Raw genomic sequence first — 66,642 nt, forward strand, 5'->3', positions numbered from 1 at the left:
TTAAAAAATAAAAAATATAAATAAATTAATAAAATATAATAATTTATGAGCTGTGTTTTTAAAAATTTTCACCCTGTAACATTATTTAATATTTACATAAATTATTTTTGTTTATTTAACTTTATTATTAATAAAATAAAAAAATTATAATTTAATAAAAATATGATGCAGATTGAGTCAGTATTTCTTTTTTTTTAAATTAATAAAAAATAAATTAAGTTAAATAAATTATAATAATAATAATTTTGACCTTGTAACATTATTAATAAAAAATACTTATTAATATAAATCAATTAAAGATATTTTTAGTAACATTTAAACATATCTTTTAAACACATTTAACATGACCATCAAATTTCAAGACGTGACACTGATCCGGCACAAAAAACGACATGTCCCCAAAAACAACAACAACAACAACAATTGTTGTTATATCAATTACCCGTTGAGACCGTCTAAAATCAACAAGTCCCGCGGGAAGCGTGCCGCCGCGCCCCACCTCCCGCAGTTATTGGCCCTCGGCAAACCAACGGGCGCCCTCGCCGGCCGCCGCCACCCGCCCGGAACCAATGGCAGGGGTCCGGCCGTCGGCCAATCGCCGCTCGCCGTCCGACCGCCTTCCGCAACCCGTCCAAGCATGGCCTACTACGCGCCGTGATCAGTCCAGCTGTGAACACCGGGTGAACAACAAGTCACCCCAGAGAGAGAGACACACTTCCGAGTACGGGCAATCACACGGTTCTTGTGTTATGTGTTGACGTTTCGTCCTGTGTTTGTTTTCGTGCTTTTTTTATTTGCGACATCTAGTGAAGGAAGATGATCAACGCGTTCATGGACACCGGCCACCATCACCTGGCCACGTACGGCCTGAAGATGAGCCCGGGCCACAACGGCGGCGGCGCCACGATCCCGTCGCCGCACCAAAACCCGGCGGCGGCGATGACCGCCCCGGAAGTGGGCGCCGGACCGCAAAACCACCACTTCCAGACCAACTACGGGCACATGGGCCACCTGAACCACCACGCCGGCTACGCCGCGAGGGACTTCCTCCTCCGTCGGGACCACCACGAGTTCCCGACGGCCCAGACGGCGCCCAGCGATCCCGTCTTGTTCCACCATCACACCGAAATGCCGCCCCATCACAACCCGCACCTGCCGCCCCATCACCAAATGCTGTACTCCAGAACGGACCACCACGCGGCCTACCACACGCAACCCAACCACCACCAGTACTTGAACCCGCACATGGGGATGCCCCATCATCCCTCCAACGTGCACGGCGCCTTCTTCCGCTACATGAGGCAACCCGTCAAGCAGGAGATGCAATGTCTGTGGATAGACCCCGACCAGCCTCCCCCGAGGAAGACGTGCGGCAAACACTTCACCTCCATGCACGAAATCGTAACGCATCTGACGGTGGAACATGTCGGTGGACCTGAGTGCACGACACACGCGTGTTTTTGGCAGAACTGTTCGAGGAACGGACGTCCGTTCAAGGCCAAGTACAAACTAGTTAATCACATCCGGGTGCACACCGGCGAGAAACCCTTCCCGTGCCCCTTTCCCGGCTGTGGCAAAGTTTTCGCGAGGAGCGAAAACCTGAAAATACACAAAAGGACCCATACCGGTAAGTTTTTACTCTTGGTGTTAGTTTTTAGATCTTTAAGTCTTAAAAATAAGATATGCAAGCCAATTACAATTCTGTAGGTGCCCAGTTTTGGGGTTTTGAAGCCTTCGGAAGCTAGTCCAATTTCTAATTTTTGCTCTTGGTGCCTAGTTTTTAATCTTTGTGACACCCAAACCAGTTCTTGAGTTTTGAAGCCTTTGGAAGCTAGTCCAGTTTTTCTATGTTTAACTCTTAGTCTTTTGTTTTTAATCTTTGAGAGTTAAAAAAGGTACCCAAACTAGTTATAACTTCATTGGTGTTCAATTTTTGAGTTTTCAAGCCTTTGAAAGCAATATTGGAGCTAGTCCAATTTATAAGTTTGTCTTTGTGTTTTGTTTTAAACCTTTGAGAGTTAAAAAAGATACTCAAACCAGCTATGTGCTTAGTTTTTGAGTTTTGAAGGCTTTGTAGCTATTCCAATTTGATGAAATCTCTAAAATAATCAAGTTTTTTATGTCTTACATGCTGAGCAAATTGAGGTAATCTTAAAATACAGGATTACCGCTTAAATCCCTTTAAACCTCCTGATCAGATACCTGATAATCTAATGTGCTTAAACTGCCATTGATCTTGATGCAAAGATGTGATGAATTTAACCCTTGATGGATTATTGTCCTAGTTTAAGGACAAAGCAATGTCTTTGATATAAAAGTCTTCAATCCACATTTTATTGCCTTTAAATGTTGTGTTCTTTGAATTATACCTAGAAAATCGGATAATCGAAGTTTTGGCTTTTAACCCAGCGTACCAAGGGGGCGTGTAAGAAATGCCAAGGGCAAACAAAATTGACAAAAGCACCCGTTTGACTAAACAACCGTTCCCAGAACGGGGGTATAAGATTTCGTTCCACGAAACTCGAGAAGCTATTAACAATCAATGTGCTGGACCCAAAAATTAACAGTTATTTATGAGGATCCATGAAGAATTCGCATTGGCATTGCGTCCGATTGCGGTGAACAAGAATTAAAAGTTTAAGTGAGTCGTTTGCAATAACCATAAATTAGATTGATGATGGTAATATCTGGATGTTAGAAACTCAACCCGTTGATGAAATACTGGCTTCACTCAACCGATCGTCATTAATAACAATTTGAAGATATTTCTATTCATCACATCAATTTGCCTCCATTGTGCCCAAATTATCATATATCATTGGTCCAGTTGCACAATAAAATGATATAAATAATTCATTTGATTCGCGATTCGAATCGTTCCCATATAAGTGTCACTCGAGTATCTGGTTACCATGCCGGCAACAAAAGCGTAACGACTATTTTGACATGGTGGAGCGATTGAGCATTGTGGGCACGCTCCCTCCCGGTGGAGTGCCGTTGTTAAGTGCCCGACGGCAACACAAAACGGCAGAAACGGCGATTGGCCCTCGAGCACATCGAGTGGCGATTAAACGACCCTCGTGTGTTGACGATTTGACACTCATCGATAATCGACGACGAACTGTTGGGCTTGATGATTGTCTAATTGTCTTTGGGTGGCTCAAAGTGGTAAAGGTAGTTGAGGAAACAAAACAAGCCCTTCAATTTATCAACTTTTATTGGTGTTCAAATTAAATAAATACACGTTGGTTAACATCTAATTTGCTCTTAACATCAAATTCAATCTTCAACGCTTCATCTGTTCCTCAATTTATTTCCTCCTTAATTGAAGAGACGTACAAGAAAGATATTCAAAACAAAAAGTCTCAAATTTATCAACTTTTATAAGTGTTTTAAGAAAATATAATCTTGAAGAAATAGAAGTGATGTACCAAACAACTAGATTGTCTTAACATCTTCTTTTTAAAAATGATTGACTTTGATAAAATGTAATTTTTTGTCCTGTGGAGTGGGTTTTAAACTAAATAAACATAGGTTAATATCCAATTTGCTCTTAACACCAGATTCAAGCTTCATCTCTTCATCTGTTCCTCAATTTATTTCCTCCTTAATTGAAGAGACATACAAGAAAGATATTTAAAACAAAAAGTCTCAAATTTATCAACTTTTATAAGTGTTTTAAGAAAATATTATCTTGAAGAAATAGAAGTGATGGACCAAACAACTAGATTGTCTTAAGATCTTCTTTTTAAAAATGATTGACTTTGATAAAATGTAATTTTTTGTCCTGTGGAGTAGGTTTTAAACTAAATAAACATAGGTTAATATCCAATTTGCTCTTAACACCAGATTCAAGCTTCATCTCTTCATCTGTTCCTCAATTTATTTCCTCCTTAATTGAAGAGAAATACAAGAAAGGTATTCAAAACAAAAAGTCTCCAATTTATCAACTTTTATAAGGGTTTTAAGAAAATATAATCTTGAAGCAATAGAAGTAATGGACCAAATAACTAGATTGTCTTAAGATCTTCTATTTAATAAAATGTAATTTTTTGTTATGTGGAGTAGATTTTAAACTAAATAAACGTAGGTTGATATCTAATTTGCTCTTAATACTATATTCAAGCTTCATCTCTTCATCTGTTCCTCAATTTATTTCCTCCTTAATTGAAGAGACATACAAGAAACGTAGTCAAAACAAAAAGTCACCAATTTATCAACTTTTATAAGTGTTTTAAGAAAATATAATCTTAAAGAAATAGAAGTAATGGACCAAACAACTAGATTGTCTTAATATCTTCTATTTAAAAATGATTGACCTTAATAAAATGTAATTTTTTGTCATGTGGAGAAGGTTTTAAACAAAAAGTCACCAATTTATCAACTTTTATAAGGGTTTCAAGAAAATATAATGTTGAAGAAATAGAAGTGATGGACCAAACAACTAGATTGTCTTAAGATCTTCTTTTTAAAAATGATTGGCTTTAATAAAATGTAATTTTTTGTCATGTGGTTTTAAACTAAATAAACGTAGGTTAAATAACTCATTTACTTTCAACACTAGATTCAAGCTTCAACACTTCTTCTGATCCTCATTTTATTTCCTTCTTGATTGAAGAAACATATATCAAAGGTATTTAAAATAAAAAGTCTTTAATTTATCAACTTTTAGAGGTGTTTTAAGAAAATTTAAATTGAAGAAGTAGAAGTGAGTAATATTTTTAATTTCAAGTAACATTGGATGTTTCTTCAAGAGTAACTAATTGATGTTACTGAGAAATTAAGATTAAAATAAGGTAAAGCAATCAAATAAAATGAGTATTTGAATAATAGGTTAGATGAAATAATGTCAAGCTTCTTACTTATTGTCTACCTGAAGATACTAGTTTTGATTATATGGTAAATTTAAATAACTAAAGGTGAATATTAATTAGTAGGCTGAGCTTTCTAATATTTCACAATTATTTATGTGGATAAAGATTTGTACTTTCTTTTATATAAATATTTAATATTAATCCATTCAGGTCTTCAACAATAATATTTGTTTCCAATATTTTAATGCCAAGAAAATTTCCAAATCAATTATTTAGTTTAAAACCACATCGAACATAGGAACAAAAAGACCGTCGACAACATAACGTACTACCAACCATTTTGATACGTTATTAAGCCCCCGAAATTGAATTTAAAGAGCGACAGCATTTGTTTCCCTTTGTAACATCCCCCTAAGCTCATCGATCGCCTTCACATGTCTCCAGCAACAGACAAAATGGCGTACGGCCGATAGAATTGTTCGGGGATTAAACTACGTTGGCTTACAACAGACCCCACCGACTTTATATCAAGGGTTGGCAGAGCGACAGGGAAAAAAGAGAAACGACGCGCACATCGTCTTTTCCAAGATGTCCAATCTGGTCGATAAAGAACTACAATCTCAGCTGAACTTTTTGGTTTGATTAAAAAGCAGTCGGACCCGCTGTCAAGCTTCAGAAGTATTCCTAGGAATCCCCCCGAATAAATAATAAGAGCTAATTTAAAATGTAAATACAGTGAAGGTGAAATTTTTCAGTCCATCAATAATCCCAGCTCGTCCAAGAGCTCGAAATTAATTTAAATCTATCCCTCGTCAAAGCAAGCACCACCAAGAAAAATGGCCACGTCAATTTTTCCGTTAACGTGTAATTACGCGTCCGGACAAGATAGATGGCCTAATTATGGGTCCCCGGGACTGAAAAAGGACCACTGACAGCTAACAATACTCCTCGCGTGCATTAAACGCTGGCCAGCTCCTAATGGAGCGGCTACCGAGGACTCGGGGCTACGTTTCGGGTCCGCCTCCATCTCACCCAGCGTCCAGCCTCCAGTTACACCAATGAAATATTACGAGGCGATCCGTGATTAATCTCGGGTTTTATGGCTGATTCGTACAACGGATGATGGGCTAATTGAAACCTGTAAAAAGTCCGGGCTTTAATCGGTTGAACACGGGTTGTTTTGGAGAGGGTTGATGGCTGGCATGATGACTTCACGCATTAGCCGAAGGTAAACAAGGGTGAAACTGATAAATCTAACCTAATTTTATGTTGGTCGATGGAATTTCAATTAAATTGGAAGAGAAAGAAGTGTTTTAAACTCAGAAGTAAAGAATATTCAGTTTTAGTTAGCTAACAATAAGTTAAATTTGAGCAGAAGAAACTAATTTAGAGAAAATGATAAGAAAATATTATGTTTATTAATGTTTAAGGAAGCTTTCTTTCTTTAACAGTCATGAAGATAAATTTTGGAATATGTTAAGATGAGGACAATGGATTGTTTCTTCTACATCTTCTTGTTTCAATTTAAGGCATGTCCAAATGATCTATTGAACCATCAAAACATTTTGTTCCTTTGTTCTTCATATCATTACAAAACAACCAAATGATTGATGCTTCTTTGAACACCAATCTTTGGGTTTTTTGGAGAGGGTTGAGTGGTGGCACGGTACTTCACACATTAGTCAAAGGTAAACAAGGGTGAAACTGATAAATCTAACCTAATTTTATCTTGGTGGATGGAATTTCAATTAAATTGGAAGAGAAAGAAGTGTTTTAAACTCAGAAGTAAAGAATATTCAGTCTTAGTTAGCTAATAATAAGCTAAATTTGAGTAGAAGAAACTAATTTAGAGAAAATGACAAGAAATTATTATTTCTATTAATAATTAATGTAGCTATCTTTCTTCAACAAACATGAAGATAAATTTTGGAATATGTTAGGATGAGGACACAATGGATTATTTTCTTCTACATCTTCTTGTTTCAATTTAAGGCATGTCCAAATGATCTATTGAACCCAAAAAACATTTTGTTCCTTTGTTCTTCATATCATTACAAAACAACCAAATAATTGATGCTTCTTTGAACATCAATCTTCGGGTTTTTGGAGAGGGTTGAGTGGTGGCACGGTACTTCACACATTAGTCAAAGGTAAACAAGGGTGAAACTGATAAATCTAACCTAATTTTATCCGGGTCGATGGAATTTCAATCAAGTTGGAAGAGGAAGAAGTGTTTTAGACCCATGAGTAAAAAATATTCAGTCTTAGTTTGCTAACAATAAGCTAAATTTGAGCAGAAGAAACTAATTTAGAGAAAATGACAAGAAATTATTATTTCTATTAATAATTAATGTAGCTATCTTTCTTCAACAAACATGAAGATAAATTTTGGAATATGTTAGGATGAGGACACAATGGATTATTTTCTTCTACATCTTCTTGTTTCAATTTAAGGCATGTCCAAATGATCTATTGAACCCAAAAAACATTTTGTTCCTTTGTTCTTCATATCATTACAAAACAACCAAATAATTGATGCTTCTTTGAACATCAATCTTCGGGTTTTTGGAGAGGGTTGAGTGGTGGCACGGTACTTCACACATTAGTCAGAGGTAAACAAGGGTGAAACTGATAAATCTAACCTAATTTTATCCGGGTCGATGGAATTTCAATCAAGTTGGAAGAGGAAGAAGTGTTTTAGACCCATGAGTAAAAAATATTCAGTCTTAGTTTGCTAACAATAAGCTAAATTTGAGCAGAAGAAACTAATTTAGAGAAAATGACAAGAAATTATTATTTCCATTAATGTTTAAGGAAGCTTACTTTCTATAACAAACATGAAGATAAATTTTGGAAAATGTTATGATGAAGACACAATGGATTATTTTCTTCTACATCTTGTTGTTCCAATTTAAAGCCACTGTTAATAATCTATTGAACCAGCTAAATATTTCGGTCCTTTAAAAAATGAGCAAAGATTGATGAGGTACAAAGTTCCTCCATTATTAAACCTTTTCCTATAAAGAGTAACCTTTGTACCAAAACAGAATTACAAAAGTAATCACACTGTATTTACTGGCAATGAATGGTGTCGAGTGTTCATTGAACGCCACATCGTTATCCAAAACATTGTTCACCCCATCCGGACCTAATGTTGCTTAAACACAAGTACGATTGTTGTAAATCAAAAGGGGGGTGGCCAGCAGATGGGCACTCGCATTATCCCTTCGCCAGACAAACCCCACTCCCTTAAACCCGTTTTAACCGACAAAAAATTTGAATGTTTAGTAACAAAACTAAAGAGAAAGGAGAGTGATTTTGGCAGATTTATCCAAAATCCCGGTTGTACACTTGAAAATCGGTTGATCAGAGGGGTGACGTTTAGGGGGGGAACGGTGAATTACTTCATTTAAGGGTCGTAATTACAGTTTGTTGGGCAAACACGGTTATTTACGCTGATGATTTTATTATGTGCCGGTTATTTCGATGCCGTGGCTCCCTGGAGGATAATTGTGTTGAGCCATTTCGTTCATTTGTGCCCCCGTAAAAGTGTAACGTAACAGTTATCCGGTAATATCAATTGGAAACCTCTTCGGATCATTTCACAGTCTTAACCGCCGCATCCAAGGCGACCACATCAGACGATTCCGCAACGATGGACGGTTCATTGTTGGATCTAGTTCCCCATTAAAAGTTTTCTGCTTGGCCACACCAAACGGATGTTGGTCCAAATTGTCTTGTGGATTTTTCACGCGGATCTACGCCGGATCCTCTGAATGGACGTGAAAGTCGACCGTGGTGAATCGTCTTGAGAAAAAACTGGATGTACAAATGTAATAATAAACAAATCTTTGTCCCGAGTCGGAACAAAAACAGATGTCGAAGCCAATCTAGCACATTAGTGGGTCTTTATTGTTTTTGTATCGGGTTACCGTGGATTGGCAGCTGTCAAGGGACGGATTACCAAATCAACCCGTCCCATCCCGATCGGCTTGTACAAATTAAAAGTGTATCTGGTGTATCTACGACCCCTGTCTATGGGCAAACCCACCGAGGGGAGACACAAAAAACTGTATCAAAATGGCGGTCTCTTTGTGTGTGTTGAGTTCGGCCATTAGAAATTAAAGAAAATCTCTGGCTAATTTAATTCGGTACAATGGAACGATCAATCTTGTGGCACATCCTGATTTGTCGGGGCATAAAATATGTATTACGCCTGTCAAACGTGGAAAACTGCACAAAAACAACGGGCCGAATTGTTTCCGGTCGTGTTTCCTTTTTTGTTTGGGTAATGCGAGAGCGTCGGTTAAAAGCTCCGGGGCTATTTTTAAAGGCAAGGTGGCGAATGTGATTAATGGACTTGAACTTCGAGGTTTCTTAATATCTATCTTTGGTGCGGATTGTGGCGGTGTCAGATGCAAACTTTTCTGGAAATTTGCCTTTTTTATTTGTCTTATAACATAAAAAGCTCATTTTATATTTTTGATCCTTCACACTTTTACTATTTTTCAATCAAAAATATATTTATATCTGTAGTCTTTTCAAATTTTACTATTTTCAGTTAGTTTTTTTCAATGTTTGACCTCAAAATTGTAATAAAGGTACCTAAGTAGCAGAAATTATCTGAATACAGTGGAATACATTTTTTCAGACCATTTAAAGATACTATTTATATCAGTAGTCTTTTCAACTTTTACTATTTTCAGTTAGTTTTCTTTAATGTTTGACCTCAAAATTGTAATAAAGGTACCTACGTAGCAGAAAATATCTAAATGCAATGGAATGTATTAATTCAGACTATTTAAAAATACATTTTGTGTCTGTAGTCTTTTCACCTTTTACTATTTTCAGTTAGTTTTCTTCAATGTTTGACCTCAAATTTGTATTAATGGTATTTAAGTAGCAGAAATTATCTAAATACAATGGAATACATTAATTCAGACTATTTAAAAATACATTTTATGTCTGTAGTCTTTTCAATTTTTACTATTTTCAGTTAGTTCTCTTCAATGTTTGACCTCAAATTTGTATTAATGGTATTTAAGTAGCAGAAATTATCTAAATACAATGGAATACATTAATTCAGACTATTTAAAAATACATTTTATGTCTGTAGTCTTTTCAATTTTTACTATTTTCAGTTAGTTTTCTTCAATTTTTGACCTCAAATTTATATTAATGGTACTTAAGTAGTAGAAATTATCTAAATACAAAGGAATACATTAATTCATACTATTTAAAAATACATTTTATGTCTGTAGTCTTTTCAACTTTTACTATTATCAGTTAGTTTTCTTCAATTTTTGACCACAAATTTGTATTAATGTTACTTAAGTAGCAGAAATTATCTAAATAAAATGGAATACATTAATTCAGACTATTTAAAAATACATTTTATGTCTGTAGTCTTTTCAACTTTTACTATTATCAGTTAGTTTTCTTCAATTTTTGACCACAAATTTGTATTAATGGTATTTAAGTAGCAGAAATTATCTAAATACAATGGAATGCATTAATTCAGATTATTTAAAAATACATTTTATGTCTAAAGTCTTTTCAACTTTTATTATTTTCAGTTAGTTGTCTTCAATATTTAACATAAAAATTGTTATAAACTAGTAAATTCAGACAATTTAAAAATATAATTTTATACCTTTAATCATTGACATTTAAATATTCATAATACAAAAGCTCCCAGAAAGCTTTTAGAACTTTTTGGAAAGCTTTCGTTGTAACGTTATTAAAATTTTAATAATAATTTTATTAACAGATTATTTAATTGCTTAATTGATGTTTCTTCAAATTACCTTCAGAATTTTATAATCAAAGAATAAAATAATATTATGTATATTGATAATATTTACTTTAAGCTTTATTTAATTCCCCAGTTAAGTTTGTCCATTGACAAGTAACACATTTGTAAAAACCGTGTCGAGATTTGCGGCAAGCTTGTCAAACAAGGTGTTTGAAAATCCTGGCAAAAGGATTACGGCCCGTTTAGCGTAGAACTTGTTGAGGCATCGACATGAATGGGCCGCTTTAATCCGCGTTGCGGGAAACTGTGCGCACTTTCACAAAGTAAACTCGCCAAGTGTAAACGGCAACAAACACTTTCCGCAGCTCCTCGAGGTCCCGGTAGTGCACTAAGCCGGGGGGATAATCCGGTGCTCCGGCTCCCATTCATTTTGCGTCCAGGTAAACATTCTGCCGGTGGGCCGTGCTTTTCTCGAGTGCCGTTTTGTTAACGGTGGAGTGGAAACGTCGGCGAACACCACACGGCCAAATATGTATAATGCGCTCATTATGCGAACGTTCCGTGGCGGAAATAAAGATCCATTCACCGAGATGTGTATAACATTTTTGTCCGGGGGGGTTGTTTTGCGGTCGCTGGGGCGTTTTTCGAGGGGCCACTCGCCGGGCTGGCGGTGCGGAAAAACTGATCCAAAACATTACATTAAAAACGGCGGCCTTTTCTTTCGACGCCAAGTCGAACGTCGCCTTTGAATTTGCGCATTATGTGAGCCGCATTCAACACACAAATGGACACATAACATTCAATGGGTTCGCCGAATAGAAACGGAGCAAACGTTATTTATGCGCAAAAATTAGATAAATTTAACTCTATTTTTCGTTTTTTCTTATTTATTCGGCTTTCTTTTGTCAATTTACAACTAAATTATCATATTTATTTAACTAGTACTATTTAATTAGATTCATTTAAGACTGCGACAAGTTCCTAATAATAATTTATTCATTAATAAAAGATTTTTTTTACAAATGAAGTTACTAAGTGTTATTATTCAAACTTTTTTATAACAATTTTTAATATAAACATTTATAAAAACTGTTACCAACTGTATAAAAGGAAGAATATTGATCATTCTTACTAGTTTTTTATCCATAATTAGTATATACTAAATTTATTTGTTTATTTAAGAAGTATTCTTATAATTAGTATCATTATTGATTAGTTAAATTGTCTTATAATAAATTTTTCAGTTATTTTAAAATTTGGTGCTTATTCTCTATCTCTTATTTATTATTTATGATCTTTTTAATACACTATTTTAACTTTATTTCCTATAAATGAAGTTACTAAATATTATTACTAAAATTTTTTATGACAATTTTTATTATAAACAGTTATAAAAACTGTTACCAACTGTATAAAACGGAAGAATATTGATCATTCTTACTAGTTGTTTATCCATAATCTGTATATACTAAATTAATCTGTTTATTTAAGAAGTATTCTTATAATTAGTATCATTATTGATTAGTTAAATTGTCTTATAATAATTCTTTCAGTTATTTTAAAATTTGATGGTTACTTTCTATATCTTATTTATAATTTATGTTCTTTTTAATACAAAATTTTAACACTATTTCCTATAAATGAAGTTACTAAGTGTTATTACTAAAATTTTTTATGACAATTTTTATCATAAACAGTTATAAAAACTGGTACCAACTGCATAAAAGGAAGAATATTGATCATTCTTACTAATTTTTTATCCATAATCAGTATATAACAGTTTTAAAAACTGTTACCAACTGTATAAAAGGAAGAATATTGATCATTCTTACTAGTTTTTTATCCATTTTCAGTATATACTAAATTACTCTGTTTATTTAAGAAGTATTCTTATAATTAGTATCAGTATTGATTAGTTAAATTGTCTTATAATAAATTTTTCAGTTATTTTAAAATTTGGTGCTTATTCTCTATCTCTTATTTATTATTTATGATCTTTTTAATACACTATTTTAACTTTATTTCCTATAAATGAAGTTACTAAATATTATTACTAAAATTTTTTATGACAATTTTTATTATAAACAGTTATAAAAACTGTTACCAACTATATAAAAGGGAAGAATATTGATCATTCTTACTAGTTGTTTATCCATAATCTGTATATACTAAATTAATCTGTTTATTTAAGAAGTATTCTTATAATTAGTATCATTATTGATTAGTTAAATTGTCTTATAATAATTCTTTCAGTTATTTTAAAATTTGATGGTTACTTTCTATATCTTATTTATAATTTATGTTCTTTTTAATACAAAATTTTAACACTATTTCCTATAAATGAAGTTACTAAGTGTTATTACTAAAATTTTTTATGACAATTTTTATCATAAACAGTTATAAAAACTGGTACCAACTGCATAAAAGGAAGAATATTGATCATTCTTACTAATTTTTTATCCATAATCAGTATATAACAGTTTTAAAAACTGTTACCAACTGTATAAAAGGAAGAATATTGATCATTCTTACTAGTTTTTTATCCATTTTCAGTATATACTAAATTACTCTGTTTATTTAAGAAGTATTCTTATAATTAGTATCAGTATTGATTAGTTAAATTGTCTTATAATAAATTTTTCAGTTATTTTAAAATTTGGTGCTTATTCTCTATCTCTTATTTATTATTTATGATCTTTTTAATACACTATTTTAACTTTATTTCCTATAAATGAAGTTACTAAATATTATTACTAAAATTTTTTATGACAATTTTTATTATAAACAGTTATAAAAACTGTTACCAACTATATAAAAGGGAAGAATATTGATCATTCTTACTAGTTGTTTATCCATAATCTGTATATACTAAATTAATCTGTTTATTTAAGAAGTATTCTTATAATTAGTATCATTATTGATTAGTTAAATTGTCTTATAATAATTCTTTCAGTTATTTTAAAATTTGATGGTTACTTTCTATATCTTATTTATAATTTATGTTCTTTTTAATACAAAATTTTAACACTATTTCCTATAAATGAAGTTACTAAGTGTTATTACTAAAATTTTTTATGACAATTTTTATCATAAACAGTTATAAAAACTGGTACCAACTGCATAAAAGGAAGAATATTGATCATTCTTACTAATTTTTTATCCATAATCAGTATATAACAGTTTTAAAAACTGTTACCAACTGTATAAAAGGAAGAATATTGATCATTCTTACTAGTTTTTTATCCATTTTCAGTATATACTAAATTACTCTGTTTATTTAAGAAGTATTCTTATAATTAGTATCAGTATTGATTAGTTAAATTGTCTTATAATAATTTTTTCAGTTATTTTCAGTTATTTTAAAAATTAATGGTTATTTTCTATCTCTTATTTATTATTTATGTTCTTTTTAATACAAGATTTTAACACTATTTCCTATAAATGAAGTTACTAGTGTTATTACTAAAATTTTTTATGACAATTTTTATCATAAACAGTTATAGAAACTGTTACCAACTGTATAAAAGAAAGAATATTGATCATTCTTACTAGTTTTTTATCCATTATCAGTATATACTAAATTACTCTGTTTATTTAAGAAGTATTCTTATAATTAGTATCATTATTGATTAGTTAAATTGTCTTATAATAATTTTTTCAGTTATTTTAAAATTTGATGGTTATTTTCTATCCCTTATTTATTATTTATGTTCTTTTTGATATAAAATTTTCACACTATTTCCTATAAATGAAGTTACTAAGTGTTATTACTAAAAATTTTTATGACAATTTTTATAATAAACAGACTAAATATGAATACTTTCTTTTATAATAAAATAAGAAAAATGAATGTTATTATTAAGTATTTCCCAATCTCATAAATATTTATTAAAATTATTACTAACATAATAGAGAAGAAAGAATAGATGTTTATAAAACTAGTACAAGGGCAAGACAAAAATATTTTTTCTATTTCAAAATACCATTATGATGTATTCCATTATGATGCTGATAAGCAAGTCCAAAATTAAGATTTCAGCCAGTTTCAAGACACAGTTCAGCATCACGATGCCTTCTTGTGCTCACATTTTCGTCGACTAGAAAAGGAAATAACTGACCGGAGTTTTGTTGGTCGGCTGCCCATCGCCATAAAATTGCCGTCGCGAAGAAAGACAGCAACGACGGGGCCCGTTCGGATGAATGGGCCGCAGTTAAAAATGACCACGGCAAAGGCCGAACGCGAAAACCGGGGCCCCATAAATAATCTATATATTTCACGCAGGGACTCCGGTCCATTAATTGTGCAATTTCGCAATTTATCGTTGCAATAAGTTACCGGCTTTCACGGTGCCCCGTACGTACCGTACCGTCGAATAAATACGTATAATGCACGCTCTCAAAACCAAACACCATTTTCTTGTGCGGGGCGTGAAATTGCGACGAGATTACGGCGCGGATAATGATCGTCGTTTGTGGTACCATTATGCGCGTGTCGTACCCGAAATGACGGACGCCGGGCTTAAATTCCGGACCTAATTTTTTTGGTTTGGGGGCGCCGGAGGCGAAGCCGGCTCTGCTCCCGGCTTATTGATGTCGATCTGAACAAATTAAAATGCATGGGGTACCGCCTTATCTGTTCAATCTGGACGTCGCCGTAACATGCCCTTATCAAGACGTATTACAAATGTTTTTTCATTTGTTTTTGCCCTGTTTATAAATAATTCGTACAAGTCCGCGGTTTTTATCGATGAAATTTATATTTATGTCGTACCGGAATGACTCGGGTACTTTTCTTTACGTGATCGGACTCAATACACGCGCAAACGTCGACATAAAATCCAATCCTTGGTGGCGCAATTCACGACTGTCCATGTCCGACTAGGAAACATTTTGGACAATTTAATAACAACGGTATTACAAAACAAATCAGTACTTTCACATAGCACCACAGATTTTTATCTGATTCGTTGATGGCGAACTTTAACAAAGTTTAAAGGCTCATTAAATCAGTTTTCTGTTACAATATGGCGAAGCCGACAGCTGTCCTGAATGTGTAAAACCCTTGAAGAGATTTTAAAATAAAGCGATTACGCAGACAATTATATTCGCAACAGTACCCCTATAAATATGGGTGGGGTTGCACAAAGCTGATAGGCCTAATCTAAATCCTCAATTGTCACGGAGGTCACCATGTTTTTTATCCGGGCAACAATGACAGTTGACGGTATCATCGTATCTGTTCGAGTAAGCAAAAAAAAAAAAATAACTACCAAGCGGATGTGGTACGATTTTTTTAAACACAGAATGAAATGACGATACTATTTTGATAAATAATGAATTGGGGGCCTTTGTATGTTGGTGAATAAGGATTGTAAGACGGGGGCGTGTGTAAACCGCAGTTCTCAATGTATCAGGTTACCGGTGGTTGATTTCCTAACATGACAATTGTGACGGTTTATCAAGAGGTACAATAAGTTTATGGTACCAATAATAAGCATAAATCGTTTGTGCATTAAAATATATTTTTTATTTCTTCAGTGGGTAATATAATATCTATAAGTTAGTACTTATTGATATAGTTAGTAAATGATCAATAATAGTACGGTACTAATAATAACTATGTAATCCTCTCTTTAAATTGAATGAATCCCTCAATTAATTATTTATTTTAACTTAAATGTGTATATTTAACAATATTTTAAGTACTAGTGTTTTTGGGGTACTCAGTACTAAATTTAATTCTATCCTGAAAGTAAACTAATTATAAGAATAAATAAATTCTAAGCTACAAAGCAATAATATCTATTTAAAATCCTTCTTCATAACATGACAATTGAAACAATATACAAAGAAGTACTTACGACAAAACTTACGGTACTAATAATATGGATTATAATATGTAATTTTCTCTTTAAAATAAATTGATTACTCAATTAATTATTTATTTTTAATTTTGACGTGTATATTTAATAATATTTTAAGTACTATTGTTTTTGGAGTAATCAGTACCCAATTTAATTCTATCCTGAAGGTAAACTAATTACAAAAATAAATAAATTCTAAGCTACAAAGCAATAATATCTATTTAAAATCCTTCTTCACAACATGACAATTGAAACAGTGTACCAAGAGGTACTTACAATAAGCTTACGGTACTAATAATATGGATTACAATATGTAATCTTCTCTTTAAAATAAATTAATTACTCAATTAATTATTTATTTTTAACTTCGTCGTGTATATTTAATAATATTTTAAGTACTAGTGTTTTTGGAGTAATCAGTACCCAATTTAATTCTATCCTGAAAGTAAACTAATTACAAGAATAATAAATTTTACTATACAATAGTTGTAATATCTATTTAAAATCCTTCTTCTTCTTAATGTGACATTGGAACGGTTTACCAAGAGGTACTATGGTACTATAATATGAATTGAAGTACTTTTTGGTTTGATTATGGGTTATAATTTAATTAATACATTTCTGTGTACTTTTAACATTGTTTTAAATACTAGTACTTTGAGTACCTACAATTATTCATTTTAGTACTTTAATAATTATAAATAACTGAAATTATACACTATTAATTATATTTCCAATATAATCTTTACTGTTTAAATTTTTACTATTAACCCATCTTTAAAGTAAGCCAATTTTAATTTAATAATCATTTTGATCCAATACAAAATATTTGCTGTATTCGTCAAAACAGCAAATATCTTAATTTATGATCCCGAGCTAATAAAAATTCATTTTCCATTCGATCCCTTTATGCTTGTTTACTGCCCCCTTTATTTTTTGTCGACCGTATCGGGGACTCCATCCCCGGGCCCATCCCTTGCACTCACCCAACTATTTATCAAGCGTTTGTTCGTCTGCCAAAGTTTGTATTTTATTTTAGGCTCCTTCCTTTTGTCCGGCTCAGCCACCTTTGCACAATTGTCACTTTATAACCGAGCATCGTAAATATCCGTAAATAGGCTTTCTATAGGTGGAAAAAGTCGAGTGTCTCTTTTATGGGCCCTTCGGATCCGGTTTCTGTTCAAGAGCAAATAGTTTTTGGATCGGGGAATTGCGATGATGATTTACGACCTTTTTGGTGTTTGAGTAATTCACACAAGAAGAGAACTATTTTGATCCAGATAAAACGTGAAAAGGTTAATCTCCACGAACTATATATCTTTATTAAGTCACTGGAAGGCTTAATATAAATCAGTTTGTGTTTGAAACGTGAACCAGACAAAAAACAGATTATCCCAAGTCAAACATCAGTATATCACTCGGGTGCCCGGGGCATCTTTTCAATCGTTCCGAATTTAAAAAGAATTGGGTGTTAAGTACCGGTAAATCATCTTCTAAATCGACGGCGGGATTAAACGATGAAAGCGAATCCGAAATTGGTCCTGACACGTCTGATTTCTGTACACACAAAAGGGAGGGAATGGAAATTATGCGTCAGGAAATATATTTTTGAAAGATTATCAATAATTGGGCAACATCCTCAAGGAGCACCCCCACTTATGGTGGCGTGACGACGTAGCAATAAATTCGATGATTGATTCGCATCTTTTATGTGCAAACTTACGGGTTCCTCTCATTTACTGCGTCCACCGAAAAAAAACCGGATGAGAAGGACCACAATGCTACGATGACAAATGACTGTGGGATAATGGCGGACCCACGGGAGAATAATGAGTCCATTGTGGACCGGGCACACGTTAAATTGATGAACCTTTATTATGTGTGCGAGTGAAGGTCCTTTCTCTCCTCCCGCTAACTGTCGATGCGTCGAGAAATCCGGAACAATCGCATCGGACACGGTTTCATCCCAAACGCATCGATCAGCCAAACAACACGAGTGAGTGTGTGTACAAAGTTTGATTCGAAAAACTACACAACCCAACCAAGCCCAATAAATCATGCGATGAAGTCGAACACAAGTAGTTTACATTCTCCGAAGGTTCACATTTTTACAGCCTCCCTGGCTGGGAACAAAGCCAGACGAGATATCATCTTCAATATAAAATAAACTGTTCCCCTGACGCGTCTTGTTTTACTACTTTATCAGCAATTGTAGTTAAATTATATACGTAATACGCCCACACGAACACATTCTTAACCCAATCTCCGTCATCAATCTTGGGGTACAACGCATACAAAACGGCCGGAGACGCCAGGTAAAACTCCTCTTATTCCGTAGTGAAATTTGATATCGCGGCTACCAGACTTGCACCCACATTTGATAATGAATAATTGATACTTTAAGCCGGGGGACCAGAAAACGAAGAAGAATCGAATAAAAAGTATCTGTTACCCGGATATCGAATGCTTGCCCTTCTTCACCGAATATATCGTGTATCCATTTTCATCACACCAAGATGTGAAGCTTCGGACTCAGTGGAAGGTGTCCAAGGGTATTAATAACCATAATTTGGTGGATGAAATTAGATGCATCAAAGGATAGATTATTTTACTCCCTTCATCTTTAATGCAGTTAGATTCTAGCTAAACTCTTCTAAATAAATTTGGATAATTATGAAACGATTTTATATCCAATTTTTGACAGCTTCAAACCTCATCAATACGCCTGGGTAAAATTTTACAGTTAAAAAATTTCTTAAATAATTTTATATCCAATTTTTGACAGTTAAAAAACTCCTTAAATAATTTTATGTCCAATTATTAACAGCTTCAAACTTTCTTAAGACGTCTGGGTAAAATTTTTACAGTTAGAAGTATTCATAAATAGTTTTATATCCAATTTTTGATAGTTTCAAACTCCCTAAAGTCGTTTGGTTAAAATTTTGACTGTTATAAAACTTCCTAAATAATTTTATAACCAATTTTTGACAGCTTCGACCTTCCTCAAATCCTCTAGATAAAATTTGTATAGATAGAAAACTTCCTAAACAATTTTGTAATCAATTTTAGACAATTTCAAACTTTCGCAAGTCATCTGGATAAATTTTTTACAGTTAGAAGTCTTCCTAAATAGTTCTATATGCAATTTTTGATAGTTTCACACTCCCTTAAGTCGTCTGATTAAAATTTTGACTGTTATAAAACTTCCTAATTAATTTTATAACCAATTTTTGACAACTATGAACTTCTTCAAATCCTCTGGGTAAAATTTTTACAGTTAGAAAACTTCCTAAACAATTTTATATCCTATTTTTAACAGTTTCAAACTTGCTCAAATAGTCTGGGTATAATTTTGACAGATAGAATACTTCGTAAATAATTTTATATCCAATTTTTAACAGTTTTAAACGTTCCCAAGACGTTTATCATCATTGCTAATGTATGTATGTATTGCTAAAACTTTATTGAGAAGACATACAAAAACGTCCATTTTCCAAGGCCCATTTCGTCCGTAGCTTCAAACTTTCTTAAGACGTCTGGGTAAAATTTTTACAGTTAGAAGTATTCATAAATAGTTTTATATCCAATTTTTGATAGTTTCAAACTCCCTAAAGTCGTTTGGTTAAAATTTTGACTGTTATAAAACTTCCTAAATAATTTTATAACCAATTTTTGACAGCTTCGACCTTCCTCAAATCCTCTAGATAAAATTTGTATAGATAGAAAACTTCCTAAACAATTTTGTAATCAATTTTAGACAATTTCAAACTTTCGCAAGTCATCTGGATAAATTTTTTACAGTTAGAAGTCTTCCTAAATAGTTCTATATGCAATTTTTGATAGTTTCACACTCCCTTAAGTCGTCTGATTAAAATTTTGACTGTTATAAAACTTCCTAATTAATTTTATAACCAATTTTTAACAACTATGAACTTCTTCAAATCCTCTGGGTAAAATTTTTACGGTTAGAAAACTTCCTAAACAATTTTATATCCCATTTTTGACAGTTTCAAACTTGCTCAAATAGTCTGGGTATAATTTTGACAGATGGAATACTTCGTAAATAATTTTATATCCAATTTTTAACAGTTTTAAACGTTCCCAAGACGTTTATCATCATTGCTAATGTATGTATGTATTGCTAAAACTTTATTGAGAAGACATACAAAAACGTCCATTTTCCAAGGCCCATTTCGTCCGTACCGCCATAGCAAAATGCTTGATAAGTTCATTAGACAAACCCCAGACCCAACCTTTGCATGACATCGGCTGTTTTCCCTAATTTCCAATTGACATACAGGTAATATGATTAATAGTACTTCCCTTCCACCCCAACTCAACAAAATCAATAGATTTTACATGATAAATTAAATGGAATTGCGAATTATTAATGGTTCGTGGAATGACTCAAGAATTTTTTCGAGTAACTGGACAACTTTATGTTGTCTAATGCTCTTGTGGTTAGAACATAATAAGTCAATTTTTGAAAAGGGTTCCAAATAATTAAGTGGGCCGGGCCTGAAATGGACACTTTTAATTTAATTTCACGGTACATTATTTACCTTAAAGGTCCGATCCACCGCAAAATCCTCAAGACAGGAATTTGTGGGATGACACTAGAAATAGTTGATGCAAAGATAAGGTATTTAAAAACAATCCTTTATTTCTTCCAACCTTTGTTTAGTTCCAAAGCCGATGTTTACGTGTGTGTCTTACACGTGTTTTTCGTAAATTGCGTGATGCAGAGTTGACTGATTGTGTTTATTTATTTTATGGCGTGCCTAAACGAAAATACCACGCGCTTTCATTATTAGTTCATTTACATCATACAATTTTAAATATAACACCACCTCCGGCCCCGACTACGGCCATCCATCTTCATTCCCACACCGATTAATCCGCAGTCCGAAAAGTCGAATTATGCAAAACGAAAAGCGCCCCAAAAATACATATATATATACACATCGTCCGGACCTTTCCACGAACAATACGCATTTGTAAATCAGCCAAGACACGGCGAGAAGGGAACTGGTCCGTGTAAATGATGAGATGAGCCATGAGAGTGGATAGTTTCACATGGGATTTTCGGGCTTAACCCCGGCGCATTCCGACGTACGATCCTCGCTGGAGGGACGCAACGGGGCCGAGGGGGTGTGGGTGTAGCGCGCCGACGACCTGTGACCCCCGCCATGACCCTGTGTGTTGTTCGTGTTCGGCGCATTGGTCAGATGTGCGAGGCGGAATAACTCAAATTGTTTATCAGATGGCTTAATTTTATTAAGAATCGCTGTAGAAGAACTTAAATCTGTCTAAATTGTCTATTTCTTCGGAAGTTGCATTTTAACTAAGTTTTAAGAAGTTTTTCAACTCTCTTAATTTTATCCGGAAGAGATTCAATCAGACCACTTTCAACCAGAAGGGTTAAGGAAGTTTTTCAAACTGTCAGAAAATGAAAATAAAAGTAAAAAATTGATAGTTTCAAACTTTGGATAGTTAGAAGTCTTCCTAAGTAGTTTTATATCCAATTTTTGACAGATTCAAACTTGCTTAACATGTCTGGGTAAATTTTTTACAATTATATAACTTCCTAAACAATTTTATATCTAGTTTTTGAAAGTTTCAGACTTCCTCAAGTCGTCTGGGTAAAATCTTGACAGTTAGAAGTCTTACTAAATAGTTTTATATCCAATTTTTGACAGATTCAAACTTCCTTAAGATGTCTGGATAATTTTTTTACAATTATGTAACTTCCTAAACAATTTTATATCCAGTTTTTGAAAGTTTCAGACTTCCTCAAGTCGTCTGGGTAAAATCTTGACAGTTAGAAGTCCTCATAAATAGTTTTTTATCCAATTTTTGACGGTTTCAAACTTCTTTAAGATGTCTGGGTAAATTTTTTACAATTATATAACTCTTAAACAATTTTATATCCAGTTTTTGATAGTTTCAAACTTCCTTAAGATGTCTGGGTAAAGTTTAGACAGTTAGAAGTTTTCTTAAATAGTTTTTTATCCAATTTTTGATAGTTAAAAACTTCCTCAAGATGTCTGGGTAAAATTTAGATGCTTAGAAGTCTTCCTAAATAGTTTTTAACCAATTTTTGACAGTTTCAAACCTCCTCAAGATGCCTGAATAAAATTTAGACAGTTAGAATTCTTCCTAAATAGTTTTATATAAAATTTTTGACAGTTTCAAACTTCTTCAAGATGGCTGGGTAAATTTTTTACAATTATAAGGCTTCCTAAACAATTTTATATCCAAATTTTGAAAGTTTCACACTTCTTCAAGTCGTTTGGGTACAATTTTAACAGTTAGAAGTCTTTATAAATAGTTTTTTATCCAATTTTTGAGTTTCAAACTTCCTTAAGATGTCTGGGTAAATTTTTTATAATTATATAACTTCCTAAACATTTTTATATCCAGTTTTTGAAAGTTTCAGACTTCGTCAAGTCGTGTGGGTAAAACCAATTTTTGACAGTTTCAAACCTCCTCAAGATGTCTGGATAAAATTTAGACAATTAGAAGTCTTCCTAAATAGTTTGATATCCAGTTTGTGAAAGTTTCAGACTTCCTCAAGTCGTCTGAGTGAAATTTTGGCAGTTAAAAAACTTACTAAATAATTTTACATATAATTTTTGGCAGTAAATTAGTCAAGGACGCCAGTAAAGCCCAAAACAATGCGGTTATGCATGCCATTAAATGACGGACTTGCACACACAGAAAGTCCCAGGTAAACCGACATAAATAACAGTGTTCCTCACATGTCAAGTCGATGCCTACTTCACAGAAAAAACTGTAGTAAATTTTCGTTTTATTGTTGCTTTTTTGTGTTGCCTGGTCTACCACAGTCTACTGGTCTCCATTATTCACGAATTTTCGGAGTGGACCCAGCGATGCGGACGAAATTCGATAAAGGACGTCGTTGAATGCTTCGACTAGGCGTTCTCTATGGATATTTATATGGCTTTTGCATTTTCAAACACCCCTGACGCTCTTAAATTCAAATTAGGCCTTCAGTCAAGTGGAACCGATGGTTTGGTTGGGGATTTAATGTTTGTATTAGCTTAACCGGGTTAAGATTGATATCAACACAAGATAACATACAAACATCCATAAAGGACACCGATAAAAACATCAAAACTCAGGTGTCTTTGACTCAGATCACCAAAGACTCTTCTTTACTCTTCAAAGTCATCAATCTCCTACACAAGTTTGCATATCTTCTCTCAAGACTTTAGACAATGTACAATTTAAATACCTTTGATGAAGTACAATGAATTAATGTGTTTTTTGTCGTTGTTCCAGGTGAGAAGCCTTTCAAGTGCGAATACGAAGGGTGCGACCGGAGGTTCGCCAACTCCTCGGACCGGAAGAAGCACTCCCACGTCCACACGTCGGACAAGCCCTACAACTGCCGCGTGGCGGGCTGCGACAAGTCCTACACCCACCCCTCGTCCCTGCGTAAGCACATGAAGGTGCACGGCTGCTCGGGCCGGTCGCCGCCCCACTACGACAGCGACGGCGAGGAGTCCAACTCCTCGTCGGCGGGCAGCATATCGGTGGCGGCCAGTCCGCACGTGCAGGCGCCCCAGGTGCCGGGGGCCACGAGCCTGAGCGAGTGGTATGTGGCGTGCCAGCCCACGCCGCCCACGACGGACCACCACTTAGGCGGACTGGGATTCGGGAATCTGCACCATCACACGGGGGCGGCGACGGCCTACTGATAGTGATGGTGATACCGTCTTGTAATATACTCCGATGGCTTCGGCGGTGTTAAACGGGCACATTCGCCGGAGGCGTTGTATGATAAACTGACTGTGAATAATTATTTAAATAAAACAAATGTTTCTTGTGCAATTCAATGCTACGTTGCTATAATATATTTTTTCGACCAAGGCGAAAATATTTAGATTTTAATTTGTGTATATTTTGTATAAATTATTGAGTAAGCGTAGAACCACTGTATAAAGAAAATTATTGTAAATAATGTCTTATCAGGGATCTCTGTATATCTACAATGAAATGTTTATTATAACTTAAATTTATTATGAATAAAATTGACTGATGTAATAATTATTGACTTTTAATTTTATCTTTCATTTTAATTAAAATTATTATTATATTGTAAAGGTAAGTTCTGAATAATGTTTATTTCACTACATTATAATTTATTAAATATATGCAAAAATAATTAAAATAAACTATAAAATATATGGTTAAATAAATTATTTTAAATTGCATATCATCATTATTAAAAGTACTCAAGATTTATATATTCAATAAATTATGATTTAGAAAAGTTAATAATAAAATCAATATACAATAAAATATAAAATAATAATTTCCATCTATTTTTTTAAAATTATATTTAATTAAAATTTACAATATAATACAATAAAACGTAAAATAATAAAATATAATAGTAATTAATAATTATAATTAAGTACTTCAACATATTATTTTTTTTAGTCTTAATAAAATATTCCATCTAACTTCTTTAATTTTGTTTAATTAAAAATTATAATTTGGAAAAGAGATTACAATAAAATATGAAATAATTAAATTAAATACTAATAATAATAATTAATAATTATAATCAATTATTCAAGAATATTTTTTGTCTTAATAAAATATTTCAAATTCTATCTAATTTCTGTAGTTTTATTTAATTAAAGTTATAATTTAGAAAAGTGAATATTTATATAGTAAAATGTGATACAATAAAATGAAATACTAATAATAATAATTAATAATTATAATTAATTACTCTAGAAAATATTTTGTCTTAATTAAATATTTCAAAATTCCATCTAATTTCTTTAGTTTTGTATAATTAAAATTATAATTTAGAAAAGAGAATACTTATACAATAAAATGTGAAATAATAAAATGAAATACTACTAATAATAATTTATAATTATAATTAATTACTCTGGAATATTTTTTGTATTAATAAAGTATTTCAAAATTCCATCTAATTTCTTTAGTTTTGTTTAATAAAAGTTATAATTTAGAAAAGAGAATACTTATACAATAAAATGTGAAATAATAAAGTGAAATACTAATAATAAAAATTAATAATTATAATTAATTACTCTAGAATATTTTTTGTTTAATAAAATATTTTAAAATTCTATCTAATTTCTTTAGTTTTGTTTAATTAAAGTTATAATTTAGAAAAATATACAATAGAATGTGAAATGATAAAATGAAATACTAATAATAATAATTAATAATTTTAATTAATTACTCTAGAATATTTTTTGTCTTAATAAAATCTTTCAAAATTCCATCTAATTTATTTAGTTTTGTTTAATTAAAGTTATAATTTAGGAAAGAGAATACTTATACAATAAAATATGAAATAACAAAATGAAATACTAATTATAATAATTAATAATTATAATTAATTAATCTAGAATATTTTTTTTCTTAATAAAATATTTCAAAATTCCATATAATTCTTTAATTTTATTTAATTAAAAATTGTAATTTAGAAAAGAGAATACAATATACAATAAAATGGGAGGTAATATTAATAATTATTAATAATAAAATATTCTTTTTCAAAATTCCATCTAATTTCTTTAATTCATATTATTAATAATTAGTCATTACAATTAATATTTTTATAACTATTTGACTAATTTTTATTTTAATTAACATGTTGTTAAATTTTCAGTTTTATTTTTAATAAATTGTTATATTTTTGGACTTTTATTTAATTTTTCATGTAAATTAATGTCAGTGTATTAATAATTATGTAATTGTATATCAATTAACTTATTAAATAATGATAGTTCCATTCACCAAGCAAAAGTTAAATTTTTAACAAATTATCTAATAAATATTATTAATTACAACCTTTAAACATATAATTAAGTTAAAAAACATTGACATCTAGCAGGATATTTTAATAAATAAATTTTTGTTACAATTTCCTCTTACCTGATCCGTCGTTGTGTAATGGTTAATTTTAGAATGCAATTTAATTAAGTAAACGTTCCGTCACTCCAAATCAAAAGCCATTTATTAAACTGACCGTAGCGCATAATAAAAAATTTGTTTAATCCTTTTAATCACGTACAAACATCCGTGTAACATGTAACTGTATCGCATTTATTTGATTAAATATATCTGATATGAAGTTTTTATTTGATGAATTATAAAAGACTTGTTAGAATGATTGATAATGATGTATGGATGTTTGGTATTAGAAGTTTCTAATAATATTATTACGCACTGACTACATTATTGTAGACTTGTAGCGATGAAATTATTATTCATTGTAACAGAAAAAATAACATTTGAAGCAAATATAAATAGTACTCATTTCAGACACCAAAGTTTTTTAGTGATTTAATTTATAAAATCAATTTTGTCAAGGTTAAGTAGATTTATTATTGCACAGAAATATTTATTTTATCCAATATACAAAATAAATTTGACAATTAATGCCTTTAATTAAAAATAAACGTCAGTAAAATATGAGTGGGATGTTTTAAATGTACCAAATTATTTTTAAACACTAATATGACTTTTGAAATTGACAATTAAATATTTTCCTGCTGAAATTATTATTAATAGTCCATCTATTGATGCTCACATTGATAATAACATTGTTCATTAATAAAAATTCCTCATTTAAATTTCAGTTATATCAAGATAATATTTTAACAAGTCAACAAGAAAATTATTTCAAAATTTAACAAACCATCCAAATCCAAATTAATTATCCTATGTTTTACCATCTACACAGCCAGATTAAAATACGTGCCCGTTTAAATTTACATAATTTTTTATGTTAATGTTTGCCTTTCTTAAACAAATTAATGAATTTTTGATGCGCAGCATCACTTGATAAATTCCCTAAAAAAAATATTCATTTATATCTGTGTCCCCGACGATAAATTACAATTAAAAAACGATAAAAAAATTAATGGGCATTGTTGTCCACGATTCAGTTAATTAATTAGTTTTATGGAATGGTACACTTAAATTGTAATATTGACGTATGCACAACGAGTAAGGATTTAATGAATGTCCAGGTGATTCGTATGCTAATTATTGAGTCAACGATTTAATTATAATAAAATTAGAAATGTTTAGGTCATAACTTAAAACTATTAATAGAAAAAAAAATAACAAATACTGTGGGAAATTAATGAATTTTGTAAAAATATTTTAATAACAACATGTTTATGTTTTTGTTATTTGTAATTTATTTTATATACAAAGCAAATTAATGGTATAATTGTAATTAATACTGGTAGTAAATGCGGCAATTAACTCTTCATAAATTAATATAAATTGTTATTTCTTTACTGAAATATGATTAGAGAAATAGATAATAATAAAGAAATTATATAAAACAAGTTTTTAACTACTTTTGAACTATAAATAAATGCTGTTTAGAAATGGAAACCTTGTAATAATATTATTTATTAAATTATTGATAGTATAATATTATATTATTTATACTCAAACCAAAAATAGACTACGTAGACCCAATGGTCAAATTTTGTTGATTTTTGATATAGAAAGTACTAAATGATTGAAAATAGTACTCTTTGAATAAGTCCAAGATATCGTAGAAAAAATGACAAGAATTACAAATAATAATAAATAATTATTAATTTATTTAATCCTTCAACTATATTAAGTGAGATACTGTTGAAAGAATACCAATAATTATAGTATTTAATTTATATATTAGGTTAGGTTCGTTAAGTTAGGTTAGGTTAGTAAAAGTTAGGTTAGGTTAGATTAAACATCAGGTTTTATATTTCTATTTAAACAATTCAGTTCTACTGTTTGAATTAGCCGGACATCACAGAAAAACTAATAATTTACTTAACTTAATAACTAATTTAGTTCATACTTCCATTATATTTATTGAGAAACTGTTAAAAGTATTTGAATAATGATAATATTTAATTAGGTTTGTTAAGTGAGGTTAGGTTACTATAAGTTTGGTTAGGTTAGATTTAATTAAATAAAATTAAAACTTTTGTTCTAATTAGATAAAAATTATAGTAAAAAAGTTGTACTCTTTGAATAAGCCAAAGACATCATAAAAAAATGAAGTGAAATACAAAGAATAATAAATAATTATTAATTTATTTAATTAGATATCTTCTTCACCAATTTTTACAACTAATTAACTGTAAAACATAGTATTTAAAATAAAATTCTTTAACAGGAATAAAAAGCAACTGAAATAATAAAAAATATTTATTATTTTACAATACAAGATTCATAAATATTTTATAGGAATATTTTATTCGACATTATTTTCTATTACGTATAATTAAATGAATAACAAAGTATGCTTTAATACTTAATAATCTCTGGATTTATATTTGTTTTAAAATTTATTATATCACACATTGTTTAAATTTATTGTTTTATTTCCAGGTAGCTTTCATGAATAAATAAATTATTACATTTAATTTGCATAAAAAAACTCAATATTTATTACACACACAGTTCCATAATTAACTAACGGTACAGTTTAAATTTATTTAAAAACATTTTATTATTGCTTTTACACTAATTTCTTTCACAAGCAATATTTTTTTCTCAGAGTGTTAATTAATCAAAATTAAAAATGCATAATTAATTACAAGACACTAAAATACAGTCCGAAATCACATTTATCCATAATAATTCTTATTGTGAGTTGATTGTCCGTATAAAGAAATGTTTTGAGTTATGGCCTACAAGCCATACGAAAGTCGGAAAGGATTTGATACACGACCAATGATTAAGCATTCCAGATTTGTTATAAATCTAATTAATATTCCATATAATTTAGGACGTCACGAAAACGCATATTTAACAAAATACATCGTAAATTATCCACGGCAATCGGACCGTACCAAGAGGGAAATGTTTTTCTAACGATATTTCATAAAACACGTACATTTCTACGGCTGATCTAAATTATCACCTGAGTTCTTTAACAACCGCAACGCACGCTGCACATAATTAATACGATTCCAAACTATATTCACATTCTTCGAATTCTAAACACATCGAAGCATGCCTGGATGTGTGAGCGAGACGGAGCTCGGGGGCCCCAAAAGAAGAAGGAAAAAAAAAAACGAGTCCCTTAATAAATATTCAAATTTAACCCACGATAAATTTTGAGGTAAAGTTATGTGCCCATTAAAAAAGACAACATATTAATTCGACAAATATATTTTTAATATCTTATGAAAACGTGCAACGGGTTGACTTGAATTTATTTGTTTTGTATTGTAATTTTGTTTTATTTTGGCCCGTTTTTGTTAGGTGTTGGGGCGAGCTGTGATCTTTATCTAAGGGGATGTTGTAAATAATAATTCTAATTCGTGTGTAATGGGGATTAGAAATATAAAATTGTGTGTTTAGAAGGAAATGACAGGTGTTCCAATTGAATTAAACAACAAATAAAAATTAGAAGAACAAATCTAATGTAAATAGTTTGTATATTAATTACTTTACAGTTCATAAACTATACTATGTGAGTAGAAAATAGATGACATAGATCTTAGTGGTCCAATTTCAACAAAATCTGATGTGTATTTATTTAATTTTACTATTAAATATATAAATATAAATTAAATAAATCTAACTTAACTTAACGAACCTAATCTAATATCTAAATTAAATCAATTAATATAGGATGAAACAAATATAAAAAGATAATGTTAAAGTTATCTTAATTTTGGGTGTTTTACTTCTTTTTTGTCTTCTAAACAATATAATATTTTCAGGTATGTCTATATGTCAGAGTTAAAATCTTCAATTTTACTTGATGTGTTACAAACTGAACCAAATTCTTATAGATTTCAAGAGGTTGAGTCTTAAAGCTCAGTTTGGAAGCTATACTTCTCTTTTATCTGCCAAGAAAGCTAAAGTTTACTGATGTTTCCATATTTCAGAGTCAAAATCTTCAATTTCACTTGATGTGTTACAAACTGAACCAAATTCTTATAAATTACAAGAGGTTGAATGTTAAAGCTCAGGTTGGAAGCTATACTTCTCTTTTATCTTTCAAGGAAGCTAAAGTTTACTAATGTTTTCATATTTCAGAGTCAAAATCTTCAATTTTAGTTGATGTGTTACAAACTGAACCTAATTCTAATAGATTATAAGAGGTTGAGTCTTAAAGCTCAGTTTGGAAGCTATACTTCTCTTTTTTCTTCCAAGAAAGCTAAAGTTTACTGATGTTTCCATATTTCAGAGCCAAAATCTTCAATTTTACTTAATGTGTTATAAACTGAACCAAATTCTTATAGATTACAAGAGGTTGAGTCTTAAAACTCAGTTTGGAATCTATATTTCTCTTTTATCTTCCAAGGAAGCTAAAGTTTACTGATGTTTCCATATTTCAGAGTCAAAATCTTAAATTTCACTTGATGTGTTACAAACTGAACCAAATTCTTATAGATTACAAAAGGTTGAGTCTTAAAGCTTAGTTTGGAAGTTATACTTCTCTTTTATCTTCCAAGGAAGCTAAAGTTTACTGATGTTTCCATATTTCTCTTTTATATTCTGACTAAGCTAAAGAAAAAAAGGTTTAAAAAGTAAATTAAATAATAGTTTAATTAAGTAGAACTAAGACATCATTGCTAAAAAGCAGCATAGTAATAGAATAAATTATGAAGATGGTGACTTGACATTATTGAGTTCAGCATCTAAAACATGGCAGTAGTTCTCTCATTGCACCCAATAAAAACATGTACGAAACACCATCAAACTCCTACATGGACAGAAAAACAGTTGGCGAGCAAAACTGGCGCTGGCAATGCGAGTCGAGTAATTCACGGGGTACGAACAGGCGTTAGCAGGATCGGGAGCGGAAAACAAGCGACGATCGTCAGGCCCCGGCAGCCCACTAGATCGTCCGTACAGGGCCCGGTAATCGCGCCGGCATCAGCTGACGGCATTTCCTATGGGAGCGCATAAATCCCGCGGGCAACTCGATAAGTCAATCGTTATCTGGGATCGACACCGGCCGATTCCGAGTTCTGTCCGGTTTAGCAGTTTCTGTGCGCACCGCGCCTCGCGAACCCTTTTTGACGGCAGAATTATGGCTAATATAAATAAATACAAGCGTTTATCTATTGTTCCGAGGCGGAACAGCCGCGAAATGAAATAGTGCCCTGCTAGGAGCATATTTAGTGGATGTCCCGCTCGAGTCATGAGCTGCAACATGCAATAAATATGCTTAGACAAGGACACTGGAACTTGCCATAACTTGCCGACATTGTACATTCGTCCGACTTCCAACTCTGTCTTTCAAGACTACAGAAATCTTATTGAAAGGTCATATCACTCTAATTTTTATCAAAAAACATCACGTCGAAGATGTTTCTTCTTTTAAGCTCCAAAAATTTGAAACAAAAGATGAATTTTGTAAAGAAATATGATGTTTCTTACTTCCTCAAATAAATTATGCCCAATTAAAACTCTTAGAGAAATCTATTTGGGAGATAAAAGAGAATTATGGCTTCCAAACTGAGCTTCTAATTCATAAGAATTTGGTTCTGTTTGTAATATAAGTGAAATTGAAGATTTTGACTGAAATGTGGAAACATCAGTAAACATTAGTTTCCTTGGAAGATAAAAGAGAAGTATAGTTTCCAAACTGAGCTTTAAGACTCTATCTCTTGTAATCTATAAGAATTTGGATCAGTTTGTAACACATCAAGTAAAATTGAAGATTTTGACTCTGAAATATGGAAACATCAGTAAACTTTAGCTTCCTTGGAAAATAAAAGAGAAGTATAGCTTCCAAAATGAGCTTTAAGACTCAACCTCTTGTAATCTATAAGATTTTGGTTCAGTTTATGATATATCAAATAAAATTGAAGATTTTGACTCTGAAATATGGAAACATCAGTAAACTTTAGCTTCCTTGGAAGATAAAAGAGAAGTATAGCTTCCAAACTGAGCTTTAAGACTAAACCTCTTGTAATCTATAAGAATTTGGTTCAGTTTGTAACACATCAAGTAAAATTGAAGATTTTGACTCTGAAATATGGAAACATCAGTAAAACTTTAGCTTCCTTGGTAGATAAAAGAGAAGTATAACTTCCAAACTGAGCTTTAAGACTCAACCTCTTGTAATTTATAAGTTTTTGGTTCAGTTTGTAACACATCAAGTAAAATTGAAGATTTTGACTCTGAAATATGGAAACATCAGTAAACTTTAGCTTCCTTGGAAGATAAAAGAGAAGTGTAGCTTCCAAACTGAGCTTTAAGACTCAACCTCTTGTAATTTATAAGAATTTGGTTCAGTTTGTAACACATCAAGTGAAATTGAAGATTTTGATTCTGAAATATGGAAACATCAGTAAACTTTAGCTTCCTTGGAAGATAAAAGAGAAGTATAGCTTCCAAACTGAGCTTTAAGACTCAAGCTTTTGTAATCTATAAGAATTTGGATCAGTTTGTAACACATCAAGTAAAATTGAAGATTTTGACTCTGAAATATGGAAACATCAGTAAAACTTTAGCTTCCTTGGTAGATAAAAGAGAAGTATAACTTCCAAACTGAGCTTTAAGACTCAACCTCTTGTAATTTATAAGTTTTTGGTTCAGTTTGTAACACATCAAGTAAAATTGAAGATTTTGACTCTGAAATATGGAAACATCAGTAAACTTTAGCTTCCTTGGAAGATAAAAGAGAAGTGTAGCTTCCAAACTGAGCTTTAAGACTCAACCTCTTGTAATTTATAAGAATTTGGTTCAGTTTGTAACACATCAAGTGAAATTGAAGATTTTGACTCTGAAATATGGAAACATCAGTAAACTTTAGCTTCCTTGGAAGATAAAAGAGAAGTATAGCTTCCAAACTGAGCTTTAAGACTCAACCTCTTATAATCTATAAGAATTTGGTTCAGTTTGTAACACATCAAGTAAGATTGAAGATTTTGACTCTGAAATATGGAAACATCAGTAAACTTTAGCTTCCTTGGAGGATAAAAGAGAAGTATAGCTTCCAAACTGAGCTTTAAGACTCAACTTTTTATAATCTATAAGAATGTGGTTCAGTTTGCAACACATCCAGTGATTTTGAAACTTTAGTTTCTTTGGAAAATAAAAAGGAAGTATAGCTTCCAAACTGAGCTTTAAAGACTCAACCCCTTCAAATGGTATTGAACTTTTAGACTTCTACAGACAATTTTATTGTAAAATTGAGGTAAATCTGTACAGTGTAGCTTGTTTGAAGGAAGAAAGGAGAAGTATTATAAGTGCCCAACTGTTTTAAAGGATTGGACTTAGTTTGAAAGTGAAATGAGACATTTTTTCGCAATTGATCCATGCCAAACAATCGAACAAAGCGATCAAGCGTGTAGCTTAGGTGCACACACACAGACCGTCCGTCTGTCGGTGTGTACAGGTGCGTCCGTCTCACACGTTCTCTACACGCCAGTAATTAATTACCTTTTCTTCATTATCTGCGGGTGCGTGGGAGGCCTCCTGCACATTTGCTTGCACCGCGCAACAATACCATGCCCTAATTAGAATATCTCGATCAGTTAACGGCTACTATATTTTTTTTAGTTTCGGTTGCGTTCCGGTGCTTCGGGAACGCTCCCGGCTTTCCGCATTATATCATCCCCTCGTTTCTAACGCAGTGCGTACTCGGATTAATTGTTATTGCCCGGCGCAACAAAAATACCGACGGCCTTCGCTTCCTGACTCTTTGTTTCAGCGGCCGAAGTCGGGTTGATTATTTCCAGCTTTTTTTTCGTACCGGACGAGACACGCGAAGTGACTGGAAATTTATCGTCGGGGTTTTTTTTTAATTAAAATCGTGCACGTATTTATCGGCCAATGAAATTAATAATAGGGCCACGACTCACGGACGGGGCCAAAGCAAAAATAATAATAATAAAAACGAAAAAAGGGGAACAACAAAAGGACAATAAAAACAATAGTATGTGGAGGAGGTTGGAAATGTAAACAGAGAGAGGGAGCTGAAAATCATAAGCATTCCTGAACTCACACACAGTGATCTATCATAATGTTCCATCTCGGTTGCCCGTTCATGTTGTGGCGTTCCAATAACCGCTGCTGCATTCCTGCTGAAGTAATGGCTTCAAACTTTGACTTAAATCTTGACCCTTGTAAAATTTAAATACCTTAAGTCTCTGAGGCCCAAACTTAATTGTTACTTAGTGAAATAATCAGGGTTGTGTGAGGGATAAAACGGTGATATTTCAAGAACAACACCGTTATCTAAGGTTCAGTAAATACTGCAAGAGTTGGTAAATTAAAGGAGTTTCTGTCGTGTAATGTAGAGAGCTCAACACTACTTTAGAAAATACTACATAAGCGTTTGGAAAATTGCACATCCTACTCTATAAGGAAGTGGTGCAGATTTATTATACTCAGGACTTTAACAGTTCACACGTGAAATATTACTGGTACAGATGTTATACCACATATTTGTCAGGATGAATTTATCAGTTTCATTAATTGACTCAAATGTGTCTTTTTTCATTTTTTATTGTGTGTTTTGGTTCTTAAAAAGTACAGGATAGAAAAATTATTTAATTGAGTAAATAAATAATTAATAAACACACCATTTTTTATGAAGAAAGATCTTCTATATAGAAAAAAAGAAGAAAATACAACCATAAAAATTGTTGAAAAGTAGATTTCTTGTTTGTTTGAAATATTTTTAAATTATTTATTAATTTAAATACTGATAAAATCATAAAATTTTAGAAGAAATTAATCAAGATACAAATTATTTTTAAGAAGAAAGTAGAAAAATCTTAAATAAGGAAGATACATAAAAATATTTAATTCTGAAGTTATTTATCAATCTTAAGATTAATAAAATTCTGTCACTAAACAAAATACACTCTATTTTTAAGAAGATAGGCAGATCTTCAATACTAAGAGAAAATGAAGAAAATTCAACTATAAAAATGCTTAATAATAGTTTTCTTGTTTATTTTAAATATTTTTAAATTACTTATTTCTTTAAATACTGACAAAATCATAAAATTCTAGAAGAAATTAACCAGAATACAAATTGTCTTTAAGAAGAAAGTTGAAAAATCTTAAATAAGGAAGACACATCAAAAATATTTAATTTTAAAGTTATTTATCAGACTAAAAATAAAAAAATTCTGTCATTTTAATTGTTTACAGAATAGAAATTAACCAAGAAACACTTTATTCTTAAGAAGATGCACAGATCTTCAATACTGAGAAAAAATGAAGAAAATTTAACTATAAAATTACTGAATAATAGTTTTCTTATTTGTTTGAAATATTTTTAAATTACTTATTGGTTTAAACCCTGACAAAATCATAAAATTTTAGAAGAAACTAATCAAAATACAAATTATTTTTAAGAAGAAAGTTGAAAAATCTTAAATAAGGAAGACACATCAGAAATATTTAATTTTAAAGTTATTTATCAGAATAAAGAATAATAATATTTTGTCATAAACAAAATAGAAATTAACCAAAAAACATAATATTTTTAAGAAACATGTTAAGTACTGAGAGAAAATGAAGAAAATTCAATCATAAAATTAATTTCTTGTTTATTTGAAATATTTTTAACTTATTTATTGTTTTGAATATTAACAAAATCATAAAATTCTAGAAAAAATTAATCAATACATGAAATATTTTTAAGAAGAAAGTAAGCACATCAAAAATATTCAATTCTGAACCTATTTGTTAGACTAAAGAATAAAAAAGTCTGTCACTAAATAAAATAGAAATGAACCAAGAAAGCAATGTATGAAAATAATGAATAAAGAAACCGAAAATAATATGTACAATCATGTACAAATAAAGAAGGTTAGATTAGGATAAGTCAAGATTGGAAGAGGATAATTTTTTTAAAAAGTAAGGTGTGAAAATTATGAATTTACAAACACAAAAAGAAATGTACAATCATGTACAAAATACACAACATTGCAATTGATCAGTGTTAAACGTGAGAACCTCGAAGAGCACAATCATTATTTCCTGAGGCCCCAAACATAAATTACAAGTTTTAACTAAGTAACACATTAACAGAAAATCTCCAGTTCATTAAATACCAGTGACAACCTTCCAAAAAAAAAAACTTTAATCATGATTTATGACCTCAGGTCGTTTATTCATATTCGAGTGGCGACCAAAAACCGTATATTGAAAAACTGATTACGCATTTAAATCTTAATCAGATAAGAATCGAACAGGTCTTAAAATAAGAATATGAATGACAAAAATGTTTAGAGGTGCGTTTATAGTAATCCCATTGAATGAAAACGGGCCAGCAACAGAGAGACAGAAGTCGTCCCGACTGGTGAGTGTGTGTGTGCTTCATTGAGGCGAGTTTTCGGACAATATTTTTTAAAATATGACAATGTTGTTGGTCATTCGAGACAGTGGAATGTTGTGTGGCGTCTGGGCCGATCATAACGACATGCGCCACTGCTATCTAGCGACGATCAAAAGTATTACGACCATTATTAATAAAATGTCCACTCGCTTTACTCGTTTTTTCTTCGCTGGCTGGATGAATAAATTGGGGAGGCGAGTGGGGCTTCGCGGATTCTTCTAATTGATGCGTGGTGCATCAAGGTACTCTCTTCTCATCTAACCTGGCTTCCTGAAGATTGTTCTGGTTGACTCCAGTGGAATCCAACTTCATCAATTTGGATTAATCCTTTATATTGGCAATGAATTTCTTGTGGTACTTTATGTTTCGTGTCGATGTTCCATTATGGAACTTCCATATTTTGCCATGATCAGGTACGTAACTTCAGGCAGACCACTTAGCCAGTAAACCACCACCTCTTTACCGCTGAATAATTGAACGTGCACCACGAAAAATAGAGAAAACCGTCGAAATGATAAACAACAATCCAATTTAAAGTTAATGGGATCCACCGTGGTACGTGTGGCGCGATATAAACAAAAGACGCGAACGAAATGAGAAAAACCCGAACGACACCGTGATTTACAGTGCAGTTGCATAATGTGCAGTTCGCTGCAATCGATCAGGTTAATTAGAAACCGAACCGTGCGGGGCACCCCCGCGGCGCCACCGGCCAACCCCCGGGGAGCGGCGGGCACTGACTGACCCCCTCCCCTCGGGTACGCCGTACGCCCGCGCCACTGCCCGCTCAGCACGCGTCCCCGCGCTCACCGTAATTAGCCCGAATATGTTAATACATCTGCTGCATTCCGGCCATTGTTTCTGTTGATCCTCTTCGGCACCCAGCTCTAACCACATTAGCTGGCCAGTGTTTGCTTTTGGTCGTGGAGGTTAATTATGGATGTCTGTGACTAGAATATCATCATATCTCCAATGACTTGATCTTTCTAAACTTGATGAGGGACCTTAGAAGAAGCTTGCATCGATCTAATTGAACACTGGAAGCAAAGAAGTGCGACTTCCCCGTACTTTACATCGCCATTCTTTCCACCCTTCGCCATCCACGAATCGGTGCCTCCATTCCATAAACCCATACTTCATCTCCGCAATATTATTTTGTTAATGCCCGTGAATCATCCCACCCCCACTTCGGGACGCAGCAGGACACGCATCTCCGACAATACGCTCTCGAATCTTATCAGTTCTTTTTTATGCTGCACGTTGGCAGGCCAATAAAGATGGAGCACCTAATTTTCGGCCGAAACGTCCGCTATTTATTGCCCGCCGTGGAGCGATATTATGCCACTAATCATACACGGAAAATGAAATGGGTTACTTCTTCTATATTTTAGTTGGGCACGAACAAAGAAAATATTGCTCCGAAATGATTTATTCCGTCGTTGAGAATTTCTGGCTGAATATATAGAGTGTTTCGTGGTAGAGACGACCAGTCATCGTCTGTTTGGAAGACGAGACGCGGGAGACAGTTTGAAAAATAAACATGTGTCCGCGGTGACGACGCAGGAATGTAGTTAGACACGGGGCTGTCGCGTGCGGACGCATTTCAGACCACCACGATCACGTTCCTTTCGTCCCGACGGACAGACGCATTTTTTTCAGGCCCTGCATTACATCCACGAACAAGCTACACTTCAAAGATGAAGGTAAAGTAATGATGACACCTTTAACAATTTTGACTTGTTAAAAATACTATTTTTTTTATTAATTGCTAATTTATTCAATTACAGATTTATTTAATTTTATCTCAATACTTTCAGAATCATCAAGAAATTCAAAATTTTTATAGTAAAATTATCTACATTTGATTTTATCCTTAAAAATATGTTTTAAATTTCAAAATTGAATATTCTTTATGTGTTTTCTTCATTGAAGACTGTTCTATTGTCTTCTTCTTCTTCATCTTTTTGTGCCTTGATTCATTTCTTCGGACAACAGCAACAACCATTAAAAAATTTTAACAATATTTCAAACAAATGAAGAAACTAATATTCAGCTTTTTTATGATTGAACAATCTCTCTTTCTTTACTGAAGATATTTCAATCTACTTCTAAATTTTAATCCAATAAACAATTAAAAAATACTTCCAACAAGTCAGGAAAACTACTATTAAACAGTTTTAAGGTTGAATTTTCTTCTTTTTCTCTCAGAATTGAAGATCTTTCTATTTTCTTCTAAAAAATAATTTCTTTAACTTTCTACTTTCTTCTAACATTGACCAATTACAATATTTTGTAATATTCAAATTGTATATTTCATTTAACATTCATCCTCTTTTTAAAAATAATTTCTTTCTTCATTAATTTCTTCCAAAATTTTATGATTTTATCAACAATTAAATCAATAAATAATATAAAAAATACTTCAACAAGTCAAAAAACTACTATTTAACAGTTTTATGGTTGAATTTTCTTCATTTCTTCTCAGAATTTGAATATCTTTCTATATTCTTCTTAAAAATAATCTTTTTAACTTTCTATTTTCTTCTGACATTGATCAATTATAATGTATCGTAATCAATCAATCAATATTTTATGATTTTACCAACATTTTAAGCAATAAACAATTTAAAAATACTTCAGACAAGTCATGAAAACTACCTCTCAGAATTGAAGATCTTCCTATTTTCTTCTTAAAAATATTCTCTTTAACTTTCTATTTTCTTTTGACATTAATCAATTACGATGTTTTATATATTTTATTTAATGTTCTTTTTCTTCTTCTTCTTCTAAAAATAGTTCTTTCTTAATTAATTTCTTCCAAAATTCTATAATTTTATCAATATTTTAACCAATAAACAATTTAAAAATTCTTCAGAAAAGTCAAGAATTTTCTTCATTTCCTCTCAGAATTGAAGATCTTTCTATTTTCTTCTTATAAATAATCTCTTTAACTTTCTATTTTCTTCTAATATTGATCAATTACAATATTTTGTAATATTCAGTGAGTATATTTTATTTAATGTTCTTCTTCTTTTTAAAAATAGTTTCTTAATTAATTTCTTCAAAAATTCTATGATTTAACTAATAAATAATTTAATAATACTTCAAGCAATTCAAAAAACTTTTATTCAACAGTCTTCTTCATTTCCTTTCATAATTGAAGATCTTTCTATTTTCTCCTTAAAAAAAGCTGTTTAACTTTCTATTTTCTCCTAACATTGATCAATTACAATGTTTTGTAATATTTAGAATGTATCTTTCATTTACTATTCTTCTTCTTCTTAAAAGTAATTTCTTATTTAATAAATTTCTTCCAAAATTCTATGATTTTGTCATCATTTAAACCAATAAACAATTTAAAAATACTTCAGTCAAGTCAAAAAAACTACAATTTAACAGTTTTAGGGTTTAATTTTTTTCATTTCCTTTCAGAATTGAAGATCTTCCTACTTTCTTCTTAAAAATTATCATACAATCTAATCTTCTTTTTTATTACATACCATTAATATTGATGTTATGGGTTAATTTCTTAGAGAAGTGTATTTTATTACTGACAACTTTTTGTTTTATTTTCTTCATTCTTCCATTCAACAACAACACAAGCAAATAATAAACTGGATAATGATTGTGTACCCATTATAATGATGCCAGTTAATAAAGACCAACATAAATATTTATGAAGCGTGTTAATATTTCCGCCCCAAAAGGATTACAGAAGATTATCGAGTGGCTGCCCGAGAGGAGGGCGTTAAGTCCGTTGATTTTTCAGTGAATTGATAGGTGAAGCAGACGAGCCTATCGCTACCGCTCTTTAATTGCATCCTTCCCTCGCCAACCTCTTCACACTCCTTCTAATTAGCCACCACTGTCTTACCTACTCCAATCCCCGATAATTGGTCCACATAAATCGCAGGATGAACCACAACAAATGAGTTTGCTAAAGTGATTGCGTTTAAATAAGATTGTTATCTTGGGGAATTGAAAGGTTGATTTTGTCCCAAAAAGTCAGTCATCATGATGACATACACAAACCTCCAACGGGGCACGAGGTTCCGTGATTTATCTTCGGCGAACCAAAAAATATTGGCTCTAGGAATTTTAATGGGATTATTAGCCAGTGATTGATTAAACGCATTGTAGAATGGCGAAGGCCTCTTTGAATAACGCAGCGTAATTTCCTCTAATTGTCTTCGTGATTAGCATACTTTTTGTCATTAATAAGGCTTACACGTTTCCCCCAGGTCTAATTGATTAATTGGACTTTTGTACTGTTAACAACCTAGCTCTGTGTTCCGTCTGGTGAATGATTTGTTTATCTTATTGTTTGGAGATTGGAGTGTTTAGATAAGTGCAGTTTATAGTGCACACTGGGTTATAGGATTGTAAATAAATACAGTGCCTATTACTATGATTATTCAATTTATTTTTATGATCTGACGTTTATTTGCTGCATGTTTTTGAGATATTGATCTGGGTAATGATTTTAAGATAAAAAGACTGTTGGTTATAAATTAATGTTTGTTTTTGTTGGGTATTAAATTTACAGATAATGAGCACCAATCAATGAGCTCATTTTATCATCTATTACTTACCAAAGAATGTACCATAAAGGATTGTTTCCTTACAAAATTAAATAAGCTTAATAAGCTTAATGCTTAAGGATCTGAAAGGAGTGAAAGGCTTTAAAGATATTCAAAGAATCAGAAACTTTATGAAGACAATTATATTTATTTTCTAATAATTGCTTCAGTTACATTTCATTAAAACTGTTGCTCAACATGTGTTACCCATAAACTAAAAGCACATTAAAATCATCACCTTCATTATGGCATTACGTTTATTTACGGTGCAACTTACCTCAAATCAATAAAATCGTTTGTTGAGATTCATATATTCCGATAATTATGATCTCGATCCTCAAACGGCAATAAAAATTTAATCAATACCGTCCGGGCACATAAAACTTTATACACTTAAATTATTATATTTGCTGTCGGCATTGATACATGCCATTTACGGTACACGCGGGCGCATAAAATAAATTGGACGCGGCAATGCAATGGTGCATAATAAAATGATGTCGGTTCAGGTGCGCCCAATTAATTTTACCCGTTCCGAGGAAAAAATCGGATGCGACTTTACGATGGACGTCGCTGGTATGAAGATATTAAATTAGGAAAATCGACTTTAAGCTGGATGCATTGCGGCAATAACGATGGGCAAACGTTGTGCGGCATAAATTAACGGGATTCGTTAAATATTGCCTTCGTTCGACGTGGATGTCGCAGTGTTATGCTAAGTTGAAATAATGGAACGATGGCTTCATCTCACAATCATGGTTTATCCTTAAAAATGTATATTCTTCTTTCGGTATTTTGAAACAGTTGAAACTTATAAAATAATGGTGGACATATCTTCAAATTTCATCCTTCCAACATTAAGGAAGTTTAGAAGAAGAAATAGTAGGTTCAAGGTGATTATTAAACATATCATCTTCATTAAATACTCCAAACAATGAAACATATGGCGTCGAATTTATATGCTATATTTCTAATTTCTTCTTCCTAATATTTATATAGAAGAGAATTTAAGATGTTATTCCCAATATTAAATTTCTTCTTTTGATGTTTTGATTCTATAAAAGAATGGTATACATTTCTCCAAATTATTCATAAACTTCATCCTTTAATATCATCTGTCGAGTACGAAGAAGGTAATGAAGTGTAAAAGAAGAAATAGTATGTAGAAGATAATTATTTGACTTCTTTCCATCTTCATCAAATATTCCAAACAATTGACTTCATCCTTTGACCTCATCTGTCTAATACGAAGAAAGTAAGGCAGTTTAAAAGAAGAAACAGTATGTACAAGTTAATTATTAAGCTTCTTTTTATCTTTATCAAATGTTTTAAACAATTAAGTCACGCTATGAAGAATAAAGCATCGACTTGGTTAGCCAATTTCTACATTTAATATCTAATTTCTTCCTCCGAATAGACAGAAGAGAACTTAAGAGAAATTACCTTATCCAAGATAATTGTTTTCAAGGATTTTTCAGTATTAAATTTCTTATTTAGGTGTTTTGAAATGGTAGCTTCAATAAAAGAATAGTGTACATTTCTTCAAATTGTTCAAAAACTTCATACTTTAACCTCATCTGCCGAACACGAAGTAGGTAATGTAGTTTAAAAGAAGAAATAGTGTGTAAAAGATAATTATTTAACTTCTCTGCATTTTCATCAAATACTCCAAACAATTGACTTCATACTTTAACCTCGTTTGTCGAATGCGAAGAAGGTAATGAAGTGTAAAAGAAGAAATAGTATGTAGAAGATAATTATTTGACTTCTTTCCATCTTCATCAAATATTCCAAACAATTGACTTCATCCTTTGATCTCATCTGTCTAATATGAAGAAAGTAAGGCAGTTTAAAAGAAGAAACAGTATGTACAAGTTAATTATTAAGCTTCTTTCTATCTTTATCAAATGTTCTAAACAATTAAGTCACACTATGAAGAATAAAGCATCGACTTGGTTAGCCAATTTCTACATTTAATATCTAATTTCTTCCTCCGAATAGACAGAAGAGAACTTAAGAGAAATTACCTTATCCAAGATAATTGTTTTCAAGGATTTTTCAGTATTAAATTTCTTATTTAGGTGTTTTGAAATGGTAGCTTCAATAAAAGAATAGTGTACATTTCTTCAAATTGTTCAAAAACTTCATACTTTAACCTCATCTGCCGAACACGAAGTAGGTAATGTAGTTTAAAAGAAGAAATAGTGTGTAAAAGATAATTATTTAACTTCTCTGCATTTTCATCAAATACTCCAAACAATTGACTTCATACTTTAACCTCGTTTGTCGAATGCGAAGAAGGTAATGAAGTGTAAAAGAAGAAATAGTATGTAGAAGATAATTATTTGACTTCTTTCCATCTTCATCAAATATTCCAAACAATTGACTTCATCCTTTGAACTCATCTATCTAATATGAAGAAAGTAAGGCAGTTTAAAAGAAGAAACAGTATGTACAAGTTAATTATTAAGCTTCTTTCTATCTTTATCAAATGTTCTAAACAATTAAGTCACACTATGAAGAATAAAGCATCGACTTGGTTAGCCAATTTCTACATTTAATATCTAATTTCTTCCTCCGAATAGACAGAAGAGAATTTAAGAGAAATTACCTTATCCAAGATAATTGTTTTCAAGGATTTTTCAGTATTAAATTTCTTATTTAGGTGTTTTGAAATGGTAGCTTCAATAAAAGAATAGTGTACATTTCTTCAAATTGTTCAAAAACTTCATACTTTAACCTCATCTGCCGAACACGAAGTAGGTAATGTAGTTTAAAAGAAGAAATAGTGTGTAAAAGATAATTATTTAACTTCTCTGCATTTTCATCAAATACTCCAAACAATTGACTTCATACTTTAACCTCGTTTGTCGAATGCGAAGAAGGTAATGAAGTGTAAAAGAAGAAATAGTATGTAGAAGATAATTATTTGACTTCTTTCCATCTTCATCAAATATTCCAAACAATTGACTTCATCCTTTGAACTCATCTATCTAATATGAAGAAAGTAAGGCAGTTTAAAAGAAGAAACAGTATGTACAAGTTAATTATTAAGCTTCTTTCTATCTTTATCAAATGTTCTAAACAATTAAGTCACACTATGAAGAATAAAGCATCGACTTGGTTAGCCAATTTCTACATTTAATATCTAATTTCTTCCTCCGAATAGACAGAAGAGAATTTAAGAGAAATTACCTTATCCAAGATAATTGTTTTCAAGGATTTTTCAGTATTAAATTTCTTATTTAGGTGTTTTGAAATGGTAGCTTCAATAAAAGAATAGTGTACATTTCTTCAAATTGTTCAAAAACTTCATACTTTAACCTCATCTGCCGAACACGAAGTAGGTAATGTAGTTTAAAAGAAGAAATAGTGTGTAAAAGATAATTATTTAACTTCTCTGCATTTTCATCAAATACTCCAAACAATTGACTTCATACTTTAACCTCGTCTGTCGAATGCGAAAAAGGTAATGAAGTGTAAAAGAAGAAATAGTATGTAGAAGATAATTATTTGACTTCTTTCCATCTTCATCAAATATTCCAAACAATTGACTTCATCCTTTGACCTCATCTGTCTAATATGAAGAAAGTAAGGCAGTTTAAAAGAAGAAACAGTATGTACAAGTTAATTATTAAGCTTCTTTCTATCTTTATCAAATGTTCTAAACAATTAAGTCACACTATGAAGAATAAAGCATCGACTTGGTTAGCCAATTTCTACATTTAATATCTAATTTCTTCCTCCGAATAGACATAAGAGAACTTAAGAGAAATTACCTTATCCAAGATAATTGTTTTCAAGGATTTTTCAGTATTAAATTTCTTATTTAGGCGTTTTGAAATGGTAGCTTCAATAAAAGAATAGTGTACATTTCTTCAAATTGTTCAAAAACTTCATACTTTAACCTCATCTGCCGAACACGAAGTAGGTAATGTAGTTTAAAAGAAGAAATAGTGTGTAAAAGATAATTATTTAACTTCTCTGCATTTTCATCAAATACTCCAAACAATTGACTTCATACTTTAACCTCGTCTGTCGAATGCGAAAAAGGTAATGAAGTGTAAAAGAAGAAATAGTATGTAGAAGATAATTATTTAACTTCTCTGCATTTTCATCAAATACTCCAAACAATTGACTTCATACTTTAACCTCGTCTGTCGAATGCGAAAAAGGTAATGAAGTGTAAAAGAAGAAATAGTATGTAGAAGATAATTATTTGACTTCTTTCCATCTTCATCAAATATTCCAAACAATTGACTTCATCCTTTGACCTCATCTGTCTAATATGAAGAAAGTAAGGCAGTTTAAAAGAAGAAACAGTATGTACAAGTTAATTATTAAGCTTCTTTCTATCTTTATCAAATGTTCTAAACAATTAAGTCACACTATGAAGAATAAAGCATCGACTTGGTTAGCCAATTTCTACATTTAATATCTAATTTCTTCCTCCGAATAGACATAAGAGAACTTAAGAGAAATTACCTTATCCAAGATAATTGTTTTCAAGGATTTTTCAGTATTAAATTTCTTATTTAGGCGTTTTGAAATGGTAGCTTCAATAAAAGAATAGTGTACATTTCTTCAAATTGTTCAAAAACTTCATACTTTAACCTCATCTGCCGAATACGAAGAAGGTAATGTAGTTTAAAAGAAGAAATAGTATGTAAAAGATAATTATTTAACTTCTCTGCATTTTCATCAAATACTCCAAACAATTGACTTCATACTTTAACCTCGTCTGTCGAATGCGAAGAAGGTAATGAAGTGTAAAAGAAGAAATAGTATGTAGAAGATAATTATTTGACTTCTTTCCATCTTCATCAAATATTCCAAACAATTGACTTCATCCTTTGATCTCATCTGTCTAATATGAAGAAAGTAAGGCAGTTTAAAAGAAGAAACAGTATGTACAAGTTAATTATTAAGCTTCTTTCTATCTTTATCAAATGTTCTAAACAATTAAGTCACACTATGAAGAATAAAGCATCGACTTGGTTAGCCAATTTCTACATTTAATATCTAATTTCTTCCTCCGAATAGACAGAAGAGAACTTAAGAGAAATTACCTTATCCAAGATAATTGTTTTCAAGGATTTTTCAGTATTAAATTTCTTATTTAGGTGTTTTGAAATGGAAGCATCCATAAAAGAATGGTGAGCATTTCTTCAAATTGTTCAAAAACTTCATACTTTAGCCTCATCTGTCGAATGCGAAGAAGATAAGGTAGTTTAAAAGAAGAAATAGAATGTAGAAGATAATTATTTAATTTCTTTCCATCTTCATCAATACTTCAAACAATTGACTTCATCCTTTAACCTCATCTGTCGAATACGAAGAATGTAAGGAAGTTTAAAAGAAGAAATAGTATGTACAAGATAATTATTAAGCCTTCTTCCATCTTCATCAAATGCTCCAAACAATTGTGAAGAAGAATACATAAGAATATTTTACCTAAGATATATTTTGACAAAAAATAATAAATGTTGTAATTTGAGACAGATACTTTGTAATTAATTACATCTTGAATTGCCATCTTGTTGCAATGCACTTTTTGAAGTAAACCCAAGAAGTAAAAAGGGCAAAAAGCCTCCTGCCTGCGGCTCATTAAGCATGGAAACATGGTGGCAAAATGTTTATGTAAAAACATTAAAAACAGTAGTGGTTGTAGGCTTTGACATTTTATGAGTCTCGTATAAAAAGGCAAAGAGTAGTTGGTACACGATCGACGATCACGCACAATCGTATCGGAGGCTGAACGTTTACCAATTATGAAAATGAAAAACCGTGGAATTAAACATTTCGATTGGCGCCGGTAGTCTGGTCTGGCGCCATCTCTCTCGTTTTTAGGGATCCACACGTTCAAATTTATCGTCCGACGTCATAATAAAATAAAATCAAATTAATACAACCTATATCCACCGATGAAGATAGCTATAAAAAATCCGAAGAATGCAGTTTCTTCCCAGAGCCTGGTACTATTCGTTTACATTTTATTATGGCTGTGTGATCATGTACCATTTGTTAGTTTTAGTGATTAATACACCATTTTTGAGCCTGTGATGTCAGTAAGTAGTCTATCTAGTTTTAAAGAGTTAATGTTTAAATGTTCTTTGACAGCAAATTTATTTTACAAATTGAAGAAACTTAATCCAATGATTTATGGTGACATTATAATCAAATCCATTTCCATATTCCAGCCATAAACTGCTGTCACATTACGAGGCAACATCTCCTATTCCTCAGAATCAAATTTCCTCGTAGATCCACGGTGATAAATCATCCAAAAATTGCCCAATTAATTCACAAACTAGAACTGGACGGGATGGATGCAATTAATGCGAGGTAGCACGATAGGCTAAAGGCTTTTAACAAAAACCAACATATAAAAACGCCCTCCTCCGTAACTCTCCAGTCGATAATTCTTCTCGTGCAGTATAATTACCACTAATCTAATAAGTATCCAGGTTATTAGTGGGCTTCCACACGCCCACTCTCCGACCATATTCCCAACGTCCGATGGTGCACCGTCCCAGGCCCCATGGATAAATTGAAACGCTAAAGAAACCATAAATAATATGCGGAATTCGAGACAACACGATGCCCCAGTCCTTATTATAATAAATACAAGGCCCGTCTCGGGCCGTAAATTCATTACGCCGAGTGGGATTTTTCTTGAAAAATATTTATTGACGATGTTAAAACATCATGGAAAGCATGAAGAATTAATGATTTTTTTCTTTTCTTTCTGTTTTTTTTTTTTTTTTTATTTAGTTTATTTTTCTGGCTCGACTAGGCGGATAATTCAGTTGTAATTGTGATGGAGTTTGCGGATGCGGATATGGTGTATGACCAACACAATGGTGTCATAAATCATTAAAATTGTACTGCAAGTTTTCAATGCGTGCTCTTTCTCTAAAACTAGAAGTGACACCTAAAATATGGTATCACAGATAAGATATAACTAAATAATATTGGATTCATTATCACAACATAATTTATGAACCATATATGTTATTTATTCATGAAACCTTAACAAAATTATATAATTGAACATTTCCTTTCTGTGTATCTATTGTTGTTATATATCTTACATCTTAGTTTGGGTAACTCATTTTACTGATATTATTTTCATCAACATTTTCCCTAATTAGTTTCTTCATTTAAAACTAGAAAGTGTTAATAATTTGATTAATTTATCAGAAGTAGTCTATTTTTTGAAGAAGCCACTTGAAGCTGGACATCTGAGCCAACCTTATCTTGTCTAACCTACCCTAACCTCAAATTTAAACAGAATACGTTTAGCTATTATTGTCTATGATAAGTAAAGGCTGATATACATATATAATATTAAACCTAATGTATTCTTTAAACGTTGCGAAAACACAGAGTTATGTTAATGACCATCACTACTGAAAAAAATCTTTTAATTTCGTTCTTTACTATTCATGAAACCTTAACAAAACTATAGAATTGAACATTTCCTTTCTGTATATCTTTTATTGTTATGTATCTTACATCTTAGTTTGGGTTACTCATTTTAGAAAAACTGGTGATCATCATTATTGTTTTTATCATCAACAACATTTTCTCAAATTAGTTTCTTCATTTAAAACTAGAAAGTGTTAATAATTTGATTAATTTGTCAGAAGTAGTCTATTTCTTGAAGAAGCCACTAGAAGCTGGACATCTGAGCCAACCTTATCTCGTCTAACCTACCCTAACCTCAAATTTAAACAAAATAGGTTTAGAAATATTGTCTATGATAAATAAAGGTTGATATACATATATAATATTAAACCTAATGTTTTTAAAACGATGAGAAAACACGGAGTTATGTTAATGACCATCATCACTGAAAGAACCTTTTAATTTCGTTCTTCTCTATTCATGAAACCTTAACAAAACTATAGAATTGAACATTTACTTTCTGTGTATCTATTGTTGTTATGCATCTTACATCTTAGTTTGGGTAACTCATTTTAGAAAAACTGATGATCATCATTATTGTTATTATCATCAACAACATTTTTTCTAATTAGTTTTTTCATCTACAACTTGAAAGTGTTAATAATTTGATTAACTAGTCAGAAATAGTCTAATTCTTGAAGAAGGTACTTGAAGCTGGACATCTGAGCCAACCCTATCTCGTCTAACCTACCCTAACCTCAAATTTAAACAAAATACATTTAGCAATATTGTCTGTGATAAATAAAGGCTGATATACATATATAATATTAAATTTAATGTTTTTTAAACGATAAGAAAACACTGAGTTATGTTAATGACCATCACCACTGAAAGAACCTTTTCATTTCGTTCTTCACTGTTCATGAAACCTTAACAAAACTATAGAATTGAACATTTCTTTTCTGTGTATCTATTATTGTTATATATCTTACATCTTAGTTTCGGTAACTCATTTTAGAAAAACTGATGATCATCATTATTGTTATTATCATCAACAACATTTTTTGTAATTAGTTTCTTCATTTAAAACTAGAAAGTGTTAATAATATGATTAATTAGTCAGAATTAGTCTATTTCTTCTTTCTTCCACTTCAAACTGGACATCTGAGTCAACCTTATCTTATTTAACCTAACCTAACCTCAAATTTAATCAAAATAAGTTTAACAATATTGTTTCTTTATAACAAATGAAGGCTGATACATATAACATTGAATCTAATGTCCTTTAAACGATGAGAAAACACAGAGTTATGTTAATGACCATCACCACTGAAAGAATCTATTAATTTCGTTCTCCACTTTGGGGAATTGACCACGTCAATAACGACGAATATGATTTAGTATCGTAAGTGGAAGAATATTATTGTGTGTGAAACAATGGTCGAATGTTTTGTTGGGACTGCTTAGTGACAGGTAATATAAATGATCAGATTTCTTAATGAAATGATAATGCTAATGAGACGCATTCCAAACCCGACCTGACCCTTCATAACTAACTGAAACCTTTTTGTAACGTGCCAAATTAAGGGATGAAACAATCAAAAGTTTTGCTCCAATATTTGTGTTAGGTGTTTAAAGTGGACCGGACAGGTTTTTAATATTTTGATCAAACATTGAGATAAGATGGCACTGAATGGAATTTAATTTGTACAGTTTTTTTATTGGAGTTGCTTCACAGATTGACGCTTCGTTACAAGTCGATGGTCTGACAGGTTCAAGCTCTGACAAAGCACACACACACACAGCAACGGAATAGCCAATTCAGTTTCCAGCAACTATGAGAAACCGTCCGCGGATCTAATTTAAGAGCACCCAGTAAATATCGCTGCCACAATGTTTATGTGTGTTCTAAACCGGCGAACTGTGCGGCTATCGTGATATACGAGAATGCAATCGGGCAGTTTCCCAGAGCACAACGTCCAGAACTGTCGACCACTGCGGCGCGACGGTGAGTTGCGATCCACAGTTAGGAGCGTCTGGGAGCAGGGAGTTGGAAACGGCCGCCACTCCGCCAACATCCGACTCCAATCTCGTATTTAAGGCTAAGCGACGTGATGCGCACGAAATTGCCGGTCGTGAGGGCCGTACGTTGCTGTCACGGCCTTTGTGGCAGATTGGATTGGGACGCGAAAATTGTTTTGGAGGCGAGCAATTGAACAACAAGAGCAAGAAGTGTGATAGTTATTGCGTCAGTGTTAAATGGTTCGGGGTCTTCCGAGGCACAAGATGAATTGGCTTGATTTCAAAGATTACAGGTTGAAAGAACGGAGTGAGCTTATTGTTTTTGAAAAAAACTAAGTCTTCATTGTATAATTATGTTAGACGAATGAGGAATAATTTAAAATAATTTTTTCCATTAGATCATTTTTTATTAAAAATCTGTAGATTTAAAAGAAAAAAAGTTGTTTTGAGAGGACTTATTAAAGAACTAACCTCTAAATTATATTTTCATGGAAGATTTTGAAGAGGAAGGAAAGTTACCATCACTAGACGAAAATAATGGTTAAGATTATACCTTTAAAACTAATTCCTCCATTTCAAATTACTCTTTAAAGAGGAAGATCTGATGTTTTTATATACAAAATAAAAAGAACAAAAGGGAAGTTTCTATTGTTGTCTAATATTTAACCTTCAAATTACTAAAAACACAAAATGAGATCAATTATCAATGCATTGGAAACACCTAAATCCAAAATTTAAAAGAAAGTGTAGCTCCTTTATCCTAAATTAATAGATTTTGTTTTCAAACTACAAATAAAATTTGAAGTTAATTGAGAAGGAGTTAGGAAGTGTCGACATGATACAGAAATGCCTAAAAAAACAGAATTCTTGAAGTTATTTTGCAGCAGATGCTTAACGTCAACTTACTTCCTGTTTAATGGTAAATTTTCTGAGGAAGTAGAAGAAGTTTCTTGACATTCGCCATTATCATTAGTTATAATCAATATTTTCAAGATTTTGATTGAAGTCGTCGTCAGTAGATGAAAGTGATAGTTCAGACATACTTTGGTGATTAAATTCGCAGTAGAAATAGAAGAAAATATATACTTGCCATTTCTTGATGTTTTGGTAACTAAATAGATAGAATGTTCTTCATTGTTTCCTGCTTTTAATCTCATGTTGGAGGAAAAAAGGAGTATTCCCCGTTTAAAAATGAATTTTGGATGCTTCTAAATTTAAAAAGAAGAAAAATTTCTCTTGTTCCTTAAGAGGAGTGAAAGTAAGTAAAGTAAAAGTAAAGTGAAAGGTCTGATGTTTTTAAATACAAAAAAAGAAGAGAAGTTTCTTTTGTTCTCTAAGATTTAAGCTGTAAATTACAAAATGCCAACAGATCATTACGTTTAGAATCCTTATTTACAAAAGTTCCAATTGAAGACTTCATTAATATGAACAGAATTCTTGAAGTTATTTTGCAGATACTTAACAATATCTTAATTCCTGTTTAATGGTAAATTTTGTGAGGAAATAGAAGAAGTGTTTGTGAATTTACCATTATCGCCAGTTATAGCCACGGTTTTCATAGATTTTGAAGAGGAAGAACTAAGACTCAAATGCTAATTCATATATGTAAACAATACTTTCGTGGTTTGGCAGTCTATTTCATTTGATAATCTCTCATTATAGAAATTTTATCCGTAAAATTTTGAAAAAAAAGGTGATTCAAGAAGTTGAAATCAAAAAACTAAATAGATGCTTTTAGGAAACGTTGTTTTTAACTTTTTAACTCAACCTGGAGATTGAAAAAGAATAACACTCATTAAAGAAGAATTTTTCATGTCTTTTAAATTCAAAAAAAACACGAGAGAAGTTTCTTAATGGTTAGTTTTGATGTAGAATCCTTATTTACAAACGTTTCAATGGAAGACTTCATTAAAATGATACAGAAATGCCTGAAAAAAAAAACAGAATTCTTGAAGATATTTTGGTAATGTCCTATTAAACAAATTTCATGTATAGAATTTTAAGGAAAGTAAGTTGTTTCAGTCCTTCGTGAGTGAGGAAGTTTTCAAGAATAGACTAACTTACTTTCTTGTCTTAACCTAACCAAACTTAATTGTTTTGGAATTACAGAGTTGATTCAACAATGGCAAAATATGGTCAAACCCTGTTGTTTTATATTTTTTTAGATAATATATTATGAATGTTAGGAGTTAAAAATTGTATTATACGAGTCATTTAGCCATCATAATAATTATGAAATTTTATATCTATTCTAATGACCCCAGCTGACAACACAGAACTGCCACGATACTTTATGACTCAACCCCCTCGAAAAATATTCATAAATAAAAATTAAACATATCAAACGCGTTATCAGCTACTGCGATCTCGAGACCCGTCCTCCAGTTGAACAAAAATATAGACGGGTCCGTTTCGCAGCTGTATAATGTATTCCCTTTTTAAAAAAAACAATAAATAACCAAGTGGACCATCATAAAAGTAACATCGAAGAGAGACCGGACCCATTCGGACCCATATAAAACACAATATACCTCCATGAAGATGCAGGTCAAACTGACTGCTATCTAAATTAAAATTAGGAGCCACGTTGTTTCGGGAGATGGCAATCATGCTAGGAATGTTTAGAAAAAATAACGTGCGGCCACGTGTACGGACGACCACACCTGGGAAATGGGCCGATGTAAAAACGGGCCGATTAACTATACAGATCGTGTTAAATCTGTGCTGTTAACCGGTGTATCGGTGACAGGATCAATTTTGTCAACTGTAATTGAGACCGATACCGACCACATAGTTTTGCCAGGTTAACGAAGCAATCGTGGACTGGTGTTGCCTGTAATTCGAATTCTTGGGCCTTACAGAAAAACGGAACGTCTTGCCACCGTTTAACATACTCTAATGGGTTAGCAGCATTTTCTGGTTATGCAAATTGGTAAAAAATTGAGTTAATGTACGTAATTAATGTGAAGCACCTTTTCGCAGACATTAACCGGAGTTACAGTAAAGTAATTTGAAATAATTATTAGTATTATAGTACGTAATTACTTAATTTGACGTGGCTTCACATGTTAGGTTGCAGGAATTTGCATCGACACTCAAGCAAATGGCGTTTTCCTCTTCGTTTCAACTTAACACCGATATTTCCATGAATTAAGCGGGAAATTGCACGTAATCCAAACAGGAGTAAATTAAGTGCGGAGCGCTGAGAAAAGGTGCGGGAACGGTGCAGGGAGAGGGTCCTGCGTCCTGCCGCCTGCTGCCATAGCGTCGTGCTCGATGGTTGCTTTGATCTCGAAATACACTTAGCGCCCGCTGCGCACTCCGAGGGCTGCTATTATTGGGGGTGGAGCGATAAACGACAAAAATAAATAATAAACCTCATATATTCACCTACTGTTTTATTTTAGCCCTTGGCACGCAGCGTCGAGGCACAATTTCGATTTAATTTACGACACATGTTTTTCCTTGCAGGAATTACGCCGGCACGGTTTATCTCGGGCCGATGGATTTATTGCAAGAATGCCATGTGAAATCTTTCGAACTAAATTTAATTTTCAGTTAAAAGGAAGTTGTGCTGAGAGTATGTTTGTCCTTTGATCTTTGCTCTATCAATTTCGTATCTTAATATTCCTTTTTTTTTTTCATCAAATACATACAACTGTTTAATAAAAATAATATTAAAATCCGACAAAATATTATCACTTCTTTCAAGAGTAAGATTTGACGTATCTAAATACAGAAAAAATTAAAGAGAAGTTTCTATTGTTCTTTAAGATTAACCCTTTAAAACTACTCTTCTATTTCTAGTTAATTATTATTGGTGTTTGTGAATGAGTGCCTTTTAAAACTTAAAAACGATCACTTCCAGACATAATTACCATGATACAAACATTAATTTAATTATGATATAAATTTTAAAACATTCTAGAGTTATTTCAATAAATTAAAACCAAAAACACTAAAGACATATTCTTAGACAACATTCCTTTATGCTCTTTACCTCATCCTGAAGGTTGAAAGAGACAGTTCACTCTTTAAAGAGGAAAGTTTGATATTTTTATATACAGAGAAATAAGGAAGAGAAGTTTCTATTGTTCTTTAAGATGAGCCCTTTAAAACTACATCTTCTATTTATAGTAAATTATTTTTGGTCTTCATAAATGAGTGACTTTTAAAACTTAAGAATGTGTACTTCCAGATGTGATTAACATAATCCAAATATTAACTTAATTATGATATATACTTTAAAATATTCTAAAGTTATTTAAATAAGTTAAATCCAAAAACACTAAAGACATATTCTTAGAAAACGTTCCTTTTTGCTCTTTACCTCATCCTGAACGTTAAAAGAGACAGTTCACAATTTAAAGAGGAAGGTTTGATATTTTTATATACAGAAAAATAAGGAGGAAAAGTTTCTATTGTTTTTTAAGATTAACCCTTTAAAACTACATCTTCTATTTATAGTAAATTATTATTGGTCTTTGTAAATGAGTGACTTTTAAAACTTAAGAATGACTACTTTCAGATGTAATTAACATAATCCAAATATTAACTTAATTATGATATATACTTTAAAACATTCTAGAGTTATTTCAATAAGTTAAAAACAAAAACACTAAAGACATATTCTTAGAAAACATTCCTTTTTGCTCTTTACCTCATCCTGAAGGTTAAAAGAGACAGTTCACAATTTAAAGAGGAAGGTTTGATATTTCTATATACAGAAAAATAAGGAGGAAAAGTTTCTATTGTTTTTTAAGATTAACCCTTTAAAACTACATCTTCTATTTATAGTAAATTATTATTGGTCTTCGTAAATGAGTGACTTTTAAAACTTAAGAATGACCACTTCCAGATGTAATTACAATAATCCAAATATTAACTTAATTATGATATATACTTTAAAACATTCTAGAGTTATTTCAATAAGTTAAAACGAAAAAAACTAAAGATATATTCTTAGAAAACGTTCCTTTTTGCTCTTTACCTCATCCTGAAGGTTAAAAGAGACAGTTCACAATTTAAAGAGGAAGGTTTGATATTTTTATATACAGAAAAATAAGGAGAAAAAGTTTCTATTGTTCTTTAAGATTAACCCTTTAAAACTACATCTTCTATTTATAGTAAATTATTATTGGTCTTCGTAAATGAGTGACTTTTAAAACTTAAGAATGACCACTTCCAGATGTAATTAACATAATCCAAATATTAACTTAATTATGATATATACTTTAAAACATTCTAGAGTTATTTCAATAAGTTAAAACGAAAAAAACTAAAGATATATTCTTAGAAAACGTTCCTTTTTGCTCTTTACCTCATCCTGAAGGTTAAAAGAGACAGTTCACAATTTAAAGAGGAAGGTTTGATATTTTTATATACAGAAAAATAAGGAGAAAAAGTTTCTATTGTTCTTTAAGATTAACCCTTTAAAACTACATCTTCTATTTATAGTAAATTATTATTGGTCTTCGTAAATGAGTGACTTTTATAACTTAAGAATGACCACTTCCAGATGTAATTAACATAATCCAAATATTAACTTAATTATGATATATACTTTAAAACATTCTAGAGTTATTTCAATAAGTTAAAACGAAAAAAACTAAAGATATATTCTTAGAAAACGTTCCTTTTTGCTCTTTACCTCATCCTGAAGGTTAAAAGAGACAGTTCACAATTTAAAGAGGAAGGTTTGATATTTTTATATACAGAAAAATAAGGAGAAAAAGTTTCTATTGTTCTTTAAGATTAACCCTTTAAAACTACATCTTCTATTTATAGTAAATTATTATTGGTCTTCGTAAATGAGTGACTTTTATAACTTAAGAATGACCACTTCCAGATGTAATTAACATAATCCAAATATTAACTTAATTATGATATATACTTTAAAACATTCTAGAGTTATTTCAATAAGTTAAAACGAAAAAAACTAAAGATATATTCTTAGAAAACGTTCCTTTTTGCTCTTTACCTCATCCTGAAGGTTAAAAGAGACAGTTCACAATTTAAAGAGGAAGGTTTGATATTTTTATATACAGAAAAATAAGGAGGAAAAGTTTCTATTGTTTTTTAAGATTAACCCTTTAAAACTACATCTTCTATTTATAGTAAATTATTATTGGTCTTCGTAAATGAGTGACTTTTATAACTTAAGAATGACCACTTCCAGATGTAATTAACATAATCCAAGTATTAACTTAATTATGATTTTTAAATACAGAACAAATGGAATAAAAATTTATATTGTTTTTTAAGATTAAACCTTCAAAACTACATCTTCCATTTCTTTATCAAGGAATATTAACTATATAAAATTAGAGTTAAACGTAAAATAAACACGACCAGATAAACCAAAATGATAACATACATTTTGATGCGGTATCGTAAAGTACTCGTAAATGTATTTGAAAATTTGCATAACGAATGCATTTAAATGAATTACGAACATTATTTATTCCACACACACGCAACGGCGATAAACTAGAGACAATAAATTAACATAGTTTCGATAAACCAAATTGAAATTAATGAATGGAACATGATTTTGAACGGCTATCATGCGACTTTAATTCGCCCGTATCTAAAGTCCATTATGTCCGTTCTTTCCGTGTCCCGATTTAGTTTTAACACCTTCATGCATTTTTATTGTGAAGCCAGTCTGCTATCTCGAAAAAAGTAATGCCATTAACTGTTTTACAACGCCTCACTGCGGACCGTTTGGCAACAAATTAAATTTTATCGCGGCTCTAACTCACCGCAATTTCGTTTCTATAAATGGTCAGGAGTCTGCCCCATTTTTTTTCAAACCCAACAACGACTTAGTTTAATGTGGGAAATGAGTGTAAACGACCCACGAGCAGGTGTCGGAATTGTTAACCTCTGCGACGTCCGTATTTAAACATTTTTTCACCTACCCCCGTAAACGTACGGCAATTTGGGTTAATATTAATATTTTTTTCTATTTGCCGTGCTGATGGGCCGGTCATTAATTACGGTCCGGGGCCGTTCACACGGTAGAAAAATTATTGATGGCACATGTACTTTAAACTGGAAAACAAGAATAGATTACGAAAGATGATTTATGGATTGTCAATAGTAAAATTGTTAATTAGGACTAATTATCGTTGAATGGAAGTGATGATCCGACCTTTCGTTCTTGCTCCTTTTTCTCTTGTTCGACGTCCCGTAACACGGACGTAATGCATAATGGAAAAAGTGGGTGCGGTAAGAAATGCGGTAATAACGTATTAATTACTTTCGGTTTTGTTTTACGACCAGTATCAAAAGATCATTTGAATAATATACATTTTATTTGTAATTTATTACTGCGGATTGTGTTTAATGTCTTGTTTACGATTAGTAGCAACATTTATTTATATTTCTAATATTTTATAGTTAGAGATTAGATATTTAAAAGTTGAATGCTAAAAAGTTCATAAATATCTTATTTATTTCAGTTTATTCATTTTTTTAATTAAAACTTTATTATATACAAACATATTAGAGCAACATTAAATTTATATTTAAAAAGATAATTTAAATTTCATCAAATTAATTATTCATTCATTACGAGTATATTTAATTATTACTTAATTATTTGCAGTTCTTTATTTAAAATTATTATTTTGTTTAATTTTAATTTATTTTATTCCAGTGTATTTTATTTTGATTTGCACATACAAATTTATTTTTTATACATTCATTCGTAGCATAATTTTTGCGTAATGTTAATCACAATTTTTCCAATAATTTTTTAAATTCTATTTAAGTAAAACTTTACTGTTTGTCCAATATATTACGTTACTAATATTTTGGTATTTTATTTTATTTTATTTCATTTTATTTCATCATTTTATATTATTTTCTTCATCTTATTTCATTTTATTAAATTTTATATCATTTAATTTCATTTTATTTCAATTTATTTCATTTTATTTAATTTTTTTTATTTTATTTCATTTTATTTTATTTTATATTATTTTATTTCATTTTATTTCATTTTATTTCATTTTATTTCATTTTATTTCATTTTATTTCATTTTATTTCATTTTATTTCATTTTATTTCATTTTATTTCATTTTATTTCAATTTATTTCATTTTATTCCATTTTATTTCATTTTTTTATTTTGTTTCATTTTATTTTATTCTATTTTATTTCATTTTATTTCATTATATTTCACTTATTTTATTACAATTTATTTCATTTTATTTCATTGTATTTAATTGTATTTCATTATATTTCATTGTATTTCATTGTATTCCATTGTATTTCACCGTATTTAATTGTATTTTATTTTATTTTATTTTTTTATTTTATTTTATTTTATTATATTTCACTTTATTTTATTTCAATTTATTTAATTTTATTTCATTATATTTAATTTTATATCATCATATTTCATTATATTCTATTGGATATCTTTGTATATATTTTATTTCATTTTATTTTGTTTTATTTCATTGTATTTCATTGTATTTCATTTTATTTTATTTATTTATATTTAATTATTACTTAATTATTTGCAGTTCTTTATTTAAAATTATTATTTTGTTTAATTTTAATTTATTTTATTCCAGTGTATTTTATTTTGATTTGCACATACAAATTTATTTTTTATACATTCATTCGTAGCATAATTTTTGCGTAATGTTAATCACAATTTTTCCAATAATTTTTTAAATTCTATTTAAGTAAAACTTTACTGTTTGTCCAATATATTACGTTACTAATATTTTGGTATTTTATTTTATTTTATTTCATTTTATTTCATCATTTTATATTATTTTCTTCATCTTATTTCATTTTATTAAATTTTATATCATTTAATTTCATTTTATTTCAATTTATTTCATTTTATTTAATTTTTTTTATTTTATTTCATTTTATTTTATTTTATATTATTTTATTTCATTTTATTTCATTTTATTTCATTTTATTTCATTTTATTTCATTTTATTTCATTTTATTTCATTTTATTTCATTTTATTTCATTTTATTTCAATTTATTTCATTTTATTCCATTTTATTTCATTTTTTTATTTTGTTTCATTTTATTTTATTCTATTTTATTTCATTTTATTTCATTATATTTCACTTATTTTATTACAATTTATTTCAATTTATTTCATTGTATTTAATTGTATTTCATTATATTTCATTGTATTTCATTGTATTCCATTGTATTTCACCGTATTTCATTGTATTTTATTTTATTTTTTTATTTTATTTTATTTTATTGTATTTCACTTTATTTTATTTCAATTTATTTAATTTTATTTCATTATATTTAATTTTATATCATCATATTTCATTATATTCTATTGGATATCTTTGTATATATTTTATTTCATTTTATTTTGTTTTATTTCATTGTATTTCATTTTATTTCATTTTATTTTATTTTATTCTATTTTATCTTATTTTATTTCATTTTATTTTATTTATTTATTTGAATGTACAGTGTTTGTTCATTTATCTTTTAAAATTTATTCACTTATTTTATACTTTTTTTTCTTAATTTATTTTATTTTAAATAGTTTCATTTTATTTATTTATTTTATTCATTCAGATTTTACTGTTTTTTAAACATATTACAGAATCAATAAAATTTATTTTATTTTAGCTTTTATTCAGTGATTTTATATTTTTAAATTTTATTTTCTCTTTTTTACATTATTTTAAATTGTTTAATTTTATTAATTTATTTGAGAAAATTTCACTGTTTATCAAACACATTAGAGCAACAATAAAATTTATTTAAATTTTAGCTTTTATTCTTTGTTTTATATTATTAAATTTTATTTTCTCTTAATTTATTTTACTTTAAATAGTTTTATTTTATTCATTTATTTGGGAAATATTCTCTTTGTATTACCCATATTGTAAAACCTATAAAATTTATTTTAATTATATGTTTATTTTTTTAATTGCATTTTATTTTAATTTATTTTATTTCGATCTATTTCATTTTACTTTATTTGAATCAATAAAATTTACTTTCATTTCATCTTTTATTAGTTTTCTCTTTTTTGACAGTTTTATTATTAATAAATAGTTAATAATATTATTAAATTTCTTCTAATTTTAACCAATTATTAAAAATAATATTGTATAAACTTCAGTAATTAAAAATTGAATAAAAAAAACATTTACGTGTAAGATTTGCCCAATGCCATTTATCGAAGTTTGACGTCGAGGAATTTCTTGTGGCTCATTGCAAAAAGTGAAAAGATGGACTGGCCGAAGCGGACAATACGAAATATTAAATAATGTATTGTTTTGGTAGGCGGCAAAAGCTCGTTGCACGAACAAACCGCCTCTGGGTGGTCCGTGCTCATCTTCATTGACTGATTGACAACTGACAAAAGTCCCATGTTTGTGTGGTAGCCGAAAAACTAAACCATTTGTTGCCTTTCTTGCACTTAACCAACCGACCAGAAACCACCTAGCCGAATCCAATTATTCACGAACAATTTGGGAATATTGGTTCTGTGTACGAGTAAATAAAATTCAATTTAAGGGGATAATAATCGATTATCATCACTGTCGCGAAGCCACCCCCCCAAAAGCGGACCGTTTTCCGTTTAATTAAACCCCAGAAATCGGCTAGTGTCACTCGCACACACAAAACACAGTGCAAACACGGCAAACATCCCCAACGGGACGCGTTAATCGTCCATCCCCGTTGCCCCATAAATTATTGGGTGTGCGTATGTGCCCCGAAGTCAAGGAGCGTGCGATCGTCGACGATTGTGCGTTTATTGCGTGGGGTGGCGCCTCGGCCCATCCACTTCTTCCGAACCATTGCGTGGCCGGATCGAAGGGCACACGTCGCATTCTATAATTCATACGCGGACCGATGATCTGTGACTTAGACGCGATGCTGCGATGATTCAAACAGATAATCCCCAAATTGAAAAAACAGTTTATTAAAATATTATTGGGTTCGATGATCTTTATTTGAAAACCCATTAATGATGAAAAATTCTCCAAAAATATCATTATTAATTAATAAATATTAAAACAATAATAAATAAAATATTATTAAATAAAACTAAATTTATTTAATGTAAAATAACTTAAGTGGAAAAAAAATTTAAAAATATAGAATCACTGAATAAAAGCTAAAATTATAATAAATTTTATTGGTGATGTAATATGTTTAATAGACTGTGAATGTTTAACAAATAAATGAATAAAATGAAACAATATAAAACAAAATAAATTAATAGGAAGTAAAATTAAAAAATATATAATCACTGAATAAAAAATAAAATCAAAAAAAAAAATTATTGTTAATATGTTTGATAAACAATGAAATTTATCCAAACATGAATAAAATAAAACAATCTACAGTAAAATAACTTAAGTGGAAATAAAATTTAGAAATATTGAATCACTGAATAAAAGCTAAAATTATAATAAATTTTATTGGTGATGTAATATGTTTAATACACAATGAAATTTATCCAAAAATGAATAAAATTAAATAATCTAAAGTAAAATAACTAAAAATGAAATAAAATTTAAAAATATAGAATACAAATGAATGAAATGAAACAGTTTAAAACAAAATAAATTGATAGGAAATAAAATAAAAAATCACTAAATAAAAGGTAAAATCAAATAAATTTTATTGGTGCCGTAATATTTACATTTTCCCAAATAAATAAATAAAATGAAATAAACTTAAATATTAACTTATTTAATTTAAGTGAATGAAAAACTTTCGTTGATCATTATGACGCTAATTAAAAAAGATGGAGTAAATATGTTAAACAATAAGGCAAATATTAATTACTTAATGGTAATTAGTAAACTTTATCGTGGTGGTCCATATTTAGCGAAAACACATCCTTAATTAAACGAAGCTTGTGTAGCAGGTGCATAAAACTGGTACAAGCGGTAAATTAATTTGTCACATTGTTTTAATGCCGTTTGCAAATCATGTACTACATACCTCCACCCTGATAAACACGAATGTCAATTTGTCCGACATAATATGCGTTAAACAATCAACGAAATATGTGTTCAATTATGCGCATTGCCCATTAATTTTACTTCGTGCAAGTGAAGGAAGCAGATGTTTTTTTCTTGATACTTGATCGCTGATAAATTACTATCGAATTGGATGTGTAATAAAATGTTAATGAAAAATGGTTTCGTTTTAAGTAATTTATTATATTGGTCTCGTAATTAACAGCTACTAATAACAAAAAGGAACTAATTTAAACAATTATTTTTCCCGGTCACACATTTATTAGTTATAGATATAGATGATAATATATGACCAAAGTCCCCAAAAGTCGAAATGCGATTGTTGAGGAGTTAACGAGGTGGGTGTGTCCGATTGTTCACGCACGCCACTGCGTCCCGCATCAGTCTGTCCGGTGCAGGATCTTTGCGGCACACGCGACCCTCCTGTATCTGAAACGTGTACACTGGCTTAATGAGGGATTTTATGTGCATTACTCTTGCCTTACTGACTCTGACATCCACCGCATTCACAACAGCCAATATTTAAATTTCGACGTCGTCCGGACGAGTCGTCGCTAGTGTTTAATTGGTTTTCCCGTCCGGATAGTCCCGGGTCCTGGTCTTTTGTTTGTTTTTCGGAAGGATTTTTCTGTGCTTTCGATTTGGTTTGATTAATTTCGTTTAATACAACTAACAGCCAGAAAATTGTTCCTATAACTGCTACTCCTTTTTTTCTATGTATATGAGATTGAAGCTGAAAATTGAATTTCAGGAAAAGACTGAAAATTGAATAAATAAAACAACAAAAAATTATTTGTTTTTAATCTTTTACTTGAAACAACTGGAAGCCCGGACATTGTTCAAGTAACTACACCTTCTATTTTCTGTATGGTTGAAACTGGTAACTAAATTCCAACAGAAAGCTACAAACTGGATATAAACGAGAAACATTCAATATTTTTGTGTGCTCTCGATTTAGATTTATTAATATTAAATAACACAACCATCAGCTAAAAAATTGTTCCTGTAATTACAACTTTTTCTGTACAGATAAGATCGAAACTGGAAACTGTGTTTCAAAAGAATATTAGAAACTACATAAAAAACTAAAAAATTTACTTTCTTCAGTGATGTTGATTTAGACTTATTAATTTTACTTGAAACAACTGACAGCCAGGGCATTGTTCCATTAACTACTTCTTCTATTTTCTGTATGGTTGAAACTGGTAACTAAATTCCAACAGAAAGCTGCAAACTGAATACAAAAAGGAAACATTCAATATTTTTGTGTGCTTTCGATTTAGATTGATTAATATTAATTAACACAACCATCAGCCAGAAAAATTGTTCCTGTAATTAAAACTTTTTCTGTATAGATAAGATCGAAACTGGAAACTGTGTTTCAAAAGAATATTAGAAACTACATAAAGGACTGAAAAATTTACTTTCTTCTGTGATGTAGTTTTAGACTTATTAATTTTACTTGAACCAACTGACAGCCAAGATTTTGTTCAAATAAATATATCTTCTATTTTCTGTATGGTTGAAACTGGTAACTAAATTTCAACAGAAAGCTGCAAACTGAATACAAAAAGGAAACATTCAATATTTTTGTGTGCTTTCGATTTAGATTGATTAATTTTAATTAACACAACCATCAGCTAAAAAAATTATTCCTGTAATTACAACTTTTTATGTATAGATAAGATCGAAACTGGAAACTGTGTTTCAAAAGAATATTAGAAACTACATAAAACACTGAAAAATTTACTTTCTTCTGTGATGTAGTTTTAGACTTATTAATTTTACTTGAACCAACTGACAGCCAAGACATTGTTCAAATAAATATATCTTCTATTTTCTGTATGGTTGAAACTGGTAACTAAATTTCAACAGAAAGCTGCAAACTGAATATAAAAAGGAAACATTCAATATTTTTGTGTGCTTTCGATTTAGATTGATTAATATTAATTAACACAACCATCAGCTAGAAAAATTATTCCTGTAATTACAACTTTTTATGTATAGATAAGATCGAAACTGGAAACTGTGTTTCAAAAGAATATTAGAAACTACATAAAACACTGAAAAATTTACTTTCTTCTGTGATGTAGTTTTAGACTTATTAATTTTACTTGAACCAACTGACAGCCAAGATTTTGTTCAAATAAATATATCTTCTATTTTCTGTATGGTTGAAACTGGTAACTAAATTTCAACAGAAAGCTGCAAACTGAATATAAAAAGGAAACATTCAATATTTTTGTGTGCTTTCGATTTAGATTGATTAATTTTAATTAACACAACCATCAGCTAAAAAAATTATTCCTGTAATTACAACTTTTTATGTATAGATAAGATCGAAACTGGAAACTGTGTTTCAAAAGAATATTAGAAACTACATAAAACACTGAAAAATTTACTTTCTTCTGTGATGTAGTTTTAGACTTATTAATTTTACTTGAACCAACTGACAGCCAAGACATTGTTCAAATAAATATATCTTCTATTTTCTGTATGGTTGAAACTGGTAACTAAATTTCAACAGAAAGCTGCAAACTGAATATAAAAAGGAAACATTCAATATTTTTGTGTGCTTTCGATTTAGATTGATTAATATTAATTAACACAACCATCAGCTAGAAAAATTATTCCTGTAATTACAACTTTTTATGTATAGATAAGATCGAAACTGGAAACTGTGTTTCAAAAGAATATTAGAAACTACATAAAACACTGAAAAATTTATTTTCTTCTGTGATGTAGTTTTAGACTTATTAATTTTACTTGAACCAACTGACAGCCAAGACATTGTTCAAATAAATATATCTTCTATTTTCTGTATGGTTGAAACTGGTAACTAAATTTCAACAGAAAGCTGCAAACTGAATATAAAAAGGAAACATTCAATATTTTTGTGTGCTTTCGATTTAGATTGATTAATATTAATTAACACAACCATCAGCTAGAAAAATTATTCCTGTAATTACAACTTTTTATGTATAGATAAGATCGAAACTGGAAACTGTGTTTCAAAAGAATATTAGAAACTACATAAAACACTGAAAAATTTACTTTCTTCTGTGATGTAGTTTTAGACTTATTAATTTTACTTGAACCAACTGACAGCCAAGACATTGTTCAAATAAATATATCTTCTATTTTCTGTATGGTTGAAACTGGTAACTAAATTTCAACAGAAAGCTGCAAACTGAATATAAAAAGGAAACATTCAATATTTTTGTGTGCTTTCGATTTAGATTGATTAATATTAATTAACACAACCATCAGCTAGAAAAATTATTCCTGTAATTACAACTTTTTATGTATAGATAAGATCGAAACTGGAAACTGTGTTTCAAAAGAATATTAGAAACTACATAAAACACTGAAAAATTTACTTTCTTCTGTGATGTAGTTTTAGACTTATTAATTTTACTTGAACCAACTGACAGCCAAGACATTGTTCAAATAAATATATCTTCTATTTTCTGTATGGTTGAAACTGGTAACTAAATTTCAACAGAAAGCTGCAAACTGAATATAAAAAGGAAACATTCAATATTTTTGTGTGCTTTCGATTTAGATTGATTAATATTAATTAACACAACCATCAGCTAGAAAAATTATTCCTGTAATTACAACTTTTTATGTATAGATAAGATCGAAACTGGAAACTGTGTTTCAAAAGAATATTAGAAACTACATAAAACACTGAAAAATTTATTTTCTTCTGTGATGTAGTTTTAGACTTATTAATTTTACTTGAACCAACTGACAGCCAAGACATTGTTCAAATAAATATATCTTCTATTTTCTGTATGGTTGAAACTGGTAACTAAATTTCAACAGAAAG

The 66,642-nt window shown here is 30.7% G+C and overlaps 1 protein-coding gene across 1 annotated transcript; it reads left to right on the forward strand.

The window, feature by feature from the left end:
• The first annotated feature begins 691 nt into the window (after nucleotides 1–691).
• LOC109597215 (zinc finger protein ZIC 4) lies at nucleotides 692–24,474 on the forward strand. Its single transcript, XM_020012856.2, has 2 exons — nucleotides 692–1,627; nucleotides 23,739–24,474. The coding sequence occupies exons 1-2, from the start codon at nucleotides 817–819 to the stop codon at nucleotides 24,155–24,157; spliced, it is 1,230 nt and encodes a 409-aa protein (XP_019868415.1). The 5' UTR covers nucleotides 692–816; the 3' UTR covers nucleotides 24,158–24,474.
• The last annotated feature ends 42,168 nt before the right edge of the window (nucleotides 24,475–66,642 follow it).

This window comes from Aethina tumida, chromosome 4 (genome assembly GCF_024364675.1).
Source record: "Aethina tumida isolate Nest 87 chromosome 4, icAetTumi1.1, whole genome shotgun sequence".
Lineage (NCBI taxonomy): Eukaryota > Metazoa > Arthropoda > Insecta > Coleoptera > Nitidulidae > Aethina > Aethina tumida.

Coding starts and splice junctions, on each gene's coding strand:
- LOC109597215 (XM_020012856.2), top strand. CDS start 817: ATGATCAACGCGTTCATGGACACCGGCCACCATCACCTGGCCACGTAC. Junction 1,628..23,738: donor ACACAAAAGGACCCATACCG/GTAAGTTTTTAC, acceptor TCGTTGTTCCAG/GTGAGAAGCCTTTCAAGTGC.